This window comes from Meleagris gallopavo, chromosome 4, assembly GCF_905368555.1.
Source record: "Meleagris gallopavo chromosome 4, MGAL_WU_HG_1.1, whole genome shotgun sequence".
Lineage (NCBI taxonomy): Eukaryota > Metazoa > Chordata > Aves > Galliformes > Phasianidae > Meleagris > Meleagris gallopavo.
Window position 1 is genome coordinate 13,892,252 of NC_139407.1, and position 60,948 is coordinate 13,953,199.

Sequence of the window (60,948 nt, forward strand, 5' to 3'; positions counted from 1 at the left end):
CTGGAGCACAAGGAAGTAACAATTATTAGAAGAAACAATTTCAACTCAGAGGCCAGTTCTTCACTAATATAAATCTGTTGTTTATTTCAATGTACAGTAGTACTGTGAGTACTTGAGATCAAAACAGCAAATGTTTCTTTAAGGTAGTGAAGCAACAGCTGTATTTCAGGCTTCCTTACTGGGAGTTAGTGGCTTAGGTAATTGGGTTCATTGCTATTTGGACCATTATCAGCATGCATTCGTTCTCTGTACAGCCAGCATATAAAATTTGGAAAAGCTGCACACAGTGCATATTCAATCAGTGTAAATCACTTAGCAGCCCTCAAAATGAATGCCTGGCTACTAGACTAAAAAATGGTCTTCGTAATACAGGCAAATGAGTCATGAAGAAGCTTTCCATTTATGTATGAGTGATTATATCCACAAGAGACTGAAAGCGGAACAGACCAGCTTTCCAGCCAGAGGGGTGGAAGATGAAGTACCGTTGCAATATTTTCTTGTATTTTGAATACCTTCCTTCAGTGCCAAGGTGGCATTTTGCAGCAGTTAATAATTATGGATGCAGCTCAGTTCTAATCACCCAGAGGACTGGGCAATTCTGTTCCTTTGGCTGAGGGCTTATACTGACAGTGAAAATGTGTTTAAAAATGAAAATAAAAATCTTAAATTGAAAGTAAGTTTGGAATTTGAGCAGAGTTTAATGGTTGCAGAATCCTCCCTGCCTGAATTGGAAACTAGGAAATCTTCAGTTTGCTTGAGGAACAGTATGTAGTTGTGGAAGTTGAAGCCTCAGCTAATAATTCAACAGAGATTTCCTGGGATTAAACTGTCAGTTAAGGTATGGCCCTCATTTAGACCACTGACATCAGAGTAGGGGTGTGTTGGCTGAGTATCAGCAGCAGTAAGGAATGCAGATGATGAGTTTTCTCTTTGCCAGTGAATCCCTAAACATTTTCACTCAGTATGTATTTGCTAGTCAGCAAACGCTCTTAGCAGCTAAGCATAGATTTGAGTTCAGTTTCTTTCCTTCCTTGAATAATGCATGCGTAGTGAGATAGGATTGTCCATTTCCATTGCATATCTTTCTGTTTGTATTTTGATCTCACAATATTAGAAATTAGTTTTACTATTTCTAGTTTGAAATGAGAACTAGCCCTTCTTAAGAAAAGAACTCTTCCTACCATTAATTATCTTAGCTGGCTTCTGCCTAGATTCTCACAAAATCATCATCTCTTGTCTGCATTCTTCCATTCACTGTCTCATGTTTGTCTTGTCTGTGCACCCATGTCACTGGTTAACAGACACATCTTTGTGAGCACAACCTGGCTGGTTGCAGCCAGGTCTTTTTGAGCGCAGCTGGCTTCTTGCAGAGGAAAGAATGCTTTGGGACTAACTTATTGATTTGTAGTGTTTGCCTGGGTTGTCTCATTAAGCAGCATTTCGGCCCACAGGTCCTAAATAAATGAATAATTATTGTAATGAGATTTTATAGAGGTTTCTTTGGCAGATATTTTTATTTGTATTTTTACTTCTTGAGTATAGTAGAAATGCTAAGTCATGGCCTGAACCAGTGATTGAGCACCTGGTGTGAAGGCAGGGCCAACCCAGGGGAGCTCAGGTGCATGCAATGTACTTGAGTGAGCAGAAGGGGTGGAACCAGGATGCACCCCTTGCCAGACCCCATTTAAGAGCTGGCAGTGGGGGCAAGGGTTTTTTTCTGCAGATCCTTGTGTACTTGAGGTCTGCCGAAGATAAGCAGCTTCTTTCTTTTATTTGTGTGCCCTTGGCTAGTGAGGGGTCTGGAGTACAGGTCTTACGATGAGCAGCTGAGGGAGCTGGGATTGCTTACTCTGGCTAAGAGGAGGCTTGGAGGAGACCTCATCAGGTTCTACAACTTACTGAAGGGAGGTTGTGATGGGGGGGGGAGTCGGTCTCTTCACCTAGGCAGCAAATAGGACCTGAGGAAAAGGCCACAAGTTGTGCTAGGGGAGATTCAGATTAGATATAAGGAAATAGCCTGCCCAGGGAGCTGGTAGAGTTGTCATCCCTGGTAGCGTTCACTTCTATTGATTTCTTTGTTATATGCATCAAAGCCCTTATCTCAGGTCAGGATGGTGTGAAGCTACCTGCTGTAGAGGGAAAAAAAGAACATTGCTTGAAAGGGCTGACTAGTTACTCATGTGAATCACAGCCTCTAGTTGAATTCAGTGCCATTGGAAATAATGTCTTAATTACATGAGTAGAATTGAGGCAATGAGTAGACTCAACTTTGCCCTTTGAAAACATGTAAGGTTTGTCCCCGTGATGTGACAAGTATGTGGCTGCTCAGAAACGTTATCATATGGTTTTTCTGTGTCCTGGCCTGGGCTGGTTGTGAAAGCAGTTTGTACTGAGGTGACTGCCCTGTCTAGTTTGTGCAACAGCTTCTAAGTGTTGAATGACAACAAATCTGAAAGTCATCTTTAGGGAAATAAAGATGTTTAAAAAAAAAAAAAAAGAAGAGAGAAAAACTGAAAAGCCTGCTGAAAATGGAGAAGAATACTTCTAGTTAGGCAGTTGATTATGCTTACAAACAGGCTGTGTTTCTTCATTCTGTTCCTAGGTGTGTAACAACAACAAAAAGACTTCATTCCGGAAAAGTCATTTTGTAGTGAGACCAACAAACAGATATGCTCAGGAATTTCTCCTTAAACTTCAATGATGACAGAAAGCATGGAAGGGTAATTGATGAACCATCATGCGGATGTTTAGAGAGCTGCTAAGATTTGACTGAAGACTGTTCAACCCTGGAGCTGCAGTGCTTCTGTGAGGAAGAAGCTGACAAGTCAGTGGGAGATAACCTTCTCAATTTCTTTTCCTGTCAGTGTAAGCTGGTTTCAGACCTGATTTAAAAACAAACAAACAAACAAAAACCTGCATATTAACTTGCTGCAGTTCTTGGGTAGTACAATATTCAGTAAAATAAAATAGGCCTTTTTTTTTATTATTATTATTTTTAAACCCTGTGTCTTATTTGCGAAGAATTACATGACCAAATATCAGTGGATAGGTAGAGGAACAAAAAAATGTTTGGGTGTGGCAAACTCTTTGTTTTAGACCAAATCTGACTGCTTAGATATTGCCTAGGGAATGGTCCACTGAAAGGAACTGTTTGCTGTTTGAACAGCCAAGTTGCCTTTTGATGTTCATAACATGGTCAGTTAAGTTTGAAGGTGAGATTGAGCAAATGAAAATGTGGCAGGAGGTTCAGCAGTGAGGATTAGCTGTTGTAGGATTCATGCAGCATTCATTGCTGTCTGTGTGGATCAGGTTCCATGCCTAAATTACTTTTAGCCTTTTAATAGGCAGTGTTACCCTCTTTATCCTTTCTGTTTCAGTCTCCTATATTTATTTTACCGCCTGCTAGCAATTCTCACTTGTTTCAAACAATTTGCATGCTTTAACGAGAGTGTGTTTTGACTTGTTTTTGAGGTATCTAGCATGTGAAGTAATTAACAAACTGACATGTCAAATGCACAAATCATACTGCTGTAAAGATATGATTTGCAAATTTTATTAGCTGTTATTTGAGAAGCAGTGTTGTCTTGGGCCCTTACAGTGAGTAGATCTCATGTGGGGGTAGTGCTGGTATGTTACTCAGGCTTGGGAAGAGTTCTGAAAGTGAGACTTAATACTTCTACTTAAAAAGCTCAATGTTATGGCTGAGAAAGGACTTAAGTACTTGATTAATAATTGCATGCCTGACCATTCAGGGTAGAGACTAAAGTTACTGAATGGTTGAGGTTGTAAGGGACCTCTGAGAGTTCATCTTGTCCAACTCTTGTGTCCAAGCACGGCTACAGAGGGCAGGTTGCTAAGGACCACATCCAGAATTTTTGAATATCTGCAAGTAGGGAGACTCCTCAGTGTCTCTGCATAAACTTTGCCTGCCCTCCTCACAGTGGAGGGGAAAAACAATGAATGATTCTTAATGTTCAGAGGGGATTTCCTGTGTTTTGCTTTGTGCCTCTGAACACAGTTCAGTTGGTGTCACTGGATACCAAGGAAAGGAGCCTGGTTCCATTTACTTTGCAGCCTCCCTTCAGGTAATGTACGCTTTGAGATCCTCTGTGAGCCTTCTCTTCTCCATACAGAACGGTGCTAATTCTGTCAGCCTTTCTGAGAGACTCCAGTCCCCTAATCATTTTCAGAGCCTGTTGCTGGACTCTCTCTACTATGTCCATGTCTCTTTTTTACTGAGTAGTCCAGATCTGAAGATTGTAGGTGTGGCCTCACCAGTGCTGAGTAGGGAGGAATGATGCTGGCAACACTCCTACAGCAGCCCAAGATAACACTGGCCTCCTTTGCTGCAAGAGCACAGTGCTGTTTAATGTTCAGCTTCTACAACGGAAGAGGAACAATACTGACATAAACAAGATGTTTTTCAGGTTGAGAATTCCAGAGCAAATGCGAAAGAGTATCAGAGCCTTTCTTTAATGCCCTTTTGACTGTTTATTGTTGTTCTGGCAGATGTAGTTTGGAGGATGCTAAGCTGCTGGAGATCCCAGAATTTATGGGGCACTATTTTTCAGTTCAAAATCAAGGTATTTCCACTGACTGTGCAAAGGGAATTTAAATAAAATTGCATGCTCCACCTCAGGTTGCCAAGCCTAGGATATGGTCACAGGAATACAATCAACAAAGCTTTGCAGCTCAGGACCTCTTAATCTGTTAGGCTGGGTCTGAAACTTAGGGAATGATTTTTGCCTGACCCTGCTAATGCAGATATTTCAGCGTGGTGTATGGTTTGATTGTAAGTTTTCTGAGGCGGAGTATGTTTTATTGTGTAGGAGGCTGCAGTTCTTCAAAGCATTGTAGTCCTGTGGAAGGATAACCTACAACATGCTATTTGGCTGCTTTTGTGGGAGTGCCATGCATGGGATTAGGGTTTGATAGTGAAGGGAAAGAAGTGGAGAAAGCTTTAGAGGCTTACTGTTGCTATGACCTACTTATTGTGAGCAAAACTATTTTTCCTTTTGTATGCGTTTGTATGCGTGAAGGTCTATTCATGCTTTTTTACATTTTCTGCAGCAGTGCCTCCTGTGTGGGCGTATAGGATTATGTGTTAAAAATCTCTCATTGTGAAACATGGAGGCTCAATGTTTGCTGTGGCTTTGCATTCAGAATGGGATTCAGATATTATGGTCTTGATCAAAGAAAGGAAGCTTCTTGGCAGAAGCTTCTTCCGTTTGTTTCTGCGAGCGAAACAGTTAATGTATCAGTGCTGCACCATTGCTGGATTAGCAATCACACCTCCAAATACTAATAAGTATTCTCACTTTTTTTTTTTTTTTGTAAGTTTACCCTCAAATCCTACCAAAGGACAAGATTACTTTTGCTTGCCTGGTATTTGCATCCTAGTGACCTATAGCCAAAGTCAATAATCAACAAACTAACTGACATAGTGAAAGAACAAAGAGTGCCTTAACCAAATCCACTGTTTCTCATGTTGGCTATAGTTTTTCTTTACAATTACACTGTATCTAATTTTTTCTTCTCTCCTCATCCAATCTGACCACATAAACTGGTGCTGAACAGAAGAAAGTTTGACTCAATCTCTCAACACTCTGTTATGGGGTCACAGAGGCTGGAGGGATTCTGCAAGGCTGAACACTGTAGAGGAACCAGAACTAAGCAAGTGTGGAGAAGGTAGGCTCTTAAGTCCTTTTTCTCGTGTAAACAGGGCAGGTGAGCTAATCTACCTCTTGTTGGCAGCTTAATGTCATCTGTGAAGCTGATTGCTCCTCTTGATCTGAAAGCAGGGAAACAGTTCCAGGGTCAGGTCATAAATTGAGAGAATTCATGCTCTGTGAGCTCTCCTTGTCTGCAGTTTCAAAGGAGAGATGTTTAAAGTTGGATGTTGGGCACACCAAGTGTGGAAACATGTTTAATGTTTACTGTTGAAATGGCAGCAAGAACTTCTTTATCTCTTAACTACTTGGTGCTTATTTTCATTTATGTGTGGAGAACACAAATACACACAAAGTAAGATGATATGTAAGTAACCATGTCTTTCTATTAGTGAGCAGATGTTAAAAGTAACAGTGAGTTAGAAACATACAAGATAGATACTAAGATATTTTGGATGGTAATTTGTACTCTTACAGTTTCAGTATTTGCAACTGCATGGAGGATTTACATTAATGTCTCTAGCATGTTTTACTGAAAACCTTAGGGTTTTTTTTGCCAATTTGTTCTCAGAATTAAGAGAGAGTGTGGAGACTTTAAAATCTTTGTAAAGAAAGATAACAGTATGTAGTACAAAAGGTGTAAAGTATGTTTAAACTTACAACCAATGTTGCATAATTGTGGAAGTGACTTAGTCACTCCTGACTAAATATTCAACCACAGTATGTTTATGGAGTAGTACTTTCTGATAGAAAGAGGACAGTTAACTTTTGAAGTGAATTGTTAGATGAATAAATGAGCTAGCATTAAGATCTTGGCTCTCTGTTCCTGGATCAAACGAAGGCATTAGACTTTCATACAGAACTATTATTTCTTTGAAGCACAGAATGAAGTCTGGAGACTGTGAATATAAATGATGGAGGAGGGGAGTGTGTGTGCAGCCAAAGTGATTGAGCAAAGAAGAGATTTTTTTTTAGAAATCAAGCAAGTAACTTAAAAGTAGGGGGAGAAATGGATGTAGCTGAATGGAAACAAGGATGTGTAGGGAGAACTTCTCCTCAAATGTGGTCAATAAAATGTTGCTAACTTCATAAGATAGGAGAAAAGGAAAAGGAAAAAGCAGTATAGTACAAGAATAACTGCAGAGCAGCTACTTGGGGAATTACTTCAGCTAAAACAAGATTAAGAAAATGGAAAGCTCTCCAAACTTTACTTTGATTTCAATTCACTCATTAAAGCTTCAAAACTCGGTAGTGTTCAGGGGATTTTTATTTTATTTATTTTATTTTTATTACTACAAAAGCCTAAAAGTTGTTAGATTATTTGAAAACAGAAGTTAAATTACAATAAATAAACTGGCAGGTTACAACTAGCTTGCAGTGGTCTTTTTGGAAGGAACAATAAATGTGCTATGTGAGCACTTGAGTCTTTTCATTTGGCATGCAAAGCTAATGTGATGTGAGAAAAGGCTGTTCAGAGGAACAGTAGATTATAAGCACTGAGGCTCCTAGGAAAATCTGAATTCAGTCCCTGATTTGCCATTGGGTTGTCCTTGTTTTGTCACGTTGGGAAAGATCTCTTAGAGAAAGATTTCCTTAGATCTCTTAGATCTAGGCTTCTTCTCTGCACAGGGACATCTCAATGACCAGCACGTGTGGTGCTTCTACGTTGCCCTAATGGAAAGCATGTGAATACCTACAGTGGTCACTCCCCTCTCTCTGCAGCAGGCCCCACCTGTTGCAGAGAAGCAGTTTCCTATTTGAATAGATGAGTTGTATTTAATCATTGTGGGTTAATGCCTGTGCTAGTTGTGGGCAGCAGGAGAGTGGGTATTCACAATAAAACAAATACAAAATGCTAAGCCATATTGCCAAGGTGGAGGAAGATGCAGTGCTTCCATGTTGTAGTGTACAGTATGTACTCATTACTTGTCTTTGTCCTCCTCTGCACAGTCTCAGGACACAAGAATTCTAAGCCACAATAGTTTTCAATGGTGCTGCAGTAATGCAAGGGCTACTGCTGTCACTAACTACATTGATTTTATTCTAATACCAGCCTTTTTTTTGCAAGACCACAAGCTCAAGTTAATTGCACAAAGCTGGGGTATGTCGGATTACTGCAGTAGTTAGACCAGGACAGCAGTGTTAGCCCAAGGGGGGAGGAGGGGAAGGGCTTTAAATGTACCTGTGTTAGAGAATGTTCAGTCTGGCTCATTAGGACCCAATATTAAGATCACAACCAGCTCCAGAACTGGCTTTTAAAACCTGCTTCTCATAATGGCTATTGTAAGAAGAACTGCTCTGCCAGTGCTTGATCAGGTATCTCCTTTTCCTCCCCTGCCCTGGCTTGCAAAGCCAGATGTTAAAAACCTCCTTCCATGCTCTTGGGAGAATGCCTCATCTAATGTGTGCTTGCACACTGATTTGTTTGGATAAATGTGTAGAGAGAAATTTATGTATGCCTGTCAAATAATATACAAACATACATGTGTTTCAGTGGTGTTTACTAGCTCTATCTGCAAACTTTAATTTTGCAGTTTTTCACCTCTTACGAATGCTGATATGACAGCTTTGTTCTGCCTAGCAAGAGAGACACAAATTTTACACCTGCTGTTTCCTTGCCTGATAATAAACTAGTCTTGACATGATTGCTATCACAGTGCTTTATGCCATAGCCAGTGACGCCTTACTGAGCTGAGATTACGATTTCGAAGCAAATAAAAATTGTCATAACCTAAGCTGTACTGATCGGAATTAAATGTGTTCTAAAGACCAGAGAAGGGTTAATATTGATGAAATGCTGTAATATCCTATTTCAATCCCAAATTTCAGAATTGCCGAAAGTTGATTGCATCTACAAGGGTATTTCCTTGGTCTCAAACAGCTGTGAGACAACAATTCTTGGGCTTTAATGTGAGTCAGAACTCACTGGGGGAGTGACATCAACATCCCCTGTTCTGAATGGATATTAACTTAAAAGAAATAAGTGCCTCCCAGATGTCCACAGAAACAATTTAGCAGTTTGATAGTGGTAAGAGCACAAAGGGTGATGTAAGCCTGAAGAGAAAACATACTAGAAGAAAAGAGAGGAATTGACTGAACAACTGTGTATAGATTAGAAAGGGTGCCTGAGGGAGAGATGTAAGCAACATGGACATATTCATTACAAAATGGGACAGATACTTAGGAAAGTAATAGCAAGTAAGTGTGAGACATTGCTGTACATAAATAGGAGCACAGAAGAGAGGGCCTGAGAGGAAGAGGAAAAAAGAGAAAAATACATATATGAAGTGTATATAATCAAATGGTCTCAATGAGCTGAGAGAAGAAAGAAGAAAAATACAAAACTGCAAAGAATTGAGGATTATGAAAAGCCTTAGGCAAGACACGAACTCTGGCAGCAAGGGAAAAGGACGTTCTTTGGAAGAAGAAAAAAGTAAGTTTTCAAATAGAATGCAAAATACATGTGTTGGAGTTTGATTCTCATGAATTTTGATTCTCATCTTTTTGAGCATCTGTTGATCAGAGATTATACTAAACATCTTGCATTTTATTTTCTTGGATAGAAAAAAAATCATTGAAGTTTAAAATACTATATATTTTTAGTGGCCTTTTCTGCAAAGGTGTCAGTTTTTCGTGACCACCACTGGGCAGTATTGGGAACCACCCAGAGAACCTAATGCTCTAGGACTTGAATTTTTAGCAGGTCTAGCTCCATCAATATAGGAATGCCTGCATTACATCAGAGATGAAAGATGCTCCAGGTGGCTTGAGCTAGGCCCAAGGTGTGTCTGACCTAACACAGGGCTCAATTTTTTATCCCCTCTTGCAATGTTTGTCCCTGTTCTTGAAAACTATAACCCACTGTCCGGTTAGTTTGTTTTCAAATGTTTATTTTGGAGCACTTAGGAAGAAAAGAGAGAGGATCAGAAAGCAAAACCAAAGATATAAGATGACTAAAAAATAGACTCAGAGTAAAAACAAAAACAAAAAAAAAAAAAGAAGAACAATGCAGATGAAATAAAATCAATCAGTCAAATTGGTAAATTTTCTAGTCCTGAAATATTCCTGAAAAGTTAGGAAAGAACAAGTGCAACAAAAGCAACTTTTATTTATTCTAGTTCTTTGGGGAATTTTATTAATAGCTTTGAGTGTAAATGCTGCAAGTTCAGCTAAGAGAAAGATTTATTTGTTCTTATTTCTGAGAAACCACATTTGAGAATTTAGAGCATTGCCCTCACAATGATCCCCCAGTATTATTATTATTATTGTTGTATTTCTGCACTGTAGCTCTTTAATGTATAGTCATGCCAACATATGCCTTCTTATTTAGAAGTTTTCCACATAAAAATTTATTCTTGCTACTTCTGTTGAGCCAAGAGGCCACATGGGATAGCTTGACCATGCAGCTTGGCTTGCATTTACACTAGCTTTGAAGGAGAAACATCTTTGAATGGTGTTTGACTCTACTGGCAATTTTCTGTGGAACTGTGGTCTTGGACATATAGGACTGTTTATGTCACCCCTTCGTGCTTTGTGTATTTTTATTTTTTATTTTTGACAACAACTAGTGCTGAAGTCTATGTAAATAAGAATATTCTGTTGCTGTTTGTTGCTGTTGTTCTTGTTTTGTGTAGGAGGAGATGTTTTGTTGATTTTAAGAAATTTCTGCAGTTTTAGAGACCTGTTAGTGGTGTATTCAAAAGCAGCCGGACTCTTTTATCTCTGAAGTTTTCAAATTGGGTTTATTCCACAAACCCTTTGGCATTTTCCAGAATATACTGCCAGTCCTGATTTTTTTTTTTTTTTTTTTTTTAATCTCTTTAGATATTTACTTGTGCTGTCATCTTGTTTTCCAGGTATTTTTGGTATAGAATAAAAGCTTGAAAACATACGCATAAAGCAGGTGGTTTTAATACATTGCAAAAAGAAGCCTTCGTTTTTGAAGAAAAATGGTCTAAGAGACAAAAGGCATATCAAAACATAGACCTTCAGGGCATTTACGATCAAATGTAGATAATTCGTTTCATGCTGTAGCATGCAAAGGAATCTCAGAATTCCCTCTAGCCTGTGATTGAATACGTATAAATAATTTCTGTAAAAATGAAAAATCATGAAATATTGTATTGTATATGTAGTGGACAGTGCTATTTCATGGATCAGTTTTCTATGAAAGTAGCTTTTATTTTGATTGGACTTGTCTTTTCAGTTGGGGTCTAATTTCAATTTCCACGTGAAATAGGAAGAATCTTTGTTCTGAACATGGGGAATGTCACCACAAGTATTTCAGTTGAGTATTGTAACTTGTAAGTCCAAAACTGCTGAAGACATCTCCTCCATTCAAACGTGATACAGAATGCATAAATAACTACAACTCGTGAATCCCAAAATACTTGATCTTACAGATCTTTGCTTTTTTGTTTGTCTGGCTGTTTGTGTCATTTATAATTTTAGGGAAGAATATAGTGAGGAAGCTAACATTCCCCTTAATGAGGGCACCTATTGCTTACACTGCAGTTTTGTCATGTAGTGGATTTGTTTGACTGCACTTTCAGAGCTCCAAGTATCTTTTGTCTGTGCCCTATTGCTGGGTAAGCAGCAGGAGCTTTCAATACCATCTTTCTGAATTGGGAATGCACTTCTGCGTACCTGAGTCCCATTTGGTGCTGCCTAGCCACGATAGAGCAATATTATATGAATCATTGACAAGATCTGAATGATGAACAAGCTCATTGGTGTCTCCTCATTGTTACTGTGCATGCTGGAATGTCTCCAGCTGATGTAAATCAGCGGGGATGTCTTTTCATTCACAGTGATCCCTATGCTGCCAGTTTCCCAGCCAGGCAAAGCAGCTTAGAAGGACGAGTCTGTCCATAGCTTTTCTTGATTCTGTATGACATTGGCACTTCGAGAAATGATCCAATCTCCATGTCTTCATGATCATCCACACCCACCAGAGAGTGGGATGTTTTAATTATTGCCAGCTAACCTAAAATCCCCCAGAAGATAAAAGTGGAAGAGTAATTTACTTACGTAAACCAAACATAAACAACAAAGTTAAGTACAGAGACTAGCCAAAATAAACAAACATCTCTTTATATCTGCCTATGTTTTAGCTCAGCTTTTGCTAGCAAAAGAGTCAGAATAGAGTCAGAATACTTTGGTGCTTTATGGCTGGCATCCAGTTCTCAGACAAAGAACACTGCTCTGGATTTAAATATCACTGATGGAAATTCTGTTTAGGGGTTACCTCTATCTGATAGATGCCCAGGCTGTTATTAGAATTCTGTTCGGATTCAGACATTATCTCCATGTTTTCTTCTAATGCAATGGTTTCTTAGAAGTCAGTTTTAATACTTATCATACAGGACTATATGATGCATTCCATGCCATATAGTGTCATGTGATACAGTAGTACTGTGGATAGCTGGCTGGAGGGCTGCCACCGCTTGGAGACTGGCTAGGCATCAGTCTGCAGCCAGTGAGCAATCACATTTTGCATCACTTGTTTTGTGTACATATTATCTATTATTATTATTTTCCCTTTTCCGTCCTTCTAAAATGTCTATATCTCAGCCCACAAGTTTATTTTGTTTCTAATTCTCTCCCCCATTCCACTCTGGAGGGTAGAGGGAACAGCTGTGTGACGCATAGCTGCCTACGTAACATTATGAACAAACGCTTCTAAAACTGACTGCAGACTAAAAGTTTAGTGCATTACCACTTCTGCAGGCTCAACCTGCCGATAACCAATGTCTTCGCTGAGGAACTAGATTTGAGATCAAGGATCTTCAGGCCTTGAGAAATACCATGATAAGTTATTTTTTGAACCCAAAGATAAAAACGGACAGGACTGACTTCTTAGACACTGCACCTAAGCAGAAAAACATTGTTACTAATGCCAGAAAAAGAGTTTTGCTCTGTTTAAATATACCCAGGGTAAAAGTAGGTTCTGTGTAGTTAAGAGTTGAAACATAGATTTCAATGCTGCTGAGGGGCTGTAGAAAGTAGTCTTCTTTTTCTTGATTCCTTGTGTATTTCTTGAATTATTCAGCAGTCCGATGTTATCTCCATCCAGCTGGTGTAGAAGTGAAACACGTAGACTGGTTGCCCAGTGTGAAGAGGTTAGCCACTGCTGTTACGGTAGGTAAAAGTCTTACAGAAATAATGTGGATTAGAGGTCAAAATGAAATGTGACTTGATCGCTCCTTTGTAATAGAATTTCTCCCTTTACTTAACATTACAGCTGAGAACAACAAAAAAAATTGAGTTAGTAGTTCCATTCTTTACCATCATACATAATTTCAGTTATACCAGAGGATCTGCAAGTTAGTGTAACTAAGCTAATGAGAGAAGTAAATGCAAGATAACACCTGCCTTGGCTTTAGTCTGGCTGTACATACATACTGTTTGCATTTCACAAAATTGAATCACAGAATTGTAGGGGTTGGAAGGGACCTCTAGAGATCATTGAGACCAACCCCCCTGCCAAAGCAGGTTCCCTACACCAGGTTGCACAGGTAGGCGTCCAGGCGAGACTTGAATATCTGGAGAGGAGACTCGACAACCCCCCTGGGCAGCCTGTTCCAGTGCTCCGTCATCCTTACATTTTCTTTGCATCTCTACATATGTAAAAACATTTGGGTGTTGTTTAAAACTGCATGCTGTTCTTAAAAACAGTTTTCTCCTTAGTTATTCTCCAGACCATAGATTCAGTTCTTAGATACTGTGGATGAAAGCCCAGCTTTGCTGCTACCTGTAGCAAATATCCTATTAACTTCAATGAAGCCAAGATTTTGCCCTGAATTTGTAAAGTGGTGAAACACTACAAAATCACATGTGCTATAATGCACACTGTAAATGCTAATGTTTTCTTTTCAGAGTGCTAAGACTTGAAGGACACTTAATTGTATGTGATATCTCCTTAGGAACTGAAATAATTTTACATAGATTTCTGTGCATCTCAGAAACTCTCAGTCCTTCATTTCTAAATAGGTCTAGGTACAAACTGTTCATTTAAAAGTAAGAGTGGGCATAATCAATGGATATACAGATAGTGTGTGTGTGTGTGTGTGTGTGTGTGTGTATCTCCAGGAGCTTGGCTAATATTATTTATATTGGAGTAACGAGAGAAAAGTCACTCACCCTGTCCTGAGCTCGTGAGATGAATTCTGATGGAGCGGATCTCCAGAGAGATCCTTCCCCACTGGCAGTCAGCTCTTAAATGAGTCTAGGAGAGGTGGAGCCAGGCTCTACCCCTTCCTGCAGCACAGATGATTTGCCTTCACCTGTGCTCCTGTGGCTGACTCATTGCTCGTCTCAGGTGATCAATCAGAGGTTCAGGCCGTGATTCAGCAGCCCCATACAGAGTGTAATCAGCACCAGCTCTGATCTATGCTGATCTGCCTGAGAACTGAACACCACTGTAGACGTGAAATGCCAGAAAAAATATGGAGCAATAATAGTGGAGCTGAATCCAAGCAGTTTAGTAAGATATGTGAAGTCCCATTTAAGTCTGATGTTTTTCTCTTGAGTGTAATGTGGTTGTCTAAAATTACAGACTCTTGTGGGTACATTCAAACCAAATTGCTTTTGGTAAAGGACTCAGCTCACTGACTATGCTGGACATCTTTTGTTTCCATACTGAAATGTATTTGTTTCCTTCACTGGTTTGAAGGAGGTTACTCAATGCAGTGACTTAATAGAGGAGGGAGGTGCTCTAAGGGTGTAGTTCTCCTTAGAGTCAGAAGATGGCAGTACAATTTCTATTCTTAGCAACCCAGCAACTCAGCAATCACCATGCGTTGTTGTTTGCGTTTATGCTAGGGATAAAGGGAATCCATAAAACTATGGCTTTACACAAAAGAAGGGCGAAAATCTACGCTTGGGATCACAACAACCAGCTGCTCATCTGGCAGCAGTTATGACCTCAATGTCCTGTTAGTCAGTAACTTTGAATGTGGTCCTGATGGCCAGGTTTAATTGGCTCAGCTCAGTTACGGAGCCAGCTGGTACCAGAATGGATGTGTGTAGTGAAGGCTCTAATTAAGGTTTAGGGGACTGGAACAATATCAAATGAGAGCGTCCTTATCACCCTCCCTGTTCTTTCAATAAGGCCTGAAAGAAGCAACTGATATTCTTAAAGAAGTAAGATTAATTAAGTTTAAATATTTACTAAATCATATTAATTTGAAATTATTTTATGGTGAGATGCAAGTTGTTCATAGCGAGAGAATGATGCTTTTGTAGAAATCTGTGCTAGAGCTTTCCTAATTAAAAAAGGAGTAATGTCACTGTGTAGTAAGAGCCCAAACAGAAATTGGAGACAGACAACCGTGGGCTCTTCCCAACTAGTTTTGGGCTTTTCTTTGGGGGGCGAATATAAGGCAAGTGACGTGCTAATGCTAAAGGAAAACTATTTACCTGCTTCACATGAGTCAATAATGAGATTTTAATCCACTTTTGTTTATGATAAGTTCTGTTAAATTAATTGCTTGCTTGGGTATACTGCTAGTTGTAGCAGTACTTGGAGAACTTGCTTGGCATGAGAGAGAGATAATGTTTGAATTCTTTAGGATCTAGTACACAGAGATGCTCAGATGCAGGAACTTGACTATACTCAGTGAGTGCAGGAATTAGGGAGAAACTTTAGTATGCTTGATTGGTATTGAGAACCTCTGTACGTCCTGAGATGCTACTGTGAATTTGCTTAGAAATAAGGCTAACAACTCAGTCTTTTAACACAGATACAGTTATTTTAGATGTGAAATATCTACTTGAAGAATTCTAGTTCTGCACTGCAATACCTGTGCAGATTGCATTCGGACCCAACAGTTTAAGTTTGGGAACTGGAATTAGCTACCCTTGAGGGATCGATGAGAAACCTGCATGCTCAGCATAGAAACAGCCAATAGAAAACAGTGAGCACAGGTCTTCATCCAAATTGTCTTGCTTTCAGGAGTTCCAGGCACCGGGATTATCTGAGATCTAAATCAATCTCTATGTTACTTACAGAAAATGATAGCAGGAATAGACTCACACCTTAGATTCCTTCTCACCAAGCCAGAGCACTCTTGCTTACAGAAATCAAATAACGATTTGTGCATGGAAAAAGACTTTCGCAAAGTCTAAGGGAGAGAAATGATATTGCAAACATACATCACTGTAGCTTTCTTCTTGTTATCAATAATCTTCATTTTAATCTTCAGTGACTTCTGCAGCATTCTAGTTCTCTTTAGGAATTCATTTTTGCAGTTGTGACACAGTGTGTGACTTGTAAATTAAAAGGAATTCTCTCAAAGAGCTGAATTGGACTGAAGTGCTGGAAAAGATTACTGCCAAGTGTTTTGAATGAGTGCTTTTAGCATTTTGATTCCACTTGGAACCATCACATGCCCAGAAAGTGACACAATTCATTCTGAATTTGAGGTAAAGCCATAAAGAGGTATAAGTAGCTGAATGTGTTAGTCACATTGGAATCCAGTTTTCCTAGACAATAATGTTGGTTTCCGTTTTAACTTGTTTCCTTGTATTTGGGGAAAAAAAAAGACGTTCCAGAAGACATTCCAAGTTAAGAAGTGGTGTTGGTGGAAGGTTCTCTCATTTCAGTTCAAAACTCAAAATGTCCCTATCATGAGCAAACATCTGTAGATAACACTGTGACAAACTCCTAGGGCATAGGAAGCAAAAAGTGTCTGTACTGACTAAATGAAGCAAAAGAGCTGAAGGTAATTATTTCTTAATGTTATCCTACATCCTTGTCTGAAAGAGATAAATTGTGAAAGGTTGTGGATATTGGTTATAGTGAAGGTATTGACTAATTACCATCATTTGCATGCAGAGATACTAAAATGCAGGGAGAAGGAGGAAGGTAGACAAGACAAGTGACACTGGTTGCTCATACGCTTTCCAAATAAAACTATTATATTTTCTTTCTATAGGCATACCTTACCATGTGTATGCTAATAACTCAGTTCTACCTGCTGTCCTTTAGTAATGGCAAGCAAACTAAACAATCTATTTAATAATAAAGGCTGGGTAGACCCCTGAAAATGGGATGCTGTATGTACTGTGTTTGAGAGTCCCTTGCTAGATATAATCTCATTAAAACATTTTCAGATCTGTTTCAGACCATGAATGGATGTTAAAGGTAGAACCTGCAATACTGAAAGAGTCTTAAATGAGGCCAAAGCTGTGAGACAGCTAATTACCTCTGCCTTTTAAACGTGATGCTCTTTGGGTATGAGACAACTTGAACAGTTCTTTTTTTGTCTTCTGAACTTCTGCTGATAGGTACAATCCAGATCATATCAGAGAAAGAAGGAAACTTGGACAGTTTTCTGACTGAATTAGGAATCCTCTCTTCTATCGAATTTTGCATAATTGTTTCCTACTTTTCAAGTATAATGTTAATGGTTATGTATCTGTTTTTCCTGCCTCTCTAGATAAAGTGGTGAGGCATGGATGAACACTAGAACTCTACAATTTCAGATAGTAAATGGTTTTACTCTTCTGTTTGTTGTTACCTTAATGTATCCTCCTCTGCTTTAGCTGTGTGGACTCAGTGCAGCTTCTTTCTGCTATATCCATTGTATGCCTACAAATCAGATGATGATCACCAGCTTACATATTTCTCTTGACGTTGTGTGACTTCAAAAAAATTTCCTTATAAAACATTTGGTTCCATATGCATTTGATTTGGATAGAATGGGTACAGAAAGAATCAAGTAAAACAGAGTGTGAAGTGACAGTATTTGGGATTGGAACTTTTTATCTGGTCTAGTGGTATAAGTAGTTTGGATTGAAAAGGGAAATACTATCCTGCAAACTTCGATTAGAAGAGCTGGATCTATCACCCTGTAGAGCAAGGAAAACCATCAAGTTGCAAGTAGGTAATAGAACTAGGAGGCTATTTTAGGTCCAAGGCAAGACAATTTTGTACCAAGAACAAAGAAATCAGAGAATCCTTGTTACTGACATTGTGATGTAATACCCCCAGTAAAGGGGTGACCATTTTCAAATATTTCTTGGGGAAAAAAATATCTCAAATTATGAGGATTATGGACTTAACATTGGAGGGAAAAATAAAAAGCAAAACATCAAAACATCCTGAGTTCAGGGCTCAGATGTGGAGTTCTCACTTAAACTTTATGCAGGTGGCTTGATTTAACTGCATCTCTTAGGAATAGGCAGACTTGTATTTAAGTACCGACAGGTCTTTTTGTAGCTTTGTTTAGAGATAGCACTTTGAGTGTTACATTGTCACAATGTGTAATTTCACACAGTAGAGTTCATGTTTCACAATCTGGGCAGTTGAAAGTCATCTCTGCATCTCACCCTTGGGAGTGAATGGTTCATTGGCCATATCATGCAATCATATCACAAAAACCTTGGGGATTAAACACCAACTGCCTTAATGAAGCCTGCCAGATCGCTTTACAGTATTTGTCACTGTTTTCTGGCCTGGCTGCCAGAGACTTGTCAATGATTTCTGCTTCTAAAACAAGGGAAAAAAATAGGCCTGCAGCTGGGAGTGTTGATTGAAATTGAAATCCATGAGGAACTCAGAAATTTGGTCTGTACCCTGTCTGTTCTAGGCTAGATTAAGTCAGGTTAGTTTTAATCCCCATAATGACCGTTTCCTTGGCTGAACTCAAGCAAGATCCATGCAGGGAGTGAAATCAGATGTAGGACCTACCTACTCTCTCGGGTAGGCTGGTATTCAGGAACCCTTGGTCTGGAAATGTCCCCCAGTAGAGTGTAACTGCATGCACAAGGTAGAAGCTTTTCAATGACCATGCACAGAGTGAGAGTATCTCTGTTTCTGCACTGACTTCCCCACAATTGCAGGTTTATGAGTCAGTACACAGATCGCTGCCAGCTCAGATGTGTCTGATCCCACATTGTTGACGTGGCCTCAAATATCTAACAGTCACCTTAAGCACTTTAGGCAGAAATATAGATCTTTGAAACCCACTTGGATGTTTGGAGACATTAACAGCAGCAACTCAGCATCTCCCTTTTACCTGGATAGCTCAGAACCATCGCAGAAGACACTTTGCCTGTCTTCTCTAAAAGTAGTTATTCTGACAGAGCTCATAAACGCTTTTACCATCAGGGATACTAGAACTTGGTTCTACTGTTGGTGAGCAGCCAATGTCTGAAGCAGATGCAGGACTTTCTAGGTTAGTGCTTTAACCAACAGCCCAGCTACACAGCGATCTTTGTTCTCTTCTTGACTCCTTTCATTATTTGCTAATAGCAGTACAACAGCTTCAGAAAAAATTGTACTTTAGAATAACCTGTAAAGATCTCATTTTAAAAAGGGAACGTTGGTTAAATTTTCATCTGGATGCTAGTAGAGTTGAATATTTAATCTTTGAGTACTGAAGTTGCCTCCTGTCAGCCAGCCTCTGTGAGAAAGGGTATGTGGAGGCAGTGGATTCAAGATGATTACTTTATTATGAAGAAAAATCCTGGCCATATACACTGCGTAAGGTTGCTGTAGTGACACCTTCTCTGAGGGGAAAACCGTCTGTCTGTATTTCCCACAGAAACCACTCCTTGCTGAGACAGGTGCTTCAGGGAAAGTGAGGGAAATGTAAATGAGAGAGAGAGAGATGCACACAGATGTTGTGTGATCTCTGCAGCATCCCTGCAGTGTTGTAAATTCAGCCATACGTTTCTGGGTTTATTTTTAGTTCATAGATTTGGACTGTATGACTGGCACCTTCTCTTAGCACGTAAACTCTGCCCACTCCATGGAAGCGATTGCATCTGGTAAGAAAGTCCAGATCTCTAGGAACCGCCGTGCAGGGAAGGATCTAAGCGGTAAATGAGAATTTCCCCCTTTTATTAACTCTGCTTTTCTGAGAGAAGTCAGCAAAGACAGGTATGTAAATAATTCCTTGCGGAGAGGAGCGATTCTCAACTATTTTGTTGGTGAATGATTTCATTCTTTTGAGGTCTGAGCACATGCTGCTTGGCAACATGTATCTTTAAAGATCAGGATGTCTGGAAAAGGAATTGACTCCAGTCCTAGGATTTGTTAACTGACCAAAAAAAAAAAAAAAAAAAAAAAAAAGCCATTTCTTTAATGTTACTTTAAAGTCACTGAAGGCAGGCATGGATTCACACTTCTGGAATGCTGTGGGGTTTTTTTTTTTTTTTTTTTTTTTTGTTTTTTTGTTTGTTTTTTTCAAGTAATGTTGATTGGTTTTATTTTTTTCTTCAAGAACAATAAACTCATGATATTCATTCAAGGTTTAAAGGAGCCATAGCTACAGATTAACACTGGCTACTTCATCCTATCATCTCTGCTGCTTAATGGAGAAAGCAGGCTGACGTGGTTACTAAATCTGGCAGCTTTGTTGTATTGCACACGGGCAGAAGTAGCACACAGCATATAGAAAATGAGTAGCTTTCAGATAACAGCCTTCCTTTCGCTGCCACAAGGCTTGAAAGGCAGACTCAAATCTCTTTCTCCTTTTTGTAATCACGAGTCGCCAGAACAGTGTGCAAATATTTCAAACATGGTGGCAAATATAAGTATTCTTTGCCTGTGCAGGGCTTTCAAATTGCTAATGAGGATTTCTGCCTTGGTGTTCTGATTGAAAAAAGCAGAGGGATGAAATCTGAAACCATCCTGAGAGTGAACGCTTCTCTGCAGTATTGTTTCAGCTTTCGGAGGAGGAGGAGCTGCTGAGGGAAAGGGATGTATGAAAGCTTTCCGGAACAGTTTGCAGTTGTTTGCTGATTTCTGGGGACGTCTGCTCGCTACTTCGTGAAGCACACAAATGCAGGAGGTGCTTCTAGATAGATGGTTTTCTGCTTATGTTAGATAGTATTAGACGTGCAGCGAGAAAAAGACTTCGGTATTAACAAGCTGCTTGTGAACGTGCAGGAGAGAACTCTGTCATTGTATTTTTGTATTGTATTTCACCTTGAACCTTTAAAAATTCATACATGCAGAACTGGACTTCTTATTAAGAACCTCAGCAGTACCTTACTATCAGAAATGCAAGCAAATAGTCATCATAAGGGGCACCAATGTGGCCTGCTAAGAACAATGGACATAGCACGGTGAGCAATGCATACTTTTTTTAACCCATTTTATTCTATTTGTACATTAAGAGAATATTTATCTGAGGTGTGGTGTGGAGGCAGGATAGTAAGGTGGTTGAGAGGTAAGAGAAGAAGGGCTGGTATTTGTTAGTGGGTTTTTTTGATCTTGTGGTAAGGAAGAAACAGCGTCATGTTTTTTAGTCTCCTTTCTAATTCAAAGCTTCGGTAGTGCTGTTGTCCTATGAAGTTTACAGGTTGTGAATTCTCATGCTGTGAATTGAATCTGCAACCAGTACCAAGTTTACATGTCAGATAACTGCATGAGAAATACAGGATGTAGCTGGTTTGCTTCAGTTGCCATGTAATGTTTTTTGCTTTGTTTACATGAATTGTTATTTCTTAGGGATACTGTAGGCTTTTTGTGAGCCCTGTGAAAAAATCATGATAACAGTTGAGAAGTGACTGCCATAAGTGACTGGAGAGAGAAAATTTTTTGCTGTAAGGAAAGGACTAAGCATATTCGTAGTACTGCTACTGTGTCTCTAATGCTTATAATGTCATCATACAACCTAATTAAATCCAGATATGGGGGCAGTTTGGTCATGATTGCATGACAGCTTTAGCCATGTTACTTGGATCAGGGACTTTGATGTTTTAATTGAATTGTCCCGCATGGTGGTGGTCCTGGGTAAAAAGTATAGGTACTGTGGATAATATGCTTGTGTGACAGATATACTTACAGTTGCCAGGTTATGGAGCCTGTAAAGTTGAATATGATTCTTGTAGATTTGCTCTTCACAATGTCAGTTGAATTCTCAAAATTGATGGATGTCTTGGGAAAGAGTAGCTACCTAGATTAATACAAGTTTTGGGTTGTAATTCATGACCCTGAGCATTCAAGTTATTCATGAAAATGGGAGGCTTTAAGGGTGCTTTTTTTCTGAGGGATTCAGCTTACTAACAGCTGCTCTGTTGATGCATCCTATATGCTTGGCATCTATCAGTTAATGTTAGGATAAGAGTCATCTGCTGTTTGAGTCTGACCAGAAAACTGAAGTGTCAGATAAAAGAAAAAATATCTAAGTGCTTAAAAGAAGCAGTGACAGCCTTCTGCCAGGGATGGGTAGATTTCCTTATAAAATCCCTCACCATCAGTACTTGGGTATCTCTATCCACTGGGGTAGGAGAGGTGTGCAAACAATCGCTCCTCAGTTTCCATGGTTAGGTTGTCCTCTCTCTTAAATCTGAACCCTCTGACTAATATTTTCCATGTTAATATAGTGGATATTAGCAGCCCTGAGGAGAAGGATTTGGGAGTGCCAATTGATGATGTTTCAGTATGAGCCAGAAATGTGTGCTTGCAGCCTAGAAGGCCAATGGTATCCTGGGTTGCATCAAGGGAAGTGTGACCAGCAGGTCAAGGGAAGTGATTCTGCCCCTTTACTCTGCTCTCATAAGACCCCACCTGGAGCATTGCATTCAGTTCTGGGGCCCCAGCACAAGAAGTACATGGAGTTGTTGGAGCGGGTCCAGAGGAGATCACAATGATCAGAAGGCTGGAGCGCCTCCCTTATGAGAACAGGCTGAGACACCTGAGGCTCTTCAGCCTGGAAAAGGCTCTGGGGGCATCTCGTAGCAGCTTTCCAGTACCTGAAAGGGGCCTACAGGAAAGCTGGGAAGGGACTTTTTAGAATGGCATGTAGTGACGTGATGAGGGGAAATGGCTTTGAACTGTAAGAAGGTGTATTTAAACTTGATAATGGGAAGAAGTTCTTTACTGTGAGGGTGGTGAGGAACAGGAGGTCGATTTTCCCCCCCTCTCTGGAAGTATCCATGGCTGGGCTGTATGAAACCTGGTCTGTGGGAGATATCCCTGCCTATAGCAGGGGGGTTGGAACTAGATGATCTTAAAAAGGTCCCCCTTCTCACCCAAACCAATCTATGATTCCATTAATATTCCCAACCTTCACCCACACTTGTAAAAGCTTTTAAAATCTTTGTGTTTTTTTTTTTTTTTTTCCAAGTCTGATTTCCTAGGTATCTGATCCATTTCTAGGTAAGTAATGTTGTCACATTGGTTATATAAAATGAAAACTATGGCAGGTATGCAGCCTTTTGTATTTAAAATAGGAAGAAAGTACAATTGCTGTAGTCTGATCTCCCCTGAACATCAAAAGCAGAGGGTCTCTTGCTGTCAAATTTTTGTTTTGGCATTACTCAAATAAACCACTGCACTAAGGAAAGAGAAGAATTGTGAGGCAGGTTATAAGTTCAAAATTCACCCCAAAGAGCAGAAGTTATTCAACCAGGAAGTTGCTACAGGGCGAATCCCCTAGGGTGTCCTGCCTACAATATAGTGGGAAACAGAGGTCAAGGCAGAAAGAAAAGGGATCGTTGCCTACCTTCCTTGCCTGTGGCAGAGGGAATTAAAGTGGCTAAGCACCCAGCTGCTTTAAATCTGTGTTTAACAGGGTCCAGTGGTTTCTTTGACTTCTCTCTCTCCTATTCTGTACATCTGGCCTTTCAGCTGACTGGGAGTGCTGAAGGAAACATGCATCAGCAATATACAGATACTTGTACTGGCTCTGCTGTGTTCCCGTGCTGGGAAGATGATCCCTCGACCTCCACAGGCAAACCCTATGCTTTCTCCTTACTGGAGTCACTGGTTTATGGGACTGAGCTGTCTGCTTTGTAGCCTTCTTTTGGTAGTGTGGGAAAAGCACAGTCTAGCTAACTGCCTTCTTTTAGGATCTGTACAAAAGAAGTATAAAATGAATTGCAGCCACCAGGTGGCCCACGCAGATTCCTATTTGATATGGTTAATATTCCAGCATCTGAACTTTCAGCAGTTTTTTTTAAACTTAGTGTTCTTGAGACTCACTGTCTAAAGAGATTTTCCTCCTTTTTCCCCATCTTTTCTTCCTGATACCCTCTCTTAGTTTCTTTGAAATTTATGCTTGATTCTCATATATATTTTGGGATCCCGAGCTACAGCAGAACATTTTCTTGATTCCTAATAGCTGGAAAAAATGTAACGCTTTTATGCTGCAATACAGAGATTGTAATATGTGAGCCAGAACTACTGTGCCTCTGGCAATGAGAGTAAGAAGAATTGATTGTGTGGATAGGAAGATCAGGGGAAACATTCTTAAATACACGCTCAAGTAAATACCTAAATACCTAACTTAAGCTATCCTCAGCTGAGGTTCCTTCTGTTGGCACTTGCTTCAAAGCCCTATGCTCCCTGCACTGCAGGGCTTTCACTCTAGATTTTAGTGTCTCCTAGCCTAAAGCCCTTCACTTCAGCCACAGTTCCCAGCTGTTTCCAGTTCATTCCAGTGCAGGGCATCTAGATCCTTGCTTTCTACAGCCCATGCCCCCCCTGCATCAACCTTGTAGTTGTGCTACAACTCCTCTCTTCCCACCAAAGATCTACGTTTTTTCCACATGTCCCAGATCCTCTTCTCCTGCATCTCTTCACTCTGTGTCAGTAAAAATACTTATTCTGCTTGTCTCACAGCCCTTAGAAGCTCCCCCAAAGCCTTCTGTTCCCTAACATGCCTCCTGCCCTCAGTCCTTCCCATACTTTCCAGTGTTTGCAACTGGAGAAACAGGTAGCTGTTTCTTCTCCCCTACAATTTCAAGTTCCTCAATGCAGGGATCTCAACGTACCTCCTTCCTCCTCCTTGCTCTTGAAAGCAGAAAAGCAGGGTAAGTGAGGCATATTTCTAGCCCTTTATATGCTGTAAGAATGGATGGCGCCAAGCAAGGTTTGGAGGAAGACTAAGCCAGAAAATTTCTAGCATAGATGCTCTTTAGAACATCTAACACTACTTCATCTCCCCTGGGCTTCTGAAACTGTTTGGTGTGGTTCTCCGCATGCTCATTTCTTAGCACTGCTGGTCACATGTTAACATTTCTGATTCCTGGATGATCAATGTTTCCAACCAAAAAGGATTTGGATGCGTTACTTTTGGTTCAGAACTTTTTATGAAACTTACACGAGCGGTTCCTGGACACTTGCTTTTGAAAGAAAGCTTACTTATGTAAATGACAGTTTATGAAAAAAAAAAAAAAGTAATACCGAGACTTCGTGGTTTAGTAGATAGTTTAATACAATTTATACACAGTTTAATATCATCTATAATAATTCTTTAAAAATGGGTTACTTTCAGTGCCAAAATCTACCTTATTATAATTCATCAACAGTAAGTGAACTGAAGCTCCCCCTTAAACTTCTCCAAGGGTAGATTTGTCTCAGTTCATCTGACCTACGGTTTTACAGTCTGTACAAAGTATGCCAGCTTGTTTGCATGGAAGATTCATCTAGAACTTAAACTATGTACATTTCAAAGCAGTCACAAAGCTCTGCACCAAATAGTCTGCTATTAGAATGAAAGGCAAGCACCATAACCTGTGTCTCTGCGACTGAGGAGAGGCAATTTTCCTTGCTTTAGTAAACAGACATAGTAGTTTAAAAAATATCTTCCAAAAAATTGGTTGGACAGATTAGAGCTGCAGTCTTTGTACCTGTAAGTTACTCCATCTCCCTAATCTCTGTGGCTGTAAGTTACTTCACCTATCTGCTGAGCATGCAAAGACTATCAGAGACCGAGACCCCTGATGAAGTAAAAAGACCTCCCTGAAAAGATCTCCTTAGTAAAATATTTGTCTTGTTAGTTCTAATGCAGAAACAACATCCCATTCCTACAATTTCTGCCCAACATCACTTGTTCTCATACACTTGCATCCAAACTTAATGCTGTCAAAAACTAAGCCTCAATCCAGTCTGCTATTTAGTGTGAGACTTCCATATATCTGAATCAGGCTGCTTCCAGTCTTCTCCCATTAGTTCTTTCAGATTCAATTCTTGGAAAAATTCCAGGCGATGACTATAGACAGAAGAGAAAAAAAAAAAACCAGTAAGTTCCATAGTACCATCTTAGAACATTCTCAGTAGGCTTAACTGATGTTTTTTTCCCATCCTTTCTGGAATGTAAACACTGTTTCTGAAAATCTTGTACTGGAAAGAAGGCAAAATCCTGAGCTACAAACAAGAACCACAGTATGAAGTTGCAAGGGAGAGTTTAGAGGTGAGCTCTTATGTTGAGCAAAAATGCAGTCAGAGCAAAAACAAAATGACTACCTGCTCTACAACTTATCTGCACTCCAGCCAAACATTGTTTACAACTTTTGACTAATGGATAACTCATATTAAAAGGATATATATATATATATAATATATATATATATATTTTTGCCAGCAGCCTTTTCCAGAATGCTCAGGATGAAGCTGTCACATTAGAACAAGTTTTAGAAAATAACCAGAGAATCTTAAATAAAGACCAGGTATATGAATTGCACATAAACATCAGCGACCTCACAAATACTTGCAGCAGAAGATACTTGCAGCAGAAGTTACACTTACCTTCATGGTCCCAGAGTTTTCTAAAGGGTTTCCCTGGCGCTCCAAGTGGCGCTGGAGGATCATTGAAGAAGGGAGCACTGACCTGCATTAGCAGTCCTGCATCATACGACTGAAGTGCAATTGCTACTGGGTCGTGGCTCACAGGTAAACCATCCCACGTGTGCTCAATTCTTAACTCCATCTTAATATTCTGCAGAAGATAAATAAGAAAAGAAGTTCCTGTCAAAGCACACAGATACCATTCCGACACAAACTTCACTAAGAAAAAAAGTCTCGCAGCTAAGAAGGTGAAAAAATAAGCATAAAGCTCCCAGACATAACCAGAAAAAGTCAACTGATTCTTCCCAGTCCTATTTAGGAACAAAGAAAGACGGACTCTAGAACAAGCCACTGTTCTAAAAGCATTATTTCACAGCATCGTTGAGGTCAGAAAGGACCTCTGGAGATCATCCAGTCCATGCTGTTTGCTGGCAAAGCAGTGAGAAAGATGAGATAAATGGATATAAGAACCCAACACGGTGATGCGGGAGGCATAACGAAGATTTAAAGCGATACGTTAAGTGATCAGTTGACTGAAGACATCCAGTAAAAAGGTGAAGGCAAATACTGGACTATCAGCTCTGACAAGGTTATATGTAAATAAAGCGAAAACTAATTAAGCTTTTATGTCGACCTTTTTTTCTCTCCGTTACGCTGGACCAATTTCAGATGTGCTACGAGACATCTTGGATAGCTTTGGAAACCATGGAAGCCTCGAGTACCATTAACACCCCCCGCAACTCAAGCAGCAAGCTTACAGAAGTGAGATGGTGGATGCTGAGGGAAAACGATCAGCGCATAAAGGGAGACAGGTACCTCAGAGTCTTAACATCATTCTCAAGGCAGAAAATGAAGAAGCTTGTCTAAAAGCACCGCTTGACTGACACAGCGGAGGAGGCGAGCGCTCCCCGGTAGCAGCAGCCCGCGGGGGGAGCCGTGCTGGTACACGTTACGCTGCACGCGGCGACCGAGCGGAGCAAAGGAGCCGTTTACAACTGCAAGAGAAGCCCTTTCAGCGATCCTCAACGCCGCAGGTACGAGAAGGGCCGGGGAACCTCAGCACCCGCACGGGCACGCACTTCAGCCGCACCTACGACCCCAAAGCCACGGCTCTCTCGGAGAAGACAACGACGACCGCCCCGCGCCGCCGGCCGCTCACCGCAACCCCACCCGACGAAGCCGGCCGCGGCCGCCGCCCGGAAGCTTTAAACCCGGCACGGCTCCGCCCTCCTCCCGCCGCGTGACCGGCGCCGGGCGCTGCGCTCGGCCGCCCGTTAGGGGAGGAGCCGGCGCCGACCGTTTCCCGGCGGCGTGGCCAGGAAGGAAGGCTGCGGTTACCGGCCCGCCGTGCCCGTCGCTTTCCTTCGGGGGGAAGGAGGGGTGGGCGAGAGGAGCGGTGCTCTCTGCCCGCCCGCCCGCCCGCCCGCCGGGGATGTCTTGGTCGGAGTGGGAGGGCGGCGAAGCTTTGGCGTGACGGCATGGCCGCGGAGCTCGGCTGCGGGGCAGAGCCGGGTGAGGGCTGGCGGGCGGCCTCGGGGCTGCTCCCGGCCCTTGTGGGGGTGGGCAGCTTTAACCGGAGCTTACACCGAGTGCGTCTTTGGCGGCAGAATACCGTCAAAGAAAACCTTTCCTTATAGCGCGTGTAATAAGCGGGGAGTTGATGCGTTGCCGTAGAATCGCGGAACGGCTTGGGTCGGAAGGGAGCTGGAAGCCCGCCCGGCCCCTCCATCGTGCTGTAGGCAGGGCTGCCCCACGGCTCAGCTGCCCAGGGCCCCATCCCGCCTGGCCTGGAGCGCACCCAGGGATGGGGCAGCAAGCACAGCTTCTCTGGGCTGCTGTGCCAGCGCCTCACTGCTCTCTGACTGAACATGCGGTTGCTTATTGTGTAGCTATGTTGCTCTTATAAATAGTTGCTTATTTTATAACCATGTGACTCTAAATGGAGCTCAGAGTAAATTTGCATCTTTCTGGCTGCCAGCCAGCTTCATCTAGTTCAAGATTCGTGATCCTCTAACTTGTATTATATAATTGCAATTTTCAGATCAGAAGCTAGATGTTGCATTTGAGCAGGATGAAGCAGATGAGATTTTGAATAGTGTTGCTGAGGTATGTAAACTGAGGAATGAAAGTGGGTAAAAATAAATATAATTTAAGATATGCATCTTCCTATATGTAGACCAGTCTGTTTCAGTCTGGTCTTGCCTGGCTTCGAGCCCATCACTGTAGAGTTACAGTTTTTCCAAGCAGCAGCAGAATAAGACAGTTTAAAAAGTGAATTCTGCTTGGTTGTGGGTTTTATTTATTTATTTATTTTTTTTTGGAGTGTTTTCAAAAATATGTGGGAGAACGCTTGATTTCTCTAAAGGTTTTTAACTTCTGTGGATTTTTTTTCCTTTGATCTCCTGGGGAGATAACGTTTTGTGGTGAATAGCATAAACCTGTCTGAAGACTGTGCAAAAGCTGGGGCATCAGCACCGACGTGGGGCTCGTGCACAGAAGTGAATGTGGCTCTTACATAGATTTAAAATGGTTGCTCTAAAGATTTGATGCAGTTATGCTTTCTATCAAAGCCTCTCCAGGAAAAAAGCAATGACAATTTTTTCAAATCTGGCCAATGTTCAAGGACTGTAATATCAACCTGAAAATGATTGCTGTGGAGTCTGTATATTCTTTCCAGTATAGTCCAATATAGACAGAATAAACTGCTTTGTTTTGCATGCATTAGAATAAAAACAAACCACAGTAACCACGTGCAGTCATGTACTAAAATACAAAATAATCCATTACAGAAAAGCGTCGCCGGAGGTGAGGGCATATCCAGATCCAGGATGATGGACCAAAGGTAACTGATTCCAAATGAGTGAGAATACTACTTCAGAAGGATTTGAAAAACAAATAAGTACATGAGTAGAACTGTGTTTATTTATTTAATTTTTTTCATCCTCGTATTGGTTACTATACTGTTGTACTGAGAGCAGTAAGAAAGTCTGGTTTCTAATCTTTCTGGATTTTGATCTCTGTATGAAACACAAATGTATCAAAGCTCATCCAGAAAGCATGTTCTGCTTCTGTTACACAGGAAGTCTGTGGTTAATGATCATACTTCAAATGTAGTAATGAAAGTTGTTCACTTGATGGTGGTGAGTGTTGGGCTTGGAAATAGAGAAGCAACAGTTTTGTTTTGTTCTCCAGATCATGGATTCTGTAAAGCTGGTTAAAAATCAGAACAGTGTTTCAGCATTTACAGATGGATTCTAAGCATGTTTTTCCATGTTTCAGCTTGATAACAAAAAGTGTGGAGTATGAGAAGTGCTTGGAAGAAATGAGGGAGCAGCTGCAGATTTATCAGGTATGTTTCTGGCATCCTGTGATTCTTTTTGCAAAACGAAGTCTTAATTGCATCTATGGTCTAAGTGGTTTTGCCACTTAAATGTTTTTTTGTTAGGTGCAGATGAGTGAGATGAGACAGAAGTTTGAACAAGTCACCACGGAAAACAGAAGGTAAATAAGTGCACTTTACCTACTGCTGCTATTTTCTTGTATGTGGGGTTTTTTTGTTTTGTTTTGTTTTTTTTTCCTGTCTTTTAAACCTCAAATTCTTTTTCCTAAGACTTGGAAATATTTGAATCTGCTTAATAGTTGAAGATTTCATACTTATGTGCTTAATGTTACCCTAAGTGTTTAATATAGATTACAGCACCAAATTTAGGAGGCTTAGCCATATCTCTGCAAAAGAACTCAGTATTAACTTAAAACCCTTTTCATAGAACATATGTTGCTCAATGGATTTAAATGTGAGCCAGGTGTATATGGTACATACAAATCAAAGATACAGTACTTCAGTCAATTTAAAAACATTGTATTAAATAAATACTGTGCTGAACTTAGTCCTTTGAATTTCAGGCTGCATGCAGAGTTGAAAGAGGCTCTTGAGATGCAGCTGGATGCTCTTCCTTTTATGCCTCTGGGAACTGCTATTCCTGCAGATGAAGAAATACTGAGAAACCTTCAGGAGCAACTACAACTGACTAATCAAGTGTGTGAGATGAAACACTTGTACTCTTCTGTTTCTTCTGTGCCTTGGCAAATTAGGGAAGGATAGTTTATTTCTTGGTTCAGTATTTGTTTATAATAGTCCCTTGACAGTATTTTGAGGCCTTTCTGATTGTACATAGCTTAAAAAAAAAACAAACTACCTCAAGTGCACCCATACTTACGTTTTCAACTTCAAAACCTGAAGGAAGTTTCTCTCTACTTTCATACAAGTGGGAATTTTTTATGTTCCTTTGTGCCTCTAATTTTACCTTGTTGAAATTCTGTCCAGAACATGAATCAAATATTTTGTTGGATTGAAGTTACTGTGGTAGGCTGACTTTTTTTTTTTTTCTTTCTTTTTTTTTTTTTTTTTAATTAAAGTGTAATGTGAAATGAGGGGCAAGTATATCTGGAATACAGAAAGTAACAGTTAGATCTGAATAGGTCGGCAAAATGGCCTGAATATATTACAAAGATGTTTCAGTTCTTTTGCAGTGGGATAAGTTGAGGTTAAACTGACTCCTGAATTTTGGTGTTTGAGTATTATATATACTGTAGTCCTAAAGTAAATAATTGCAAGAGTTTGACAGTTTCAGAACGTGAGTGGAGTTTTACTTCTGGTAAGATCTATTAAAATAGTGCAGAACTTGCAGCTCTTGTTTAGACGGAATGTGATCTTGTAAATATCTGGGGTTTTTTGCCTCTGAGTTGGTGTTTTGCATGGTTGTAATGTGTGCAGAGAATAATAATAATTTAAAAAAAAAAACACATTTCAATAGAAATGTACTGTAAATATCTTAGAGACCTTTATTCTTTAACTTTTTAGGAAAAGGAACAAGCAATAGAGCTCTGGCAGACCGTATCACAGGAGCTTGATCAACTGCAGCAGCAGTACCAGGAACACATGACTCAAACACAGATTCACATGGCTGAAAGACTAAAACAGCAAGTAACTTTCATTTACATTTTTGTTAATTTTGGAATGCCTTCGTATACTGTAGAGATTTTATGTCTGTACGTAGCCAAACTGAAGTGCAGTGGTTCTACCAGTATCATAGAATCATCATAAAACCATAGGATGGATTGGGTTGGAATGGACCTCAAGGATCATTACGTTCCAACTCTCTGCCACAGGCAGGGTTGCCAACCAGTAGATCAAATAATAGACCAGGCTGCCTAGGGCCCATCCAACCTGGCCTTGAACTCCTCCAGGGGCAGGGCATCCACAGCCTCTCTGGGCAGCCCGTTCCAGCGCTTCATTGCTCTTTCAGTGAAAAACTTCCCCCTGACATTCTCATCTAAATCTTCCCTCCTTGAGTTTAAATCCATTTCCTTTTTTCTATCACTTATTTACCCATGTAAAAAGTTGATTTCACTCATGTTTATAGGCTCACTTTAAATACTGGAAAGGCCATAATGATGTCTCCCCGCAGCTTTCTCTGCTCCAGTCTGAACAAGTCCGGCTCCTTCAGCCCATCTTCATAGGAGAGGTTCTCCAGCCCTCCGATCATCTTCGTGGCTCTCCTCTGGTCCCGTTGTTGATTGTTTTCTGTAATAGTTGTTATCAAAAGTTGAGTGGTCAGATGTAGTCAGCGATTCAACAGTTAAATGCACGGTCAGGGTTGGAAAGTTGATTTCAAATACGTGGGCAGTAACTTAGGGAGCGCACTGTGTGAGTTTTGGTGCATGTAGAGAAGTACACGAGATAGACAAATATAAGTAATCATCCTACTGTTGCTCAATTCAAATATAAGTAGTTTCACTTACCTTTTGTCATTCAATAGAGAAGCTGAACAAACAGCTGAAAAATGAAGGTTGCTAATACTCTAGTGTTAGTGTTTAGCATTCCGTTTCTTCAGCTGCTTCTTGGGAAGCCTTTAAGCTATTTGTTAGTGTCTCAGCTTGCTAAGTTAACTGCTTATGTTTCAGGAAATTTTCTTTCAGAAAGACAAATTAGGCTGTAAGAAGCTGTTTTGCTCTGAGCTGTAAAGAGTGCTCAGTATTCAAAGAACTCACAGACTTCACGTGTACGTGTACTCACTACAGCTATATTCAAACATCTATAAAATTTGCATTCCATTTTCAGGGACGTTAGCCTTGTGGGTGTAATTATTGCTCGCCTACGTAGCAGGAATTTGTTAGTGATTTTTTTAGTCCATCTAGGCGATACGTTCCTTTCTACAGCTGCTGTGTTCTCTCAAGTTTTATGGTTATTTCAAATAACAGTTATGAGGACTTAGTCGAGAGGAGTTTCTTTGTTGTTCCAACTTCCTGTTTCTGTTACTGTTATTGGATTTTTTCGCTGTTGGTCACTGGTAAATCGTAGCTGTTGAAGATGTAAGGGGCTCTAAGAGTCCACTTCTGATGACTAAATTCTTAGTGGATTTTAATGCCATTTTCTCAAGAATGAGATTGAGCAGCCTTTGATTCTTAAAAGCACTTCCTGTCTGTCACGGATTTTTCAGCTGAATCAGCTGTGCTTTACATTTTGCTTTTAACAGAGGAGCAGGAAATAGCAATCGGAGGTAGACTGAGTAGAATCACGATCCATCGGAAAGCAGAGATGAGCTATGAGATCCTTATTCGTGCTGTCCAACCTCTACAGTGAAGTTAGTTGTTGGATTAGGTTGCTTGCACGCATTTGGCCATGAAACTGTGGTATAAACACTACACAATTAGTATATATTCCAGCTGAGGGACTTAACTCTTGGCTGTGCTCTGAAGATGCTTAGTATGCTGCCGATGACTATTTTGTGTTATTCTCTTCATGCAGGCAGACACGTTTTAAATTCTTAGTGGATGCATTTCTGCTACTGTGCTAGCAAAAATACTTGCAGTACCACCATAATCTGTGTGGCTCCGAGAGGCACTACTTTTGTATTTTGGTATTAATTGCACGGGTTTTAGAAATCTGTAACTGAATGAAATTCAGATACATTTTGCATTAGTAAATCTAATTTACCAGATTACCAGGTCAAAAGACAGAAGAAATCTAATTAAAACTTAAGAAAGCTTGTTGGATTTCCTGCACCATAAATGAATTCTTTGAAAATGTTTTCAGTTGACTATGACTGTGATAATTAAATGTTCTTTGTTGGTAATGATTCTAAGAAGCCGAATTCTACTTTGTAGGATCAACTGGCTAACTTTCACCAGCTTACTTCACACCTGCATGCAGCCAGTGAGAAAACAGAATTGGTAAGTAAAACCTAAGCGATGACCTAGTGATTTTTTTTTCTTTTTTTAAATCCTATTGGATCCTTAAGGTACAAACCAAAAGAAAGATACCCTTCCAACATATCTAGTTGGAAAAGAACTTGTGTCACTCAGATTTGTAGGCTTGTCTAGCAACCAATCAAAAATCAAGAAGCAACGGCTCCCTTCCTGGAGACAGAACACTTAAGTCTTGGTGGTTCAGAGGTTATCTCTTGATATTATAGCAATTCCTTTTTTTATAAGAAGCCACGTAGGCTCAGAATTTCAGCATGTGGTACTTCAGTCAAACGTTCAAAAACCATCTTCAGTGGGAAAGAAGTTAAATAATGTCTTACCGAGGCTAGCTCTGCCACGTGTTAGCAAGTCCTAGTTTTCTAGTAGACACCAGCATTTTCACAGCTGATCTTTTGAGAGATTTTTGCCTTCTAACAATCTTTAGTTGTATAGACTGAAACTGAGCTTTAGCCCAGGACTTCCAAGAGTGACTCAGTTTTGATACTGTAGAAAAACAGGAGGCAAAAGACTTGAAGTTGCTAGCTGAGCAGCTTCCTCTCTGCAAGACATGCTTCCTGTGTGATGATGATTATTATTTTTTTAATCCATGTTTGTCCTGGATGCTGACAGTGTGTAAAGTAAGGAGGGAAAAAAAAACAGAACAAAAAAACAAAACCCCAACCCTCTGTATCTTGCAAGCAGTTCTGTTTACAAGCTATTTCATTAGTTCTAATAATAGCAAAATAACGCACTTAGAGGGAGGGATTTTTATCCTTTGTAGTCAGTAACCTCAATCAACTGTTCTTTAAGCATAGCTACAATTAGAGCTGAGGGATTGCTGTCTGAAAGCAATCTCAAGAAAATACCATGAGCTTTCAAAACAGTTGTTTTGATTTAGAAGTTGCATGCTAATCTGCTACGTATAAACAAAGCAAGAGGTATCAAGAAACAGAATGACTGGATGCTTAAAATCAGGATACGGGAAAGAAACTGTGGGCAGAAATGTGAACTAGGTGTATTCTTTGAAGGAGGCAGCGTTAAGATAAAGGCTGTCCGTTTGTCTGCCCTCTCCAAAGTGTTTGACGAGGTCTCTTGCCAAAGATGTAAAGGTGTCATGGAATAAAGGCGTCCTTTCTTGAGCTATAAAACTGAAAAATTAGCAGTGGAGAGCAAGTTTAACTAGTCAGGTTTCTTATCAGGGCTAAAACAACTGCGTTCCCTGGCTGCGTTCAGGTTTAAAGTTTTCGGCATACTTAGAAATGTTCTGGAAATGAAATCTAGTAAAGAGGTGACAGTGCTCACCTCAAGCTAAAGTATTTAAGGTAATGGAAACTGAAATAAACTGCGGAAATCTGCAGAAAAATCTCATGACATTCAGTGTGTGAGTGAATTTTTGATATCTTGTTAGTAAAATGAAAGCAGAAAAAAACCTCTACAAATCTCTCCTTGTTTTACAGAGCAATCAGTTTCTGAAAACTGTGGCAGAACAGAATGTGGAACTAGAGCAGCTACAGAAACAACTGAGGTATAAACCAGGCAATTTAAAAACGATAAAAATCTTTTCTGTAGGCTTTCCTAACTTAAGTTTCTATCATAAACTTTTTTTGTCTTGCAGATTGTCTTGACAGTGATAGTTGAAAAGGTTTCAGTTAATGGCTTCTTAATGGCTTGCTATAAATGTACATCAGTACAATATCTCTAGTTATTTCTAGTCCCTAAAATAGGTAGCACTAGATATTTGATGTAAAGGAACGAAGTGTTCAATACCACAGCAAAACAGAAGGTTTTTTTTTTTTGTTGGAATACAATTTGTATAAAATCCAATTATGAATACTCTTTACAGTTTTGAAGTTTTGAACGTTCCAAGTAGTTGAAATTTCAACACTTAAAACTCCTGTTCTAAACTGCAGGCTATGTGGAAGTTAGATAAAGAGAAGCTTTGTGTCTTAATGTTTATTTTTGTTTCTTCTGTACAGTAAGGTTAGGACTAGGATTTGTTTGTAAGCGCAGAGTTGGCTTAGTCACTGAAGATGTATTTCTGAGGGGGAGTTTTTTGTAACCTTAGTTGCCTTAGCTAAGTGTATCTTGGGGAAGGACAATGTGACAGGAAAAAAAACCAAAACACAACACCATGACAAAAATTAAGGTAATCCAGGTATTTGAAAATGAAGTATTTTGTATCTCTGACATCACACAGCTGCTGATGTGTGCTGCTGTCTTTAGAAGAGAGCACTGTGTCTCTACATTTTGAACCCTGCTTGCACAAGGTAGCGTTGAAATTTTTGCGGGCAGACGGGACACCAAAACAGATGAAGTCTTGTGTTCACGTGCACTATGTGTATGTTGATCAACGTTTTCACATAGGCATAATTTACTCTTGCTTTTTATGCTGTTAAATAGTAATTTTTATTGCTGTAAGGAATTTTTCTTGAAGTTGATTCTTAAAAGTAATACATGTTTTCTAGTTTCCTTCATGACTTAGTTGTGCTCCAGTTTGCATTCATTTGTTTGCTGTTTTTTTTTTTTTTTAACTTTACCATATACTCTTTAAACTTTTTCTAATACAAAGCCTGGATAATTGGGTTGCAGCCCTGGTGGAGGGCAGTATATATCTTTTTGTTTCCAAGACAGAGGAGTAGGAGTGCACTTGTTGCAATGGATTTTTGTACTGTGGAGAAGGTCTGGTATATTAACTTCTTTCCTTTTCTGTTTCTACTCTTGTTGAGCCTTTTTAGATTACAATGCATATCCATTAATTCTTGAGAAATGGTTAATGATTTGTAATTCCTAGTACAAATTGCTTTCAAAAGTGAAATCAAAGTCTGAAAAATAAATATCTGTATTTACATTATTGGATCACTTTAAGTTCCTGATTGCCTTGTCCTCCCAAATATTTATTCCACATTTACACATTACGATTAATTCAGCGTTTCTGTCTCATTGTTCCACGTAATACGAGGAAAACCTCTTACACTGTTATCAGAGAAGTTATATGAAATCTGACTGCTCTTCACAGTCATTTCAACAAAGTTGTAAGAGTATGATTTTTCCCCTGTAATAATTCAAGTGTAATTCACAGTCTGTTTTCTCTACACAGGCAAGCTAAAGTAGATAGGTGGACAGCAAGTGCTAAGGTTGATGAAATGATCAGATTGACAAAGACGCTTCAAGGCCAATTGGAGAGAAAGGTATTCTAGAGAAAGGGGTAATTTTCTGTTGCAGCTGAATGACTAGACAGTTATTTCATTGCTGATGTTAAATTAATCTCGAGTTGTTCTCTAATTTATAAACTAAATTTAATAAAATACTAAATTTTGTATATCTTTGTTTTCATAAATGAAACTGAGGTGTAGCCTGGAAAACATGCATGTTCTTTCTAGGAAGAAGATGTGGTATCTGCCCAGCAAAGAGAAGCAGCATCTGAGAAACTCTTGCAACAAATGCAGTCTAGTATAAAACAATTAGAAACAAGGTAAAGACATGTTGTTGGATGTTACTAATGGGATATGTACAAAAAAAAAAAAAAAGCTAAATGGGAACACAGTTCTGGCAACTTACTTTCTGTGAGCTTAGTTGGAAAGAAATATAGTTCTTGAATTAAGCTTTGTATTGTTAAATGAGTAAAATTACTCATTTGTTTTAGATTACATGTTACTGTCCAAGATGCTGAACAAATGAGAACAGAAAGAACAGCCCTGGAGAAACAAATCAGAATGCTTCAGACAAAGTGTGCTAATTTAGAAAGGGAAAAGTATGAAGCAGTTGCAAAAGTCCAAGACTGTGTACAGCTGTTAGAAGAAGCTAACCTACAAAAAAGTCAGGTAAGTCACTGTGAAGGCATTTCTTAGAAGCTAGAAAGCTTTCATCACCTGCAGTTATGAAGTGCCTATTTATGTTTATGTATATGTAGAGGTATACACACATACACAACCAGGTTTCTTTTATGTCTGTTGTACTAAAATGAGTAATGCAGAAGAGAGAAAACTTATGATAGGACCACACATCACTTAGTTTTGTCATACAGTATCAATCGTATTGAATATTTAAATACAAATTGAGCTGTCAGAATGAAAATGAAGGCCCTGTTATGAATTTGTGACTTAGTAGTGGTTAGGAAAGTTGAAACTGGAGAGACTTTTTTTTTTTTTCCATGGTAAGACAGGTCCAAGAGAGTGAGCTTTGTGTTCAACTTTGCGTTATCCTAAAGAATTCTGAAAAAGTGATTGTGTAATAAGTCAGCAAAACCTACAGTCAGGAAAAAAAAAAAAACCCTCCAGAGGATTTGAGTGTGTGTGCTAGATGGCAGATGAAATTCACATATGCTATACTGGCTGCTGAACTTACTGTTTTACAGTAGTAAAATGGTCCTATGAATACATCATGCGGTCCTCAGTGGTATTTAATAAAATTAGTAGTGTTTAAGTAATAAAATTAATAGGGATGTTTTAAAAACAAACACTGTGTTTAAAGGTTTATCTTAACGTGCAGTTTTGATTGGCACGTTTCATGTGAGACAGAAGAGCTAGAAAAGTGCAGGAGTCAACAATACACGGGAAGCTGTAATAAAAGGTTTTAAACAATATTTGATTAAACTCTTACGGGATAATGCTTATGCCAAAAGTGTAGATACAAAAACAATCAAAGAAAAATGGAAGAATCCACCAAAACTTCCTAAAGGCAGGGTCTAATCCAGCAGGTTTAAAGTATCTATTGATTCAAACACACTTTAAAAAAAAACTCTTCCTTTTTTCCAGTTCTCCATTTTTCCAAAGTATCTACTCTTTGCCCCTATAGGAGACAGGGTGCAGGGACTGGTGTCTAATATGGGCACTTTTGTGTTTTCATGTTAAGCTTCAGCTGTAATCAGGCTGAATTCCAGTTTGCTGGAAAGACAGAGCTTCAATGTGCCTAACAGACTTTAGCCAACAATAAATTAAGTCTAGATTATTTAATGCCAGTGGGAACAAATAAGGAATCTTAGAATTTATTCTGCTCAGGCTAGCATGTTGAGCAGTTGAGCAGTTAAGGAGATAAACATTCTCCTTTAGCCTGAAGTTGCTTTTCAAACATGAGGAACGGCCTTATAATCTAAAACAACTTGATTCCTTTGCAATACAAGAGTTAGCATTGTCTTTTTTGTTCATGCTGATTTCATTTCTGTGACAACAGAGGAAGTCCCTGTCTGGAAGGAGGGTCTGAAACTTTAAAGGGATCAAAATGTTGACAAAACTCTGGGGTTCTGGTTGTTAACAGACTGCCATGTGATTTGTGTGATTCTTCTTGCTACACGAAAAAGATTATTGTCTGTTATAGACATTCTTCTTATACATTTATAGTGTTTATGATACTCTCTGGCATGCTACTTTCTTTCCATATTTGTTCTTAGTCTTCTGCATCTCATTTGCTTTATGCTCTTATTTCCAAGAACTCCCTTCACTTATTAGGCTGTGTTCAAAATGGGAATTAGAAGTTAAGTTTTATGTCCTCCAGCTCTCGCTGGCTACCTTTGAATTTGCTAGGTCCTTTTTCCTATTAAGATAATTTTACCTTTACAAGCATTTCCCCGAAGCCTCTCTATGAGGAACACAAAGTTAAAAATTTTTTTTTCCACCGAAGTTTAAAAACCAGAAAAATTTTCATTTGAAAAGTATTGGTAAAATGTATAAGTCTCATTTTCAGTTAGTTGTGTATTAGAACATCAGAACAGTGTTTTTCAAACCATTTTTGGCAGAAAGAAGTGGCGGATAAAAATTAAGGTGTAAATAACATCTCTGAGGTGGTTAGTGAACATTTAAGATAAATAAGAGTCTTGTTATGAACGACAATTTCGTGTTATGCTCTAGGAGGAAAATTTTGAATTTGCAGACACTTGTTAATTTATTTCTCTGGCTAGAACATCCTTCATTTTGCTAAGTGGGCATTTTATGAATCAATAAAAAAACACAGCCTAATATATGCAATTAGTTAACTCAATTCTGGTCTCTCTTGTCTCTAAGAGATGGTATGAGGGACTAACAGGTTGTCACATTAGTGCTCCTTTTTTCATGTTAACATTGTAAAGCACCTAAGCTAAGTTTACAAAATGAGATCAGAATAATTCTTAGAGTATTTTGAAAAAAACAACACAAGGTGAATGGAGCAGTTGAAGAGAATGTGACACATGAAGTGTCATGTCATGACTAGAGAACCTTGTACAGACTGAAGTCATATCTACTAGTGACCTTGTTCATGCATTTCTCCTTTTATCCATCTACATGACATCTGTTCTTTGTGCCACCTAGGATTTTTCATCTCTTCCACCAAGAGTTCTGTATTACTTTTTTAAATTTTTCCAGACCAGCATCTCCTATTTAACAGTAGTGCCTTTCCTTCATCCTTTGCTGGAAGGGTTCCTTACTGCACTTATGTTCTGTAATGCCCACCATCTTTTCATGCTAAAGAACTCTTTGGTTCACTATTATCCACCATGAAAGAGTTTACATATGCATTCCTTAGCTGCTTATTGATTTTTACCTTTGGTTTTCTGGGAGGTAGATAGGACTTAGTCTATCAACCATTTAAAAAAAAAATAAAATAAAAAAAAATGTGCTCAGCTCTATGTGTGTGTACTCCTGTACATGTACATTGATTCTTAACAGAGATCTTCGTGTCATTTCTGTTCTTGCTTTCCTTGGATCTTGGTGTCAGCTGCTCTAAAACACAAGGCAGAAGGTTCTTTTGAACACTTACTACGTGTGGTTTCTTTTCTCGCTGCTAGATATGATGTCACAACTGAAACATTATCAGTAATATTTCTGTTCTTATTTTTCTTTAGGCACTGTTTAAGAAGAAACAAAAGGAAGAGGAAATAAAAAAGCTGAAAGATGAAATATTTCAGCTCACAGAAGATACTGCTGCAAGAATTAGAAAGGCAGTAAGTGACGATGTTTAGAAAGAACCAACTATGAACTTACAGTTAAAAATCAAATCATTATATATTATGCTTGGTCACATCAGCAATTTTCTTGTGTTTTAATTATGTAAGTAGTTAGGACAGTATACTGACAGTATTATGCTCTTTGGCCTTATCATCTAGATAGTACTCTTCCAACCCAAATGATATTCTTACAACTCTCATGAACCACAAGTACTGCTGTCTATGCAAATACTGCTGTAGAGAAGGTGAAGATGTGGCACTTATTTTAGAAATTGTTTTCAGTAGCATGTGGTCTCATCTTGGAACTTATTGATAATTTTTGTATACATTCAGGTGTTAAGAATTGTTGAGTTATGAGATTTTTTGTCATCTCAGTGCTTCAAAATACACCTCTTTTTAGACAAATAAGGCTCTTCCATGAAGTACAGCTAATTATAAAAAAGTCAGTATTACAGCACACTTGAAAAAAAAAAAAAAAAAAAAAAAAACAAATTGGTAGAGAAACTACAAAATTTTATAGTTATCTGTTTTTGTAACGTTTGTTCTTCTCATAAGTGGCTGAAAATTAGGAGCTTTTTGATAACAAGCAATTCACAAATGAATTTGCTCTCTGTTAATGTCCCATCTGCAGTTAAAATAAGGTTAATCTTACCTCCCTGGAGATTCTTAACAATTATCCACATGTCAAATAGACTTGCTTTATTTTAAGGCAAACTCCAGAGGAAGTCTTATATAAATGTGCTGCCAATGTCTTTTGCTGCAAGTAGAAAACACTGTAAATCAGTTACCTGGCTTGTAATTTTTCAATGCTGTAATTGACTTTGCCTCCTTTAACTTTCTTCATTATGATAGAAGTCTGTTATAGAAGGGTTCATAATGAATAAAGATATTAATTAATATATACGTTTTTGAAGCTTTTAAAATGAGGATTATTTGTTTCTTCTCCTTAGTGATAATAAAACAAACAAACACACACACAAACAAACAAACAACAACAAAAAGCACCCACAGAATTGTGTGGATTACTTAAAACTGCAGTATTTAATGTCACACGTGGTTTGGAGGAGGCACACGAGCCAAAAAGCAAATAACCACTGTCCGTTTGTGTCAATGCTGCACTAATCAGAATTTAGAAATTCAGACATGTCTCCTATTTCTTATTTCATGTAATCCCAGTGAAAGAGAATGTATCAAAAGCATAAGGAGTAAAATTTTAGGCATTGTCATATTCCTCTAGGAGTAACAAATATTTCCTTTATTACATGATCAGTTACACAAGTTTCGGATATCTTGCTCCTAGTGAACAGCAGCTTTCTGGTAGTCGTACTGTTCTTTTTGTAAGACCTTCTTGCATGTCTTTCTGCTTTTTTTCTAAGTATTCTCTATTGGATTGATAACATTCACGTGGTACCATTTGTCAGCTGTTATAGTCTACTATTTTTGTATATGAGCACCACATAAGTATAAAGCATATTTGAGGTAACAGTCTCAAGTTGTGTTGGTGAGGTTTAGACTGTATATCAGGAAGAAGCTCTTCGTGGAAGTAGTAGTTACGCACTGGAACTTGGAAGAGTCGCCATCCCTGGAGATATTTAAGAGATGTGTGGAGTGGTGCTTAAGGACACTGCGTAGGGGTGGACTTGTAGTGTTAGGTGGATGGTTGCTATTGATGATCTTAAAGGTTTTTTCCAGTCTAAATGATTCTGTGTTTCTGTATGTAAAAATGGGATGGAGAAACAGTTTGCAATATTAATTATTCAGTTTTGCTTTGCTTTTGATCACAGGTAGACTCTGTGAAGAAACAATACAATGTACAGATCTCTCAATTAACAGAAGAACTTTTAGCTCTTCATATGGTATGGTATGGTTAACTTTTGAGAATGCTTGCGCTAGCAAAACATTTGAGACTTCAGTTAATCAAGTTAAATGTTTAATTAAATATAAAAGTAAGTCAAGTAAAATCCTACATAATACTATTAGCAGTTTGGTGAAGAGGGGGTTCTTAGTTTTAGACAAAGAGGTCAACCCTTTTGATACACTTTCTTGTGTGTGGGGAAGTCTCTGGACTTCCAGAACTCGCTAGAGACATAATAGCACACCAATGTGGTTAAAAGCTATTAGTCTACTTTATTGTTAAGCACTGCTCTATACATGTTAGCAGGGCATTCTGCAAAAACGCTCTGCAATCGTTTACACAGAAACTTATCCAATCAGAGCCATGAGATGTTCTTTGTTCTTCAAAAGGTGTCCTTGATACTGCTTATCTTGCTCCACAGCTGCTGCCATGAACAGTTTCTCCTTACGTTCCCACACTTGTGTTTCTCTTAATTATTAAATAGAAGTTACTAGTGATTAGTTGCAAATAAGCATACTTGGGTCAATAACGGTAGGCTTGGGATACTTTCATCTTGGCCCGTTCGAGAGGTTTTACTAAAATTGCTTTGTTTACAGTGTTTTCTGGAAGGAATTGTGTCTAGATTTGTATTATGGCCAGTAGAAATATTTTTAACTGCAAGAGAAACTTCCATTTCAGCCCCAGCAATCTATCAATTTGTGTGCATACATGGTGTACTGATAGGCACTGATACTGTGTGGCCCTGGTGTTTCAGTTGCACTTAAAAGATACAAGTATGTGAATAGCAACTTTCTTACAACACACCGTTCTGATCTCTTCTACCTGTCTGGATTTGCCATAAGGCTAAGGCAAAGAAACGAGGGCAAGTAAGCAGGTATATGGAATAGAACCGATTCTGTTTTTAGTTCTCTGCACGTATGTAAGTAGTGAGCTAGATCCTATCCTGTGTCTCTTGTGCTGTCAGGGGAAGGGGAATGAGCTAGACTTCAATGTACCTGTGTAGGTCCTGCAGGATCTCCTATAGGGCCTCATATAGCTCCAATAGATCCCACTATAGCTCTGGATCTGTACCAGGTCTTCACAGGTGCCGTTTGCAGACAGCTTAGTACTGCTGCGTAACAATTTCCTCACTACCGGTATAGAGTGTCTTCACATCTCTTTTGTACAGCTTTGTTTGCGTAAGGGGCAGTAAGCAGCAAGAGTAGATGGTAACGTAGTGTGTGGAATTTTTATCGTGAGTTATTTATAGATGTAAAATATGAATGAGACGTTTATTTAAATGACTTTTTGAAATAGGAATGTGGTGAAAAGCAGGGTCAAATAGAACGAGCCATTAGAGAAAAGCGAGCAGTGGAAGAAGAACTAGAAAAGGTAAGGCAATTGTGTGCTTTTTACATCATGTTTAAGATCTATCCTCAGTATGAAAACGTCTTCATTTTATTTTTTTCTCACCTCCCATGTTTTCCCCTAACACTAGAATGAAGGATTATGCTATGATCTTTAATTTCCTTATTGGTTGAGTTGATTTTCAGAACATATAATGTGCACGTCAGTATTTTAAGTTTTAATCTGGAAAAGTAAAGTTTTAATACTGAACTGAAAAAGAGCATTCTTTGAGAAGCGTAAAAAGTAAAAGGAGATATTTGACGTGATCTAAAAGAACACTGATACATGTTCCAAATCAAGCTTAAGCACAGCATGCTGAAAACTAAATGCATGCAAGATCTTGGAATACCTCTTTAGAAGCAACACCGAAATTCAATTATAGTCAGTTTTGTTTTAAATCCCTGGAACTAGGACATCTGTGGCAGTGGGGAATAGCCTCTTTAATCATTACTACTGTGTCACTGTGTCAGTAACCAGTGAAAGGTAAAGATGGTATGGCATGAAATTGTATTCTTCAGATTTGCAGAGAATATGGAGGACGTGAATCTGACGATAGAAAACTAGAGCAACTGCATCAGAAATATCTACTTGCAGAGACTACAAAATGTGACCTGCAGCTGAGTCTGCAGACAACACAACATAAACTGAAACTGCTGGAAATGAAGTAAGTAGTGGACTATAAATCACTATAGAAGTATTGAAGGGGGACAGCAGACCACAGAATGAAAGCTTTCCTTTACAAAATGAGAACTGCCAGCAGTTATTCAGATTTTCATTGTTTTATAAATTACTTTGTTTGAAATCTTGCCGTGTGTCTAAATACTGTTTGTAAGAAAGGTTACTCTCTGAAATCGTCAGGCAGAAATTATTACTCTGTAAAGTCATCTACACATAACAGTCCACGTTTACATAGCATACTGAATTTCAGGTTTGTTCTTAAAAGTAATATATGTTATTGCAGTTTCAGTAGTACAATGGTAAAAAGTACAATATGATACACATCTTTAGGTCAGATTATTCTCAGAATGAAAAGCCTAGGGTGTTGGGGTTTTTTGTTTGTTTGTTTTTTGTTTTTAGAAGCTTTTGCCATTTACATATTCAGATTGCAAACCCTATCTATTGTACAGAACAATCACTTACGGATCTGGAATTGTTATTAAAATGAAAAGCTGCTCTTTCACAGTGCTGTTTTCCTGAGATGGATAGAATGTTGGGATGCTTTCATGAATTCCCTAGACTTGATGAAATACTTCACTGACTTGTGCATAGTCCTACAAACTTCCAGGAAGCAGCAGGGGAACGTGTGCGTATTGAGTCACACCAAAGATCTGTCCCAAATGTATGAGGGCTGCTCCAAAAGTAATGCCTCATACTTCATTGTGTTGACCCACGATGGCAGAGGTGGCTGATGGTGGTAAGGCAGTAGAGATAGTAAGAAAATACTGGTGGAAAGCTTGATGTTGTTGCCATGCTGTAGATGGCGGCAGAGGGGCAGTCTGATCTGACAACATGGCATCTGACAAAGCAAAAGTGTGTCACTGAATTCCTCCGTGTGGAAAAAATGGCTCCCATTGACATTGATTAACACTTGCTGAACATTTGTGGAGCCCAAACAGCAGATGTGAGCACAGGGAGGCAGTGGGTGGTGCATTTCAGCAGCAGCACAGCGGGTCCTCCACAGGTAGAGACTTCTGCAGGCATGGCAAGCAGGCTCTTGTTCATAGCTGGCAGGAATGCACAGCTAAGGGTGGTGCCTATGCTGAAAAACCTACACTGAAAAATAGAGCATATTCTTAAATAGAGAACACTATCAAAACCACGTGTTCTCTTTGTATCTGTTGTAGTATCCATGGAAATTAATGGGAGGCATTACTTTCAGAGTAACCTACGTATATGTCTTCTCCAATACTGTCCAAAAAAGTAACCTATAGAAAAACTGAATGCTAGAGAAAACTGATAGCGATACATCATTGGCATGTTTGCACTGCTTAAAAACATACAATGCCACATCTGGATGTTTATTTTTTTAATTATTGCTCTTACTGTTACATGGACTACTTCAGTCTCAGTAAAATCTTCTCCTCTACAACATAGTGTGGCACTGAGTTCCATACCTGAAATACAACTATATGAAAAACTTGCTTTTTCTATTTTCAGTTTGCCTCTATTACCACTAAAGGAAGCAATAACAAGGCAGTATCATACTAGACTAACTGATCTATTAAGATTTTGTTGCTGTCTACAGATATAGTCTCCTCTATCCCCAAACCATCGCAGCTTCAGCAAAGTGACGGTAGGAAAAAGTAAAATTGACTTAATTCATGACTTTAAAGAAGAGTCTCTTTCAGCTTTGAGGAAGAGAAATCTAATTACCAGAAAAATATCTGTAACTTGCAAAGCATTCTGGATTCAGAAAGAGAGAAGAGTGGCTCCATCGGTGAACAAAGGTTAAAGCTTCAGCAAGAGAATGAACAATTGCAAAAAGAAATTGAAAGCTTGAAAAAACTGGCCTCAGAGGCACAGCAAAAAGCCAAAATAAAGGTATGGTTTTGTAACACTCTAATGCAATAAAAAGTACAGCAGTGATAGCAGGGTAGCAAAGTCCTAGGCTACAGCAAGTGAGGATATGCTCCAATGCAGCAGCTATAGACACAGAAACAAAAGAAAAAAATGTGCTTTCCCTTGGAAGGCCTCAGGTGGGCAGGGATATCCGGCAAAATACAGTTGCCTCCACTGCCAGCCCTTAAATGAGGTCTGGAAAGGGGTGGATCCTGGCTCCACCCCTACCATTCACTCAGGTACCTGAGCTGCCCAGAGTTGGCCCTGCCTTCTCACCAGGTGCTCAATCACTAGTTCAAGCTGTGTCTTAACATTTCTGCTACAGGTTTATATGCTGGTTTTAAGGCTGAGGTTTGCTTAAGAAGATGGCATTTCTAGGAAAAAATATTTGGAAGTTTAAATTGAAGGTGAAAGTTTCAATGATGCTTGCTCTTTTTCCTTTATAAATAATTTTGTTTCAGCATTGTGTGTCCTCAAGATTTATTTAGTAGCTCAGTCTCTGCTAACTGAACTTGATAGAACATTTGGGATCATCTTATCTTATTGCATAGGCTGAATAGTCCAAATAGTAAAAAATTTTCTCCAACTGATTTCACTTAGTCTAATTCTAGATCTCCATTAATCTACTGTCCTATTAGGAATCTCTGTACAACTTTAAGTGTAGTGTTCCTCTACTTATATGTGCACCACATTATCAGAGCACTGTGTGGCTAATAAATACAGTAGTGTGGTTGTCAAACACTGCTGCTGTGCATTCTGGAAAAGAACGTTTTTCACTGCGAATAGTTGCAGACAAAGACATTTAGCTGAAAGATGGAACTTCTTTTTGAAGGGTTCCATTAAATGCACCTGAACAGACTGCATTATGGGATTATGTAATAATAGCTAACTTAATCAGATTAACGCACCTTTGCCTTCTGAGAGGAATAGCAGCTTTGATTCTTGATGTGTTTTCTAAATGTTTACAGCAACGAAGATTTCAGAAAGTTTTATTAATTATGAATGAGGAGCACCTCATCCAGTTACCTTTTTATGCATCAAGATAAAATAAGTCATGTTAAACAAGCAATCTGATTCCAGCTGTAGAACCCTTCAGACAAGCTTAACAAAAAGGAAGCAGCTAAAAAGCACGTACCGGAATTTTCCATGTCCTTATTCAGACAGGATACCATTAGTCACAGATAAGATTTGTGGCTTGCCTCCATTTTCCTCTGATGCACAAAAGATTTAAGATGCAATTAAGAAAGTCCTAGCGGATTTTGACTGGGTGAAAAAGAAAAATGTGTTTCTATAGGAAAAAAACACAAGTGATAAAGATTATCCTCTATTGTCAGTTGCACAACTTGCTTAAAAAGTTTTTGCAAATGTGTGTCTAGTTGAGTATATAATTACAAGTTTATTACACATTACATGCTTTCAACAAATGTCTATAAACGTAGCTCAAGCGTGTAAAAAAAAAAAAAAGACTTGATTGTATCCTATTTGTATTTTTTTATGTAGATAAGCACTATGGAGCATGAGCATGCTGTGAAAGAACATGGATATGAAGTTCGTCTTAAGGAAATGGAAGACATGAGTCAGAAGTCTACTGCTGAACTTAGACATCTGTTGACAGCTCAGCAAAAAGCAACAAGTAGATGGAAAGAGGAAACAAAAGTGCTTACTGAAACTACAGAAGCTAGGATCAATAAGTTAAAGTAAGTGCAATTTTGTTGTTGCTCTTCTGGCTGCTGTTACTGTATCAGTTACTGTTTGCAACAAGGTTATACCCATGGTAGAAAGGAAAGGAGAGCAGGCCAAGGAATAGATGATGTGCTTCTAGCAAACAGAAGAAACAGTGTTCTCTTTAGAACCGTCTGACGTGACTCCTAATGAAGCTAGCAGCTAATAACTGACATAAAAATTTTGCATCTTGTTAACATGTGTGAATTTTGTTATAACAAAAACTAAATCTGAGTATCTTTTCATTTTTTTCTCTCAGAAAAGCTTTCCCAGTTTAGAAAAACATAGCTTTGTATTATGAAGACTCCTGTCTTTATGATTATTCAGAGCAGTCTTTAAGTAAGCATGAAATAAGTCTCTAGTTTTTAAGTTGGAAAAAATGTTTGTAGAGGCACATCTTATGTTCTTTTTGAGCATTCGCTCAAAAATGTATGAGGATACAAATTAGTTACGTGATTGCCTTGAGCACAAATGTGATATAAAATTTTATCTTCATGCTGGTTGCCAGGTAACTGGCTCATTCCTAACACTGCCCATGTATTTTCATTTTTATAGCAGCTAGTCAAAAGATGTTGAACTGTTCTTTGTTTTTCATTTTTTTATGGTATCTAATGTATGGATTGGTTAAAGAGAACAAGGGAATGGAAACTACCGATGAGATATACTGTAGCCTTATATTAATGGGCATTTCGAATTCTATAGAGTATTTTTCAGACAAACGTATACGAAATACCACAGTTAAAAGGTTTTTGGTTTTTTTAGATTAAATGCTTTCTTTTTCATTTTCTTCTGATTAATAGAAGTGATCTGAGTCGACAAAAACTTCGTAATCAGGAACTTACTGCTCAGCTGGAAATGGCAAACAATAAAGTAATTGAGGTAAGAGTGATAGGACAATTGCGTTCAGTTACAACCTGATGCAAATACACTAGCATGCTAACAGAAGCCCATTAAGTATGTTTGATTAAAAAAAAAAACAAACAAAACTTTATAAAGAAGTATATTTGACCAAGAAGACAGAGCAGGAAAACACAACTGCTTTTGACGACTGTCATTCAAATAGCAAAAAGACATTAACTTTGCTGTCAAATTATTAGAAAAGGCAAAGGAGAGATTACTAATTACTGATTAGATTACTCATGTGGCAGTTTTAGGCAGTTTAGGAAATGTTTGCAAAAACATGCCTTCGTACACATGCATACCTTTAAAAAGGAGGAGGTGCTGTGTTATGGGTAATGTGGCATACGTAGAGATCAGTTTTTCAGCATACACAGTAGAGTTTACACTGCATGCGCACATATAAATATATAGACAAAAGCAGTATCTACTAAAAATGAGGAGCATTGCTGTTTTGGAATATGCATTGTTCAATAATTAACGGTCACTTCAGGAAAAAACTGTCCTTCCGGCCTGCCTCATAAATCTGGGATGATAACCAATTCTGTATAGGAGAAACCCTTGCATTCTTTTTTGTAGCGCTCTACTATTTGCAGGGGAAAAACTGGGATGATTTGAGAACAGGTTTCTTGAACTAATGCTGAAGAATAGTGAAGACTTCATACATAGCTTCTCTTTGGCAAATGCTATCTGTAACAAAATTACGTCATTTCTATCTGGTATACTCTTCTCCCCTTTGAATGTAGCTGAAATATTTGTACTGTAATGTTGTGCAAATTAAATTACCTGCATTAAGATATCGTCTTTTATGCATCTTACTTCAGGAAGGTGAAACTTCCACTGAAGATGACTGTGACTGGGGAAGTCATTTGATTCATAGTTGAGCTGGAAGTTCTTTATAATGTGTCAGCGCTGTGCTTTCAGTCTTACTGTAGGTGGTAAACAGCTTTGCTTGTAAAGGTCCTCTTGCTTTAAGCTTTTCACTACACTACGGATGGATCCAGAGAAGAGAACTTCATATTTCTAACAAGATACTTCATTTGCACAGGATGAAAAATTAATGACGGAATGTCAAAAACATATCAGTAGGCTTCAAATGCGACTAAGCCAGGCAGAACAGAGGGCAGCTACAGCATCACAAAAGGTACAAAACCTTAAGAAAAAGCGCTATCAAAGTGTGTACAAAAATCCCATCGAACATGAGAAAAGTACTCACTTAGTATTATTCCTGAGGCAGAGGTGATCACATATGCGAGCGGCATTACTAATCTAATTTGAACAGCAGTCTTGTGTTTTGAATGTGTCATCACCAAACTAATGCATATTTGATTAAATGCCACTTTCTGAAAGCACGATGACCTGACAGCACAGATTTGTTTATGAAAACAAAGTGGATGCGACATGATAGATTCCAGTGAGAGAAGAGATCATTCCCTGCTGGCAGTCCGCTCTTAAATGGGTCTAGGAGAGGTGGAGCCAGGCTCCACCCCTTCCTGCAGCACAGGTGAACTGCCTTCACCTGTGCTCCTGTGGCTGACTCATTGCTCACTTCAGGTGAGTAATCAGAGTTTCAGGCCGTGATTCAGTAGCCCCATACAAGCTGTACTGTTGTTTTGATCTTAGTAAAAAAAAAAAGTAAGAAAATATCTGCTTCTTTTAAACTGCAGCTCAGCACGTTAACTACATGGAAGAAAAAGGCTACTTCTCTCAAGGAACTAGAAAATATTTAAGATGAAATAATAATATTGACACCATATTGGAGGTAAGAAGCTAGCTGGAGAAACTTGGAATTGTACCATTAAAATCAAGTGCATCGCAAGGATTGTAAAACTTCATCTATATATTTTATGTTTCACTCAGGTAACAAAGAAGGCTGGTTGAAGTTACATACCGTCTCTGTTTGCGGTGGAATCAGAAGAATGCGATCTGATGCAATTCAAGTCCTTTAATGCAGCAGATGAAACAGTCTGATACAGTGCTGTGGCGTGTTATCGGTTGTAGTCTTATAAAAAATTGTTACGTCCAACTGTGACAAAATTGTTTACAGGGAGTAGAGTCCATTCTATTGAAATTCTGAAACAGCTTTGTTCATATACAGCTGGAATTTCTTTTCATTTTGTAGAGCAGTAACTTGGGAACGTTTTCAAGGTCTTACATGAATCGTAGTAAGACAGTAATAAACATCATGAATGTCAAATAGTTCTTACGGTAGGTGCTACAACAGGGAAATTCCTCTATTGCCTTTCATTGTTAAGAATTCAGTTTAGTTTGCTATGTCTCTGGGAAATAGTGTTGCTACAGCTATTCTTACAGCTAGTTTTTAAGGACCCTCACCTTTCTTCAGTTCTGCTTCCCCTCCCTTCTCCCCATTACCGTTTTACGATTGTTCCTTGCTTTTCCACTTGGAACTTCAGTTCTCAATTCAATTTGTACAAAGCTGGTCATCCGGCTTTTATGAGTGTATTGGAATTCTACACTTGCCAGTATGTGGGAATCCACGACAGATGAGAAACTTCATATGTATTACTCTAAATTTATAGCTTAATTCTGTTTTCTATTTCACCATATATAATAAACGTTTCATATGCGTAACTACTTTGAACCGATTTTGGACTAAAGTTAACTTCTTGTCATTTCTCTTAAATATGAAGAGCACAATTTTGTTGTAAGACTTCTAATTCAGCTGATAGATAATGCTTATCCCGCTTACCCAGTGCTTGTTGAAAACTACTGTTATGAGCAAACCCAGTTCAGGAGTCTGTCAGACTGTCATCATTGCATTTGCATTTCAGAGGACAAACACAAGCTGATCACCAGATAGAACTAGGTTTGTGGCACCTCCTGAAAAGCTTGTTTGTCTATTGAAGAAGAGCCTGCAAGATGGAGGCAACCTGAAGGAAAATTTCTACTTACCTCAGAGGAATTCACCGTTTCTACAATTGCACGTGCAATGGCACGTTGCTCACAAACTGGCTGCTGGGAGGTGAGTTGCTTGCTGAAATGATAATCAAGACCTGAGATTTGCTGGTTAGATGAGTTTTACACTTTCCCTTGTGATACCGGATTACGTAGTGGAATTGAATAATGGCCTTTTTGAACATGTCTTGGGTCTGGGGTCAGACCTGCTGATGGGGGCATTCTGCATGCCACGGAACGAAGAAAGGAAGCAGCAGAAGAAGGGTAAGGTAAAATCACTACTAACCCTTATTGATCCAGGATTGGTTGGGACTCCAAACAACAGCCAAACCAAAGAAAGTGAGGCTGAGCCCCATTCCATGACTTGACCTTTTCTCAGGCGTTATTCTGGACCTTCCCAGGAGCGGTTGAGGCACGAGTCAAAATAGGGGAAGGGACATCCAATCCCTCCCTGTAGCTTAATTGTCTCTCAAGATATTGTCCAGGCTCACACTAACAGTCACTTGGGAGTCCTGCCTTTCAACGGGAGGTGAAAGGCCACAGACAAATAGTGGTGATTAATGGTTCTATGTCCAGGCCAGTAACGAGCAGTGCCCCCCAGAGGACTGTCTTGGGACCAGTGCTCTTGGGCATCTTTATCAATGACATCCGTAATGGAATTAAGTGCACCCTCAGCAAGTCTGCCGATGACACCAAGCTGAGCGGTGCGGTTGACACAATGGAAGAAAGGGCTGCCATTCAGAGGGACCGCAGCAGACTCGAAAGGCGGGCCTGGGTGAACCTAATGTTCAATACAGCAAAGTGCAAGGTATTGCACTTGGGCTGGAGGAATCCCAGGCATCCATATGGATTGGAAGGAGCAGTCCTTGAGAGCAGCCCTGCAGAGAAGGACTGAGGGTCCTGGTGGATGAAAAACTTGACGTGATCCAGCAGCGTGCTCTTGCAGCTAGGAAAGCAAATGGTATCCTGGACTCCATCAGAAGAGGGATGGCAACAGGGACAAGGGAGGTGATTGTCCCTTTCTACTCTGCCCTTGCGAGGCCACATCTGGAAAAATGCATCCAGATCTTGAGCCCCCAATACAAGAAAGACAGGGAGCAGTTGGAGAGGGTCCAGAGGAGAGCCACAAAGACGATCAGGGGACTGGCGCACCAGTACAAAGTAGAGAAGCTTAATGTAAGTGTGGAGGTGTGGGAACCCATTAGAACCAACATTAAGCACAATGAACTTCTGAGGATCCCATTTCCTTCCAAGGATTTACTTCTTGTAGTAAGCCACAAAGACATTCTGAAGAATGTTGTCTGAGAACTGAATTTCCTGATAGAAAAAGTCACCAGAGAAATTGAAAGAGAAAAGCAAACAACTGAAGAAATAGTGATTCCGAGTCCAGGGGCTTTCGCAGTTTTGCAGAATATTGGTCTTGAAGAAGGAATTTGAGTGGAATTCCCAGCTCTGCAGCTAACTTAGGATCGTTTGCAGAAGATAATTGACCTATATGGACTGCGTGAGGAAGTTTATAAAGTGAAAGGGGAGATGTTGTTCAATATGCAAAAAATGACAATGAAAAAGTTTAGTCTCCACCCTTTTGTTTTTCAGTTTTTGCAACGTATTGATAACGAAACCCTGTCACAGAGCCTGTTTTCTTCAAAGCGTCTCTGGAAGGATATTTCTGTAATGAAACTATATTCAGAAACTGCAGACTTCAAAACTGTCACTGGAAACTTATGAAGAGACTGTAAACTTCATCTTTGCAGTTAGATAGTAGGTGATGAGTACGAGTGCTCTAAAGCTGACTCTTTCTTGATAATAGGGGTTCAAACTTATTTATAATAATACGCATACATTTATGGAGAACCATAAATATTTGTTACCACAGCATGGTACATGAAGCAACTCATTGGTTAAACCCAGGGAGCTATTTCTCTGTTGTTAAAATCAGTAGATGATGGAATTCTGTCTAGAGACACACAAGTGGGTATGTCGTGGATGGAATGTGAACATGTCAAAAATGTCAGATTAGCCATTTTTGCCTCCGTGTTTTTTCATTAGATCAGCAGAATTCCTTATAGTAAGAGAAGGTGTTAGAGTGGGAAAAGCCAATAACAGAATTGTGTTGTTAATTAAAACTGTTGGAAATACAGATAATGCCTTTAGAGGTTCTTAACAGGCTTACTAGCAATGATTAGACATGCTTGTAGCAGGTGTAGTTCTAAATCATTTCTGTTCTCCAGACGGGCCCTCTTCTCTTTATTTCAGTGATTTCCATTACAAAGAGCTATCTTTCTCCTGCCCTTACAGGACTCTTCCTGGTCGATTTATTTTCTTCACCCTGCTCTCATCCAGTTTTACAGAGGCTCACTTTATATCTTACTGGGATCAATTTATTTTCCATTTAACACTTGGAAACAGAAGTCGACAGGTTTAAGTAGTTGTGCAAGTCTCAGTGCCTCACATATTCTCACATAGTCAGATGTTTGTTTATGTTTCCTTTATTACTGAAAAAGTTGTTGCTTTTGAGGCAATAATGATAAGCTGTACTAAGTATAGGCTTTCAGAGGAGCTTGTAGCAGGGCATATTTCACTTTAAGCAGCGGATTTGGGTAAATGATTGATTTGCTTCTTCTGCAGATCAGGAGTCATCAGCACTCCCTGAAAAATGGGACGATATGCAAAATCAGCAGCTCAAAATAGCCGAATTGAAGCCACATACAAAAAACTACAAACAAGTGAAGGAAAGGTTTCTGAAGACCACTCCATCATTAAATCTAAAAATTGAAAAGGTAAAAGCGTGTAATAATTTCTAAGCATAAATACAGCTAATGAATAATGACTAGTAAACAGTGGAAAAAATAAATTCCATTGGAATTTGTTGGACAAGTCTTTACAGCAAAAGAAAGGGGCACAGTTTTTATCTGCTTTCGTAATTGACTTAAAGTGTGTGTGTGTATGTGTATTTAAGTAACTGTCTGAAAAGGTTGCACAAAACCATCAATAACCACACAGTTGTTCAGCGCCTGTGATCCTTATGACCTTCAAACCTGGTGCAAAATATCTCTGCTCCCAATAAGAAACTACTTAGGAAATGAAGTATTATGATGCTGAGAAAATGCAGAATATGGCAATTTTAGTCAAAGTGCCTACGTGTATTGTCTCTGTTCATGTAGCTACTATGCTTTCTTCTCTTCTGCTGATTCATAGAATGGCTTCGGTTGGAAAGGGCGTGTAAGACCATTTAGTTCTAACCCCACTGCAGTGGGAAGGGCCACAGAATCAGGTGCTGGATCAGGTAGCAAAACTCAGCCAGCCGAGGGGATTCACTGTCCAGAAACAAACGTAAAGCAACTTCCCAGTGAAGGTTGTTACTACTAATGTCTTCACGAATGTTTGTTGTTTCAGCAGTATGGACTGCTCACTTCGGGCAGGGTAGATGCCTACACCAGATTGCTTGCTAGCGTGTCGCTCCTCAACGGAGTAGCTCCGATTTGAGTTGGTTTGGCTATACGAGGCCACTTTTGATGTCATCTAGTTCCCCCGTAAATTTTTCGGGCTCAAGCTGTGAGCTTGAAGCATGAGCTACTCCTGGAGTGACGGGGCACTAAGTACATCTGCACGTAAGTGTCTCTTCAGAGCAGCCAACTACTCAACAGTCAAGTTGCATGAGAATTTATTTAGGATGTTCCCCCAGAGAGCAGGAGATTAGTGACAGCAATATCATCTGATTAACTGATTTAAATCAGCATCGATTTGTTGTTGCAGTTGAGGTATTTGGTACAAGTCTTCTAAAGCACCTGGTGAGCATGCTCTCCTCTTCAGTAGAGCAGAACATTTTCTCCCTTAAGCCATGTGTGCTCAGCAGGTGGATGATTTGTGTATGACCCAGAAGCCTATCTCGTATAGCAAGACTCTCTCATATAGTTTCCTATGGATTGTTTCTGTTGCATTCTGAGTTGGATTCTTCTGTTTGCCGTGCTGAAATCTGGAGCCGAATGCCCAACGTATTTTATAATCTAGTATCCACATGTTGTAGTTGGGAGGAGAATCTTGGAACACTGAATGGTTGATATACAGATGTTTTTCATAACAAGAAAAAATGAATGTCGTCTTTTCAAACTTTGCAGATCGAAAGGGTGCAGAACCCATCTTTGTGGCAAGTCTACCAAATAAAAAAGTGTCAGATGGATGACAAAAAGAGCAACAACAATAATGAGAAGTTTCTGTTCCATGGGACATGTGGAGTCATTAACCTTCATTAACAACCATGGATTTAACCGCAGCTATGCTGGAATGCACAGTAATGTCAATTTCAGAACTACTCGTTTCCCTGGATGGGGATAGGAATAATTTGCCATGCAATCCATGTAGACCTGCAAAACTTTTTAATTTGGTTAGAACTCTATGTTGCAAACAAAAAACAAAATTGCCACCTCCAGAGCTTGTGGATATCTTGAGAGCGGTTGCTATTATCTATCTATCTATCTATCTATCTATCTATCTATCTATCTATCTATCTATCTATCTATTTATTTTGGTCTACAGCTGCACAGTATGAAAAGGCTACTTACTTTGCTGTTAATGCCAGCTATTCTGCTAATGACATCTACTCAAAACCAGGTGCAAATGGGGAGTGGGTTCACCTGCGCATGCCGGAAGACCCCAGATACAGACCTTCTGGACACAAGTTCTCATTTAATACTCGTTCAGTTTAAGTGTACAAGAACTGTTGCGAAGGATATTGTGGAAATTATGACAGAGTAAATCTAATGTCACTGAGTGCCTCCACTACAGCCTTCTCCAACAAGTTCCAAACCACTTAGTCAGTGGATGACCACTTATGACAATTCAGATGCTCCGATGGCAAATTTAAAGTAAATTTAATATCAACAGATGCTAGAAATCCAATTATTGTTGTGTAAGTTACCTTATACCTTCTAGTTTTGTGTCTTTCTTCTAAGGGAATTGGCAAAGGATTGAAGAAAATTCCCAACCTTCTGATGGGTTTGTTCCCACAGTGCTTCGTTAACTACAGAACTGGGGAAAATGGATTCTGTTTACATCAGAACAGCTATTAGTAGAGTCCACGGTCACTTCCGCTGTATGCCATACAAGGACATGCAAACTGACCAACATAGCTGGCACATTGCATTGTCTTAAGTGGTCACTGAGGTAAGCAGGGATAAGATAGAAAATAGAGATTTTACTGGTGTTTAATTTCGTGGTCACAAGAGGGGGTAATGAGATGGAAAGCCCATTAAAAGTAATCACTGCATCTCTATTTCAAGAATGTTGAAATTTTAGGCTTACGCAGGTTTATATGTTTGAGCATTTTAGCAGTGTTACCTTCCGTCTCGCTCGGAGTTGCTAGATGGCAGCTGTAGTTAGGTTACCAAACAAGAAAGTGGTACAGAACTCGAGAGGAGACCTGCTGGATGGCTTGTCCTATCTGGTTCTCCCCATCTCCTTATTTCAGTGAGGATTTCGGCCTGAGGTAGGTATGAACCATTTGACCGGTTCTTTTACTTATCTAAAAGCCTTTTTAAGGCCACTCTTTGTTATGCTAAGAAAAGGGGAAGAAAGAGGAATCAAAGCTTGAAGTAAATTACAACGCTTTCTCTTTCCATTGTCTGCTAAGCAGCCCGGTGCAAACGCAGCTCGTGCCGTTAATCTTCCTCGTGCCCAGAAACACAAGACTTCCAACAGAAATCTCCCTGGAGCTGCACTAGAGCTCGTGTGACAAACAAGAGGGACAGCACAAAGGCCGTAAAAGAGAAGCGTCCCTACTTCTTCTCCGGGTCATGGGAAGAGCAGAACGTGAAGGGAAGGCAGAGGTACAACGTAAGCACTTCTGTGTAACAGAGTGCTGCATTCCTTAACCAGAGCTGCATGAGTTAGTGTGGCCCGAAGACATCTTAAACATGCAGCTGCGTATACCATCAGTTATAGGAGCAGCTTAACAGGCTACAGCCTCAACAATCATAAGAAACGACAGCTTGTGAAAAAAAGCTTTTGAAATATATTCTACAGAACAGTAAAAACCAACTTGTTATTGGCACGCCCCAGTCTCCTTGCCAGGCTTTTCTTCTTAATAACACTGCTCACAACTGTATGTGACTGTGTCAGGCTCTCCACACACACACACACACACACACACACACACTCGTCTGTTCAGCTGAGAGACAGGGTCTTAATTTTGAGCACCTACGAAGCCTATGCAAGCACTGCCTTCTGTAAACAAAGCGTGGCTGCTGCCTGGAAAACAGCTCATGCGGGCGACTTGGAGACACGACAACTATGTGGCTTCTCAAGTCTGTCAGGAGCCAACAAATAATAGTCATTTTATACCAAAATCCAACCGATATCCAAAAAGCTTAGAAGCTGAACCAGGTATATTTAAGCTGTCTTCAGATGCTCAGTATCTAAAAGCAGTATTCGATATGTAAGTTTAAAGCGGGAGGTTGTTAAAATTTCGTTTTGCCCAATTCCCAACATCAGTCTGATCCTGTCCATTCACCGGTTTGTGGGCTGACCCTAATGTTTCTAATGAGAATAAGAGAGTATAAATCAATCTTTGAGCCAGTATTACTACTAACACGGAAACATCCCATGAAAGAAATACTGCACAGAAGGTGTTGTACTGTTTGCCATATCTTATCTACTACATACAAGCAAAGCAGAGCTTAAAAAGAGCTTAACATTAGAGATGGAAAGACACGCAATACTTCCACTCTTCCTCCCTTGTGATATTTTTCTTTCCTCTTTTTGTGCGAGAGAACAGTGGGGAATTGCTTTTTACTAAGTTCAGAACTTTTATCCATTGAGCACGATGTTAACTAGCTATGATCTAGTCCACCAACACTAAATGTAGAACAGGATCAGGAGAACGATGTATTTTCACTGGCAGCAGCATTATGCTGAGAGCTGAGTGGGGAAACAGGTCCGAGATGTGGTTGTGCTAGCTGAATGAGAGATGTCCTCTGTCTAGTTTTAAGGAGAAATTCCATCAAAGACCTAAAAAAATAATAAAAAAAAACAAAAAATAAAATCAGAGAAAAATCTTACTGAACTTTGCATGCAGCTATATTCGGTTTCAACTTCCATAAATGGACATTTGTGACCTAAAACCAGGCCTGATCAAAAAAGTGCCTATCTTTGATTCACACTGTGGAAAGCGAAAGTGTTTTTTTTTTTTTTTTTGCACTGAACATTGAAAAGGGCAGTTGATCTAAAGAATTAAGCTGTAACATATCTTTAGAAATTGCTGATGTTGAAGGTAAGAATACCATATACGTATTAGTAACATATTTTAGAAACATAGTTCCTAATTTACCAAACAGATTCTTTCTCGCTAAGCTGCAATAGGTTTTAAATGTTCTAAACAATGTGGGTATAGTATTCTGAACTAGGAAACATATTGTAAGGTTGTTCATTAGACCCGCAGAAGCGAAATACATTTAACAATTTCTAAAGGAGTCAGGGCCTTTACGCAAAGCAAAACTATCCCACTTTGTGGGAATGTTAGGATGCCACAGACAGGCTCCAAGATATTCCCCTCCATCCTCCTTCCGAGCTTATCTCTGTGCAAGGACAGATGGATGACCAGAACAATGACCCAGTGTAAAAGAGGCACAAGTGTTAGGGTAGGTAATTAAACAATTAAGAGGCTATGTTTGTGTTGTAAAACAGACATCCAAAAGTTACGACCGAATGTTTGTTAAGAAAGCAATTGTTAGAAGGCAAATAATCAATTAAGATATTTGTGTCTGGGAGCAAAGATTTGCATTTACTGGGTATTGATATGATTAGTGAAGTGTCCCGAAAGAGTGTGAACCTGCAGTACTCAGCCAATGAGGAATCAGGGCAGAAAGAGCTAAGCGTCGGGCAATAGGGGATAAAAGATGTAGCGCCGTTTTCTCAAGCGCTCCTGCTTGCAGGAGGCCCGCCATTGCAATCGCGAATAAAATCTGCTTTATCAGAGAAACCGTCTTAGAAAATTATTTGGATATTTCCAGCAACACCAACCGAGTAAAAACCATGAAGGGCACTGAGAGATCACAAGCTTACAAGGTCTATTGAAACGGTAGCTGTGCACTTCCATGTCCCTTTCACAAAAGCAGAGGCGCAAGAGACTCTTGCAACTACTCCAACGGCGGCACTGAAGGCTAGAAAAATCAAATGCAGCCGCAGCAAAGAAAATCCATCTCTCTGGTATCAATGCATGTTAGACTTTTACTAGCTCGTAAGGGAAAACCTGAAAAAGAATATGGAAACGCGGTAGCTCCATAAGTAATGCCTCTTATTTATTTCCATGAAAATTTCAATAGAGTACAGTAACACTAGTTGAGATAGCGAATTCTCAGCTACAAAGAACTCTTTTTCAACTTAGTCACCGCCAGCGGCTATTGGTTTTTGCCACCTATGAACGAGAGCCTGCGTGCCACGCTCACAAAAATCTGCACCGGTGGAGGTGATCCACTGTCAGGGTTGCCACGTGCTGAAACGCAGCACCCGCCACCTCACTGTACTCACGTGGGCTGGCTGGTCTCCAGAAACTTTCAGCAAGTGTCAATCAATGTCCACGGGCGCTATTTTTTCTGCAGCGAGGAATGTAACTCTACCTCCCTGTCTCATCCTCACTCCCGTGTTGGATGCCGTTTTGTCAAACTGCCCCTCTGCTGCTATCTATTGCACGGCAACAAAACGTAGTAGAATATTGGTGGGAGGGTTCAGCCTCTATCGCCGTACCATCAACATCCGCCTCTGACGTCGCTGGCCAACATCCTAAAATAGGAGGTGTTACTTTTGGATCAGCCTTCTTATGAGAAAGATGCACGCATCAGATTGAACCATTAATTCGGCTCCTCCTGTAACGTGCTTTCGTCTGTCAGCGCTGCAGTTAATAGAGAGTCTATGACACTCCGAATGCAAATTTGGTCTTGGCAGAAATGCAGTTGGAGGCTGCGGCAGTTTCTTTAGCAACCCGAAAGGCTCCAGACTAGTCACTAGTGAATCTTTAAGGCACGATAAGTACATAAAAATAGTTTTCATTTACCATTTCCTTTGCTTCCAAAGGGCAACGTATTCTCCATCTAAACAATACAGAAATACAGTCTGATGTTCAACTTGTTATTAATCAGAGTAAAAATAATTTTTACAAATATTCTGTTAGTAAAATTCTAACAATTTCACAGTCGGGAGAGTCATCAGAATTTCTCCAACAAATTCAGTCAAAATGGAAAGCACCAAACTTTAATGCCGACAC

The 60,948-nt window shown here is 39.4% G+C and overlaps 1 protein-coding gene and 2 long non-coding RNA genes across 13 annotated transcripts; 1 reads left to right on the top strand and 2 right to left on the bottom strand.

Annotated features, from left to right (window-relative positions):
* Positions 1-12,720: 12,720 nt before the first annotated feature.
* LOC100550692 (sodium channel and clathrin linker 1) lies at positions 12,721-59,667 on the top strand. Of its 11 annotated transcripts, none has more exons than XM_085222226.1 (26): positions 12,721-12,809; positions 28,238-28,302; positions 28,986-29,038; positions 29,476-29,545; positions 29,642-29,697; positions 30,100-30,232; positions 31,058-31,180; positions 33,364-33,429; positions 34,899-34,966; positions 36,539-36,629; positions 36,822-36,913; positions 37,085-37,262; positions 40,256-40,354; positions 42,142-42,213; positions 43,509-43,583; positions 44,117-44,262; positions 45,947-46,139; positions 47,658-47,854; positions 48,680-48,758; positions 49,825-49,920; positions 50,444-50,538; positions 50,637-50,984; positions 51,569-51,759; positions 54,321-54,472; positions 55,811-57,177; positions 57,325-59,667. In XM_085222226.1, exons 1-21 carry the CDS (start codon positions 12,728-12,730, stop codon positions 50,504-50,506), a joined length of 2,097 nt encoding a protein of 698 aa, XP_085078352.1. In that variant the 5' UTR covers positions 12,721-12,727; the 3' UTR covers positions 50,507-50,538; positions 50,637-50,984; positions 51,569-51,759; positions 54,321-54,472; positions 55,811-57,177; positions 57,325-59,667. The 11 variants fall into 11 exon arrangements, with proteins under 11 accessions (XP_085078352.1, XP_085078351.1, XP_085078353.1 ...); XM_085222225.1 differs by having other exon boundaries at positions 55,811-56,855; positions 57,021-59,667; XM_085222227.1 differs by having other exon boundaries at positions 55,811-56,855.
* LOC146544413 (uncharacterized) lies at positions 24,824-27,421 on the bottom strand. Its single transcript, XR_014882847.1, has 3 exons — positions 27,013-27,421; positions 26,158-26,347; positions 24,824-25,621 (listed from the first exon to the last, which is right to left on the bottom strand). It is a non-coding gene; the product is annotated as an uncharacterized LOC146544413 (long non-coding RNA).
* LOC146544414 (uncharacterized) lies at positions 31,016-32,992 on the bottom strand. Its single transcript, XR_014882848.1, has 2 exons — positions 31,999-32,992; positions 31,016-31,780 (listed from the first exon to the last, which is right to left on the bottom strand). It is a non-coding gene; the product is annotated as an uncharacterized LOC146544414 (long non-coding RNA).
* Positions 59,668-60,948: the final 1,281 nt, after the last annotated feature.

Bases quoted from the DNA above. Each gene is read 5' to 3' on its own strand.
- LOC100550692 (XM_085222221.1), top strand. From the start codon at position 12,728: ATGTTATCTCCATCCAGCTGGTGTAGAAGTGAAACACGTAGACTGGTT. The intron at 30,233-31,057 runs GTGTGTGAGATG...TTAACTTTTTAG, and splicing joins AACTACAACTGACTAATCAA to GAAAAGGAACAAGCAATAGA. The intron at 31,181-33,363 runs GTAACTTTCATT...TCTACTTTGTAG, and splicing joins CTGAAAGACTAAAACAGCAA to GATCAACTGGCTAACTTTCA.